Source organism: Thamnophis sirtalis, unplaced genomic scaffold (genome assembly GCF_051295495.1).
Source record: "Thamnophis sirtalis isolate CommonGarterSnake01/CBP01778 unplaced genomic scaffold, rThaSir2_p1.2 scaffold_6, whole genome shotgun sequence".
Taxonomy (NCBI): Eukaryota; Metazoa; Chordata; class Lepidosauria; order Squamata; family Natricidae; genus Thamnophis; species Thamnophis sirtalis.
Window position 1 is genome coordinate 122,178,728 of NW_028261386.1, and position 72,089 is coordinate 122,250,816.

A 72,089-nucleotide genomic window follows, 5' to 3' on the forward strand; every position below is an offset into this window, starting at 1 on the left:
AAAGATTATGTTGTCCCCTAATGAAACAAAGAGCCCAGTTCTTCCCACTTACATAGTGGCGGGAAAAACCAAAAGGTCATGTAATCCATCTTCCCCAAATAATTCAGTCAAGTAATTCAGGTCTATTGATCATCCCCAAAATAAATAAATTTTAAAAAAAAAACAATTGCTCTGCCTCTTGACAGAAACCCCATTATTTGGCACATCTTGCCACTTTAAAAATTAACGATAAGATCCACACGTTGCTCAAATGCTAGCATTTTATATTGAAATAGTTCCGAAGAAAGAACATTTGAAAAGAGGATGTTGAAAGTCTATTTTAGCTTCTGTGTTGTAGAGTACAGAAGGGAAGCACACCAGTGGTGGGATTCAATTTTTTTTTACCACTGGTTCTGTGCGCGTGGCTTTGTGGGAGTGGCTTTGTGGGAGTGGCAGGGAAGAATACTGCAAAATCCCCATACCATCCCACTAACCTGCTTTTCAGCTCAGTTCTCCTGTTCAGGGCAACAAAAGAAGATCATCTGGGAGGCTGGGAGGCAGCGGTGGGTGGGGCCAGCCTATTTGCCGGATCTCCAAACTACTCAAAATTTCCACTACCAGTTCTCCAGAACCTGTCAGAATTGGCTGAATATCACCCCTGAAGCACGCCCAGGAAATGGCTATGGGTTTTCAATAGCAATAGCAATAGCAGTTAGATTTATATACCGCTTCATAGGACTTTCAGCCCTCTCTAAGTGGTTTACAGAGTTAGCATATTGCCCCCACAGTCTGGGTCCTCATTTCACCCACCTCGGAAGGATGGAAGGCTGAGTTAACCTTGAGCCGGTGAGATTAGAACCGCTGAACTGCAGATAACAGTCAGCTAAAGTGGCCTGCAGTACTGCACCCTAACCACTGCGCCACCTCGGCTCATTCAGAAATGACATTTGTAGATTTGCAAAGGCAGATGGGTTAGCTGAGGAATTCTCTCTTATTTGGATTCCGAATTAGACAATATATAGGAAATTCGGGGCTCAGAGCATCCTCTTTTGAGGCCATTTGTTGGCATTTTCTGAGCCTGGGCTAATGATCCAGGAGATGTTTGGTGGCATCCCTATTTATTTCTGCAGCAGCATCCTCTCTGAAATGTTCTAGAAGATAGAAAAAGATGGAAAAGAAGATTGCTTATCTACTCCATTGGCATGTAATTTAAGGGTCAAAGAAGACAAATATATAAGGCCGGTCAATGTCGGTTGGCGGGTCCCCGGGGAAGGGCCTTCTCTGTTGCTGCTCCGGCCCTATGGAACGATCTCCCCGTAGAGATCCGGACCCTCACCACTCTTCCAGCCTTCCGTAAAGCCACAAAGACCTGGCTGTTCCGGCAGGCCTGGGGCTATTGATTAGTATCCAGCCCCACTCCAACTGTATGCATGTTGTTGATTTTTAATATTTGTATTATCTTAATTTTTTAATATATGTTGTTTTTGCCCGTAAGCTGCCCAGAGTCCCACTGGGAGTGGGCAGCATACAAATGCCAATAAATTGGAAAATTGGAATTGGAAATGAAAATATAAAAAGGTTAAAAAGTGGTGGAAGCTCTAGTGGAATTTTAAAAAATGCCGGGTTGTACTTAGTGTATTTGAAACATCTCACTAACAAGAGAAAGTATGTACTTGCTTTTAAAAATTCTAAAAAAGCTAACCGGAACAATCTCAATTCTAATTCAGCGAAGAAAGTTATGAATAAGGTCATCTTGTCTGGTTCTTTAGGCTATATGAGAATTAAATAAAGAGATTTCCCTTGGTAAAGTGATGCATTTCAAAAGTACATGGGGAACAGGAAAACACAATTGGGTTCTGAGGCAAATCCTTCAGAAAATGACTTAATCCATAATTAGCATTTTAAAAAGGCAGCAATAGTTTATCATTAAAGCTCAGGGAGGACGAAGGAAGTTGGGAAATATCCAGATCTCAGGTCTCAACATCTCAGTTTTTGCTTAGCTACTTGTCCCTGACATTTTGTGCTGATTGTCAAGGAGAATATTATTCCCCATTCCTGACAATCAGAGTCAAGTCGCAATAGCAATAGCAATAGCAGTTAGACTTATATACGGCTTCATAGGGCTTTCAGCCCTTTCTAAGCGGTTACAGAGTCAGCATATCGCCCCCACAGTCTGGGTCCTCATTTCACCCACCTTGGAAGGATGGAAGGCTGAGTCAACCTTGAGCCGGTGAGATTAGAACCGCTGAACTGCAGATAACAGTCAGCTGAAGTGGCCTGTAGTACTGCACCCTAACCCAGTGTTTTTCAACCTTTTTTGTGCAAAGGCACACTTTTTTCATGAAAAAAATCACGAGGCACACCACCATTAGAAAATGTTAAAAATTTTTAACTCTGTGCCTATATTGACTATATATAAAGTGTTTTTCCCACGGCACACCTTACACTATGTCACGGCACACTAGTGTGCCGCGGCACAGTGGTTGAAAAACACTGATTTAAGGTACAGCAACAGCCAACTCCATACAGTCAATGCCCTCACATTAAGTTTAGTCACAATTTCTTCATAGTTCGCCATCTGTCCTTGATCATCACAGATGTACGATCCTGTTAAAAAAAAAACTGTTAAAACATTTTTTAAAATTTTTAAACAAATAAAGACAAACATAAAACATAAAAACATCTTCCAATTCCAATCTTGCCTTATCAAATATATATATATGCATACAATTATTATTATTATTATACATTTATTTGACTATAATTGTCATTACTTCATTTTACGTGAGATATTCTACATTTTAGGTAAATTTATATTATGACATTTCATTATATCATCCTGGATTGATTTAGGATGATATAATGAAATGTCATAATATAAATTTACCTAAAATGTAGAATATCTCACATAAAATGAAGTAATGACAACTGTAGTCAAATAAATGTATAATAATAATTGTATGCATATATATATTTGATAAGGCAAGATTTTATATAAAGTTCAAATAACAGATATGGTGAAAAGGTGAAACAAAAGTTTTGTGACACACTGTACGGAATTGGAAGATGTTTTTATGTTTTATGTTTGTATTTGTTTGTTTAAAAATTAAAAAAAAATTAACAGTTTTTTTCAACAGGATCATACAGTTGTGATGATCAACGACAGATGGCGAACTATGAAGAAACTGCGACTAAACTGAATGCGAGGGCACAATGCGCCTTGACTGTATGGAGTTGGCTGTTGCTGAACCTTAAATACGTTATGTAAATTAAATAAAGCATTTCTACTGAAAAATTGCTTGGGAGCCACTATTGACAGCTACACTATATTGGCAAAGGTATTCGCTCACCCATCCAAATAATCAGAATCAGGTGTTCCAATCACTTCCATGGCCACAGGTGTATAAAATCAAGTGTACAGAATTGGAAGATGTGTTTGTCTTTATTTGTTTGTTTAAAAAAAATTTTAAAAAAATCTTTTAGCTGTTTTTTTTTTTTAAAAAACAGGATCCTCCATCTGTGATGATCAAGGACGGATGGAGAACTATGAAGAACCTGGGGCTAGTCTGAATGCCTTGAATGTATTGAGATGGCTGTTGCTGTATTTGTTTGTTTGTTTGTTTGTTTATATTATGTTTACCTTAAATATAAAGCATATCCAGGTCCATAAGAGCAGTGTTTCTCAACCTTGGCAACTTGAAGATGTCCGGACTTCAACTCCCAGAATTCCCCAGCCAGCATTTGCTGGCTGGGGAATTCTGGGAGTTGAAGTCCGGACATCTTCAAGTTGCCAAGGTTGAGAAACACTGCATAAGAGGATCTTCTATTTTGCAAAACAAATCTTTTTTTCCCCCCAATAAGTATTTCATTTCCAGCAGGTGCTGCCACCTGCTGGAATGACGGGCAAGTCTCTCTTTCTCTCCCTCCCTCCCGCCCTCCCTCTGTGTCATATTTGTTAGCATCGCAGGTATAGACAACCCTTCGCAGTTTCAAAGGCGGGATCCGCAAACTCCCGCCCCACCCACCCACCTCCAACCAACACCTTTCCCCTTTCGTCAAGCAGAAAGAAGCACGATGCCAGGACTAAAGATGGCCGAGTGCGAGACGCCCAGCAGGAAGAAAAAGCCGGCCAGCGGGGCTGAATCTTGAGAGGAGTCGCGTTTGTGCCGCCCCCCCCCCCCGCGCTGCAGGTCACGTGCCACGCGGGTCACGTGCCGGTTCCCTGGACCTTTTTGCTTTTCTAGCCCGCGAGACCGGCCGGTGGGAGCTTCTATTTTTTGGGGAACCCGGAGCGAGGCGGACATGGAGTCCCCGAAGCTAAAAAAGCCAGAAGAAGAAGAAGAGGAGGAGGACCGGACTCCGCTTTTAGTGTCCGACTCTCCATCCAGCCCCAAAGAGGGTAAGAATCCGCCACTTGTCTTCTTCCTTGGCTCCTGTTTTTCCCTCCTCCTCCTCCTCTTAACTTGTGACAGTGAAGAAAACACCCGTGTTCTGCTGGGCGCCGTTTTTAAGTCCCGCGGAGAAGGCTCGGGTGCCTCTGTTGATGGGAGATTTGTTGGCTGCAAACAGAAACAACACTAACCTTAAACCTTCAAGAGTGAAATCCCCCCCCCCCGGATTCATGGTGCTAATTCCTGAGTCATTCAAGGAACGTGTGGCTACCCCAGAGCAGAGGCACCCAAGAGTGGTGGACTTCCCGAATTTATGGAGGCACTTTATATATTTAGGCAGATGTGCCTATAAAAGGCTTGCAGGCGATAGGAAAAGGAAATAACGGGTTATCAAAAGCTCTGTGAAATGTTAGCAAGAAAGGATCACTTCTACCATCCCTTAACTGGGAATGGTCGCTGGTCATTAATTATATAAGAAAATAGAAGAGATTGTTTTGCTTGCAGGTCAGTGCCGGGATATATATTTTCCCATCAATTTAATTCATCAATAGAAGAAGCTGCCTTACATCATCATGTTTCTCACTCTACTTGCTGTCTGGTTACTTCCATCCAGATCTACTCTTATCATTATTTCCATGCAAACAATAAGAGGGTTTCAATTATTTTCGAGGGGGTGGGTGTTGGAATAATTTGCTAAGGAGCAAATTATTTAGAAGACATACCTTCTGTGAGTGGGAAATGCCTAATTTACTTCAACAGATGTTTCAAGACATGTTCATGATGAACTAAGTATACATGGACTATAAATACACAGAGAGAGAAACTACATATAATAAAGAAGAACCCATGTTACTTAAGGCTACGTAGAATCTGGGATAACATATGGTTTACTCTATTTGCTGTCTTCCAATTTAACTTACTTGCATTTCCAAATCTATTATAATTTTGAGCCCTCTCTTTGGCCTATAGATCCATAAAGTTGTACAAAAAGATAAAATGAGAACAGAATGGGGAGGGTTAAGTGCATTCCAGGAAAACAAGTGACTGATGTAAACAGATCTGGCTTGGCTGGTGTGTTGTCCAAATTCATTCATTCATTTGTGGATAATGTTTTAACACCCCACATTAAAAAAAAATATGGCACTAAATAATGTGATTATAATTAAAACTTCCACACCTCATATTCATAGAAGACAAATTAGCAAGATTGCTCTCAATCCCCTTCTCTAGCCTAAAGAAAAACAAAATATGTTTGAGGTTTTTAAATATCTCTAGTTATCTTTAAAAATATCAAATAAATTTAGAAAGGATAAAAAGTCTAATTTTCTGTGTTCAAATTGGGAGGAAAAATATGGTTGCTGCAACTTTAGCCAAATGGATTACTGCAATTATATAAAATTGTGGCATAACTGTTTACTATTAAATGGGTGGGAAAATGACATTCACACTAAAACTAATAACATGTGCTCAGTAAGATGGAGTTATAAAAGACACAAACATTCTGGACTGTTTTTCTATTGAAAGTAGAAATACGTTCACATGATAGCAAAGCTTTAAAATCATTTCACAAATAATAGCAATTAGTTTCAGTTGTTATAACCCCAAAAAAAAATAACATAGAAAATTGTTATTCTGGGTAAGTCACTGCTAGAAGGCTTTCTTATGATCTTAATTTATATATTAAATTAATTTTAACATGTTATTTATACCAAGCAATGGAAAAGTTTATAAGCAAATACAGTTACTCCCCTAATGATTACTTTCAAGCATGGCCATGATTGTTAAAGTGAAAATTCCAGTAACTATTGAGAAAAATGGGTATATTCATCCCATGAATCTAGAAGTTATTAAAGGTAAGATATTAGCACCCAAAGCAGACCTGTGGAAATATCTGTGATTAGTTTACTAAGAGCGATAAGTTTCTTCAGGATAGTTTCTTCTTAGATCAATCTTGCTGGGACATTAATGATATGATCCTTCAGCATAAATACTTTTCTTACAAGGTCACTCTTGTGAAACTAATGATAAGATCCTTCAGGATAAATAAGGTCATTCTTGCTGGGAAACTAGTGTTTTATCAGGAATTCCAAAATATGATGAGTAAGACCTAACAATTTGTTTTATGGAAGTTCTAGTACATAATACTGACTTTGCCAGCAACCGAACTATTCAGTTTGAAAATTCACTATATTTCAGCTTCTCTGTTCTGTACAACTAATAAATAAAATTAATCAGATTAATCATGAAGGAATAACCAGTTCTAATTGGCTCAATCCATTTGAATGACTTAAGTAATTGAATACGGAAATGATCTTCACAGTTCTTCCCCCTCCCCCATAAAGAAATCCAACAACAACAACGAGAAACAGTTTTATTGCAGTGAAAATTATTGCTTTACAGAATTACCTTCAATATTTCATCAGGTTACCAGCTAGAATATGTTTTGAAATTATTGCATCGGTCAATAATTTCATCATTTGTTGGCGTTGAAAAACATATTTCCTCCCATTTTTGCTAAAGTTCTTTTGGAGGAAGATTAGCAAATATCCATGTTCAACATGGATAGTGCTTTACTTGCAGTCTAAATGTTAGCTTGCTTTTTTCTGCAATTGTGAATGAAATGTTTGCTAGTCATGCCTGAATAGTCCTAGGTATAACAGATTGAAATCCGTTTTGCAGTTATCTTGTTTTCTTTTGTCCCTTGCCCTTTTTTTCATTCAACATAAAAGAAGGCAAAATTCAAGGCAGGTTGAATGGATGACAAAACACCCATTACATTAAAGTTGTACATATAAACCTTGCAAAGTATTGCAAACCTGAGAATATAATTGGGGACTGGGAGTTTTAATGTACATGACTAATTTTATCTCTGGAACAACTTTGTGGGGCACACTGGAATATTTCTCAGACAAGTCACTTAAAAAGCTTCCTAAGCTAAGTGTGGAACTGAACCTCCTGCGTCAATAGCTCTAGTGTAGTTCAAAAGCCTGGCAATTAGCTAGGACAGCAAAATAGCCCAAATTGCTTACGTTGCTTTTGTCCAATAGCTGATTATTAAACCACATGGCAAACGTCTTTCAAAACTAAGAGGAATTTATCTCAAAAGTTCTTTGTTGATGTGGTTTGCAGAGGGAAGTCACATGGGTCAAGGAAAAAAGCTTAAAATAATGGGGCAATTCCTCAGGGTATTTGAATTTCAAGCAACATGTTTTCTGTGTGATATAATTAAACATAGCAATCAGTGGTGGGATTCAGCCAGTTCGCACCTAATCAGGAAAACCGGTTATCTTTCTAAGCAGTTGGGAGAACCGGTTGTTGGAAGAAATCTCCTCTTGTTTGTTTTTTTCACTTTGCAGGGCTAATCCTGTAAGAAGGCAAGAAGGAAACATTCTGGTGTTGTTTCTAGCTAATTGCCCTGCTTACAGAAACTGCCTCTCCGGTTAACCCTTATTACATTGTAACAGCTAAGGCGAAGCGCCCATTGACCTGAGTGATCTTGAGTTGGCCACGCCCACCCAGTCATATAACCACCGAGCCCCACCTACCCAGCTGGTTATTAGGACAGAGAGCCGGTTGTTAAATTATTTGAATCCCACCACTGATAGCAATACAAGGGAAACAGGGTTTATCACAGAAAACTAATTTAAAATATAAAGCCACAATTCAGTGGTTGAAAGCACTAGCTTCTAAAAGTATAGTGAAGTTACCCTTCAGTCACAATGTTCTGGACGAACCTTAAAAATGGAGAGTACAGCATTTAATGTTCTGTACTTAGAAGTAGTCTTTGCTTAACAAAGCTAATTGGGAGTAGAGACTGTTGTCAAGGAACATGGTTGTAAGTAGAAAAACCATGTGCCTGTGCTGTTTAGCAGCAGCTGTTCCAACAGTCCCAGTTGCCATCATTTAGCGAGGACCACACAACTTCTTACAATTTCATGCAAATTTCCCCATTGATTTTGCTTGTGGCAGATTGGCAGGAAAAGTAACAAATCGTGATCATGTGACCGTGGGATGCTGCAAGAGCCATACAAATGAGGACCATTTGTAACTACCGCTTGCCCAATACCATCATAAGTTTCATTCATTAAATGAATGGTCATCACTTGAGAGACCGCCTGCTGCCAATTACCTCCCATAGATCCGTTAGATCACACAGGGTCGGCCTCCTCCGGGTTCCGTCTACCAGCCAATGCCATCTGGCTACCACCCGGGGGAGGGCCTTCTCTGTAGCAGCTCCGGCCCTTTGGAATGAACTCCCCGCAGAGATTCGGACCCTCACCTCTCTCCAGGCCTTCCGGAAAGCCGTCAAAACCTGGCTGTGCCGGCAGGCCTGGGGTTGATGAGTTCCCCTCCCCTCTCGACTTGTATGGCTGTATGACTCTTGTGTATTTTAATTATGTGTATTGTGTTTGTATCTCCTTTCCCCTTTTGAGTTGTTCGCTGCCCTGAGTCCCTCCCGGAGAAGGGCGGCATACAAATAAACTAAATCTTAATCTTAATCAAATAGAAGACCACCTGTACTTATCAGAAAATGAGTTTTATCCTACCTTATTTTAAAATTTTGAGTTTTTAAATTAAAAATTTACTGAGCATAACAGTTTTAAAGATCACTAAAATTTTGATTTTAAATGCAAATTAGCCCCCAAAATGTATTAAGTGGTGAAGTTCAGTATTTTATGAATGATTAAATTAGCACATGATGCAGATACTTATGATTTGTGCACATCCCTCATTCAAATCCTCCTGCCTCCTGCCATTCACCTCCCAACGACCAATAAGATCGCACAGGTTGGGCCTCCTCCGGGTGCCGTCGACCGGACAATGCCGGCTGGCGGTCCCCCGAGGGAGGGCCTTCTCTGTAGCTGCACCGGCCCTGTGGAATGATCTACCCGTAGAGATCCGGACCCTTACCACTCTCCCGGCCTTCCTTAAAGCGACCAAGACCTGGCTGTTCCGGCAGGCCTGGGGCTGTTGATTATATCCAGCCCCACTTAGACTGAATGGATGGTGTATTATTTTAATAATTGTATCTTTTCTTAAATTTTTTAAATGCTTTTATCTGCTTGTGAGCCGTCCAGAGTCCCAATGGGAGTGGGCAGCATACAAATTTTATTAAACTGAAACTGAAATCTGTGAAGCTCTCCCATAGATGATTTAGGATTAGCTGCTGTCATTCAGCTAATAGAGAAATAGCAATAGCAATAGCAGTTAAGACTTATATACCGCTTCATAGGGCTTTCAGCCCTCTCTAAGCGGTTTACAGAGTCAGCATATTGCCCCCACAGTCTGGGTCCTCATTTCACCCACCTCGGAAGGATGGAAGGCTGAGTCAACCTTGAGCCGGTGAGGTTTGAACCGCCGAACTGCAGCTAGCAGTCAGCTGAAGTGGCTGCAGTACTGCACTCTAGCCACTGCGCCACCTTGGCTCTTAATACAATTGTCTACTGTTGTGTACTGTTAGAAGAATGACAGGATAAATATGTTTTTACAAAAAAGTATACCTAGAATTACCCTGGTTACTAGCACTGTAGTGTAGTTGCAGTGTTTATCATAACGTGCTTGATGTACCTTTGAGCTTCTAAAGGATCTGGTTGGCTAATTTCTAGGGACTTTGCTCTCCCTGATTGAAGTAGTTCTTATGTCTTCTTATATCAGACAGCTGTTTCATTCTGTTTATCTAGTCCACAAGCCTCAGTTAATTCTGAGTTAAAAACAGCTTATAAAAAATGTAGTCTTAGGAGTCACCATTGATGACTGTCATATTTATACAAGACAAGTTGTAAAAAAAAAAAAGCACTACGATTATTTGTGTATTTTAAAAAAAATCCACTGAAATATATGTCTTTCCCCTTCGTGTGCTAGTCTTTCATTTCATAGTTTCTACAGCAAAAAATATACTTCTAGAACTTCTTATGTGTGTTTGTGTGCGCATTGGTACCAGCAAAATAAAAGCAAGGTCCTTTTCTTCCCATGTCTGTGTAGCCATGAAATTGTTGATTTCTTCACACATTAGGAAATAACTGTGATCAATAGCTCCGTTTACACTTTAGCAACACGATCTCAGAAACATAGGCTGACTTAAAGCAAACATTTAGTACAAAGTAAGCGTCTATTTTGTGGGTGTGGATGTGCATGCGCACACATCCGCGTATGAAACAACAGTAAATAAAAAGGAATGTTTTATTTAAATCTAGAAGAAAGGAAGTAGCAGTTGTTCAACAGGATATTCCATTCGCAGCAGAGAAGTAGAACTGGGAGGGGGGGAAAGTCTATGTGTAATTGGTGAAAAGAGCAGTGGATTCAGCAGGTTGGTGAATAGCAGCATATTAGTGCCATTAGCATTAAAAAGCATTACGAACTATTAACGTTTTGTATAGGAGCAGCAAGATTTTATCTTTGAAGAATATGCTATATCTAGTTTAGACTGCTTCCTTGAACAAATACACAGCAGCTGCCTCAAAGAAGTTGCAGGAAGTTTCTGTTCTGTTCCCATTCCGGAGAATTTCAATAAATCGGCACAACAGTAACTAGGAAATGATATAATATGAATATGAAAACAAGATTGGTTGCAAAAACAGAAGCTTCCTTGGATGTTAGAGGTAAGAAATTAACTTTGAAAGGTTATTTATATTAAGTGGTACAAGTCAGAATCTTTTCCAAAACTTTAAAAAAGTATTTTGGTATCTTATGTAATTTTTTTCCAGGGAAAAATAGTATTTTCTTTGTTTCATGTACATTTAAAGCAAGATGATGGTGAATATGATATGGTATATTTGTATATTAGGACAGTAAGTGCTGTGTTAAGACATTATTAAGTTTTATTGATTTATCAAAAAGGCTTATCAAAAAGGGAGACTGTTTTTTCATGTTTGTTTTTAATTGTAATACTATAAATTTCTGTTCCTTACTTCTGTTTATTCCAGTTAGACCTGTCCTTGAATTAGACCTGTACTAGAATTGCCATAGGCTTTATAATATACTCAATTTCAGTTTTGTAAAAATAATATAAAAAATTTGAAATTTATAACATTATTTGATCCTGTTTATTAGACTTTATGTATTGTTGTCTAGACATAGCATCAAATTTATGTTCTATTCATTTAGCTTTATTTTGTTTAACCTAAAGGTTACTAGGAAGGCTGCTGCTAATATCATATAAAGAATCTTAAAGTCCAAATCCCTTTGATTCCCGGTAAAATGAAACCTGCATCTATATGATTTTAATCTACTTGGACTTAATGTTCAAGCTTTTTATTATTTATAAAGGTAAATTCATTTTTAAAGCTGGAAGGATTAGAGAAAGAACAATAGTTACTGTGTATGAATAATCATTACACTTTCTAAAAAAATTCAAGTAGTGAATATATAGCAAGTCATATCATGGTACCATGGATTTGGGTGAGGAACTGCAGATTTATAGAATAAATTTTGCAAAAAAATTGCTGCTGGAAAGAGCATGCTTAGTCTAGATTTCCTGAAGAAGCCCTTCAAAGGAGTTTGCTGTTTCAATAGTTTTAATATTTGTAAGCCACCCAGATTCACTTATGTAAAATAGGGTTCACCGACAAAAGGGTGAACGACAAAACCGCGCCCGACTAAACCGCGGTGATAAAACCGCGTGTTCTAAAGCACTCCGACAAATGAGCGCTGAATCGCGCCGACAACAGCGCGGAGACAGAAGCGCGCTGTAAAACTAAACCTAAACCTACTCCCTAACGCTAAACGTAACCCTAAACCTAACCCTAAACCTAACCCTTAACCTAACCCTAAACCTAACCCTAAACCTAACCCTTACCTTAAGTTAAATCGGCTTTCTGTCTCCGCACTATTCTAAAGCGCCCTTCTGTCTCCACGCTGTTGTTGCCGCGTTGATGACATCGCGGTTTTAGCGATGCGGTTTAGTCGGGTGCGGTTTTGACGTTCGCTTTTTTGTCGGGTCACGGTAAAATAGGCAACTATATAAATCAATCCAACAAGCAAAAAAAAATGATTATGTTACCTGCAGCTTTTATGCTGCTATATTTTTAAGAGACAGCCAACTTGCAGATTCCATTTGTTCTTAGTGTTGCAAGTTTGCATTCCTTTCTTGTCATCAATCATCGTTATCAATGATTGCTGTCATATGTCAGCTGAGAGGGCTCAAGCAGAAGACTTAACTTTTTCCACTTTTGAGTCTATGGACAGTAAAATATGACATCTGGGGACATAGGAGCTATTCAGTCTTGTATTTTAAAGTTCATGTCGTATAGTATTTTAATTGTGATGCTTCTTAGATGAATAAATAAACAGGAGACACCCCCATCTCCATTAGTCTTTACTGTCTGATAAAATTAAAGCTTTACCAGGAGTTTTCCTTATCCTGATGTATTTAGCTTCTTGCTGCCCTGATATCAGAGGCCACGCCTGTAGATGATTATCTGCTAGTGGTGAGCTTGCTGTCTCTACTTTGGAGGCCTTGATTTCAACAAAGGGAAATTTTGCTGATAAAAACACGCTCTTATTAGTAATCTGGAGATGAGATAGAGACAGATGTAGAATTGTATCCAGAAGATTATCAAAGTGAATCCAACACCAGTTCTACCACCTCTTTTGTTCCATGTGGAACTATCAAAGCAATTTACCTCTGTTGATTAAGTCTGTTTATTTTATTGTGAATCAGTTACTTTACTCCCATGTACAGTCTTACTTAATCCACTACTATGGTTCTTTGATGGGGTAAATGGAGTAGAAAATGCTTTACATCTTGCTTCTTGCTGGAATAGGATAATCTTAATGGTGTTGACTCTTGTATTTGGTTAAATATTACAGCTGAGCAAGACTACAAGGATTATTTGTCCTTGGGAGAAAATGCTATTAACAATTATGTGTTTTTCTTTTAGTGCCCTTATGGTGTTCTGCTCGCCTCACTTTAGCAATATGGGCCTTCTTTGGATTCTTCATTTTGTATGCACTTCGTGTGAATTTAAGTGTTGCCTTAGTGGACATGGTAGAACCAAATACAAGCTTGAACAAGAATATCACCTCAAATGTGTGCCCGGAACATTCTTCCGCTCCCGTAGCTCCTCATAACACCACGGTAATTTTAACAAGTTTATTTCTGAGAATGAATGTGAGCTGTACCTAATTGTTAAGAATTAGATCTATAATGGAAATAATAAATATACAGATAGTTTAAAAAGTAAAGTATTTAGGTATACAATTGACAGCAAAGTGTGCAACAATTAAAGAGGAGAATTATATGAAACTGATGATGCAAATTAAACAGGATCAGGAGAAATGGAAAGACTTACAACTGTCATTATTAAGAAGAATAGCAACTATAAAAACGAACATTTTGCCAAGAATGCTATATTTGTTTCAAATAATACTAGTAAAGCTGGGAAAAAATACTTTGAAGAATTAAATAAAACAATATTAAAATTTGTTTGGCTAGGAAAGAAAGCAAGAATAGGTTTGAAAATGTTGCAAGAAACCAAAACAGGGGATTTTGGACTACTAGATTGGGAACTATACTATCAGGCCTCGGTACCCATGGGTGAAAGAATGGATTAGTTTGAGACATACAAGATTACTAACACTAGAAGGGCATGATCCTCAACTAGGTTGGCCCGCCTTTTTATGGTATGGGAAGAATAAGTTACATGGTTCACCGACAAAACCGCGCCCGACTAAACCGCGTCGCTGACGTCATCAACAGGGCGACAACAGCACGGAGACAAGCACGCTGTAAACCCTAAACCTAAAATTAACCCCTAAACCTAAACCTAACCCCCCTAAACCTAATCCTAAACCTAACCCTTAACCTAACCCTAAACCTAATCCTAATCCTAATCCTAACCCTTAACCTAACCCTAAACCTAACCCTAACCCTTAACCTAACCCTAAACCTAACCCTAAAGCTAACCCTAAACCTAACCCTTACCTTAAGTTGAATCGGCTTGCTTTCAAAGCGCTATTTAAAGTGCCCTTCTTTCTCCGCGCTGGCTCTTGTCGCCCTGTTGATGACGTCAGCGACGCGGTTTAATCGGGCGCGGTTTAGTCGAGTGCAGTTTTGTCGGTGAACCATGTAACTTATTCTTCCCATACCATAAAAAGCTATTTCATAGCTATTTCCAGAAACATTATGTCAGAAATGCATTGTTATCAGTTTGACTTAAAATAAAAGAACACTACTATTTGAAAATACCTATCTGGCTTTCCACTATGAAGGCATTGCTATATCCTAATGTTATTAATATGGGAAAAAAATTAAGATACAAAGGCATTTTGAATAATTTAGAGGAATTAAAAACTAAACAAGAACTTAGTAGTCAAGGGATAGATATTGCATGGTGGCCACAAATGCAGATTGTCAGCTCCAGCGCGCCTGGCAGCCTAGAACTGCCATTCGGGTAGGAGCTGCAACAGGAGGACACCAAAATCACCTGCTCATCTAGCACTGATGTCCCTAAACGGATGCAAGACAGTGGCAGGGACAGCCTGGAAGGAGCCACTTCTACTAGAAGTAGCAGAAGGCATGAGAAACTCAACCAACAGTTGAGCGGCAGTCGCCTGATGATGACATCATCTCTGCTGAGCTGCAAGCCAACGGAGCGGCCGCTAATCAATTAAACAGAGACTGTGGAGACTGGCCCAGCAAAGAGACTTGCGTCTGCACTTTGAAGCTTCTGGGGTCATGTGGGATGGGACTGTGCATGTGATAGGGTAGGGTGGCAAGAAGTGCTTAAAGGTGGTGGGGAGCACAGGGCAATCAGCCCTAACTTGAATTTCACTGCATTTTGATAACTGTGATTATCAGTCCTTGCCAAAACGGGAGTAAAGAGATTCAACAAACCAGGTTTATGCTTGTTGCTTTTTCCTTCCTTTCGGAACCTGACACAGATACAATCTCATTATGAGAAAGATAAAATGTATGGATTTAATAAAGAGTTAATAGAACTAGACCAGATTCTAATTGGAACAGATGATAAACTGATAAAGAAATTATATTGTTACATACTAAGTATTAAACTTGAATGTGAGCAGGTAAAGGAGACAATGATTGCTTGGGCTAAAAACTTTAGATACGCAATAGAATTAGACAAATGGCAGAAACTATGGGATAGAAATGTTAAATTGATCATGTCAACTCCATACAAAGAAAATCTGTACAAAATGTTCTATAGATGGCACTTTGCACCAGCAAAATTGACTAAAATGTATAAAAATAGATCTGCTAAATGTTGGAAATGTAATCAACTGCTAGGTTCATACTACCTTATGTGCTGGACTTGCCCAAAAGCTAAAAAATATTGGATGCAAATACATACTTGAATGGAAAAAATGATAAAGCAGCATATTGTTTGAAACCTGAGATATTTTTTGTTGGGCATTCTACTGGAAAAATATGACAAAAAGATTATATGTCTGGTTTTACATATGTTAACTGCAGCTAGAATTGTATTTGCGCAACAGTGGAGAAATGATGAGAAACCGTCAGATGAGAGTGTAATTAAGAAAATATTAGAATGCGCAGAAATAGACAGATTAACTCATTATTAAGGATAAAGATGAAACTGAATATTTTCTGACGTGGGATGTATTTTATCAATGGTTAGACAATAGAAACAAGTGAGAAAGGAGGAGATATAAAAAAGAATGAATGTTAATGTGGAGAGAATTTGATAATGAAGATGTTATGTATTATTGTAATTATATTGATATATAGTTATACTATTAGCATTATTGTGATATATACAATAACAAATATGTGGATTATGACTGTTCAAATAATTGTACCCAGATCTCACACTGTTTGGTAAAAATGAAAAGTGATATATGTAAAATAAATAAAAAATGGAAGAAAAAAAAGAATTAGATCTATAATGGAAGACTGGGATGCCAATAGGCTTCAGCAAGTTCTTATTGACTAGAGTATTTCTTTCCTTTCCTCAAGAAGCATATCTCTGCAAATGATAAAAGTGTGTAATGGCTTGTATTTCAAGAATGGTAACATAATCAGTTGAATGCATTGATAAGAATAGAAAACAAACCAGAAAAGGATTCCAAAACAATGTATTTACATTATTTAAAAACAATTTTATAGCACTTCTCTTTGACATATTGCAATAATTAAATTAGCAAACAGTAAAAAAAAACAATGGTTGTTTTTGCAGTGGGTATACATTGTAAGAAGCTTTTTTTTCATGTATGTCACACTAATGAGCACAGAGATTACTGTTACAGAAAATGGGATTTATTAATCAGGCTGTAACTAGGAGCAAATTCTACAAAAGATCATGTGTCATTAAAGAGTGGGAGAACACAATACTTTATTTTTTTGCTCTTATGATGTATAAAATATTGCTTCTTCCTCTTCTCTTTTTAGGGGAAAAGCTATCCTTGGGATGCCGATATGCAAGGCTGGATCCTTGGGTCCTTTTTCTATGGCTACATCATTACTCAGGTTCCTGGGGGATATCTGGCACGCCGATTTGGGGCAAAACTACTCCTGGGATTTGGCATCTTGGGTACTGCTGTCTTCACCTTGTTCACACCACTAGCAGCAGATCTAGGAGCCGGATACCTTATAACAGTCAGAGTTTTGGAAGGTCTAGGAGAGGTAATCTCTTGTTTTTCCTGTGATATTGGCGAAAAGGTGGGGAAGTCACTAATTGATCACCACTCTTCGTAGTTTTTGACATGAGTCTCTCTCCTGGCTCCTCACTCTCTTAAATCTTGTCACAGAACATGTTGGACTTAGATATGGAACTTGAGTGTTTCTTCTTTTCCGTCGGTTCTTCTAGGTCCACGTGAAAATGATGTGAAACACATTATGAAAGTAATGTGTATTTTTGTGAGTGTAACCGTAATATTTGTAAAGACAAGTGTGGAGCGTAAAGCACCATCTTTGTGAAATATTGTAGATATAAAGAGTAGTATACTGTTCTATATCTGAGTAATCCAATCCTGTCCAGTATTGCTGTCCCATATTTGTAGAAGATATTCCTGAGAAGGATGAGCAAAGAATGCCAAGAACATAAATACCCAAAGTGAAGTCACAGATTTCAGCTTCATCCATACCTTACAGTATTTAATGGAGGACTTTCTTTTTTGTCACAGTTAATCGTTTTCAAGGCATTTCTCAATATTTTGGAACACAAAATAGCGTAATCATTCAATCAGATTCATGATGTAAAAATTATGCCCACAGTTACCTTACAGAGGAAATGGGAGGCATAAAAATGTAATTAATAAATAAAGTGGCATACATCTGCTCATTGGAATAGCTTTAAAAATAGTATCAGCAGAGCAAAACATTAAAGAGTTGGCCAGAATAAAATATTGTTTAGTTGTCTTGAGAGGCATCCAAAGTGACAGAATAGACTCAACCCATAATATTCACCCTAGTGAACAGTTAGTGAAGACTAATTTCTTAGTAGTTGATTATAGAAGAGTCCTCGAAGTTGATCCTAAAATGGATTGTCCCTTTGCATCTTTGGATGCATCTTAAACATTATTGCTTCTTGTTTTCATTTTAAATTCTGCATTACTCTAACTGGGGTCTAACTTAATTTAAGAATAAGGGTTATTTTTTTATTAAGAAATATTTCATTGCCTGATTACATTACATCACCCTTCACTACATATTAATATTTATGGTCTAGATAGAAGAAATATTTTGGTGGCTAAGACTTGGCAAAAATTGAGTGATCAGTGTAACTGTCCACAAAACATTTTCATCTGAAGGACTATGATGAGCAAGAAATTAGTTCTGCTTAATTGCTCTTTAGTTATGTGCTGAAAACAACGGCTTCATGCTAATATAACCAGTACTTTCCCAGGATTTATTGAAGAAAAAATACTTCATTCAAATAAAATATTGTATTTTATCGATGAATGTTTTATCTTGTTTTTGATATGTATATTACACATACATATATATATTATATTATAAGCAAGTACCGGTATATTTTCCAGGGTGTAACGTTCCCAGCCATGCATGCCATGTGGTCTAATTGGGCTCCTCCATTAGAACGCAGCAAACTCCTTAGTATTTCATATGCAGGTAAGATTTCATAAATATTTTTAAATTTGACCATGGTTGATTTGGGGGGGGGGAAAGGTGGCCAGAGCCAAGGTGGCGCAGTGGTTAAATGCAGCACTGCAGGCTACTGCTAGATCAGCAGGTCAGCGGTTCAAATCTCACCGGCTCAGGGTTGACTCAGCCTTCCATCCTTCCGAGGTGGGTAAAATGAGGACCCAGATTGTTGGGGGCGATATGCTGACTCTCTGTAAACCGCTTAGAGAGGCCTGAAGGCCTATGAAGCGGTATATAAGTCTACTGCTATTGCTAAAAAAAGGGGGGGTACAAGAAGATGACATCAGACCTGGGTACCTGAGAGACCGCCTCCTGCCGATTACCTCTCTCAGACCAATTAGATCGCACAGGTTGGGTCTCCTCCGGATTCCATCTGCCAGCCAATGTCGGCTGGCGACTCCCCGGGGGAGAGCCTTCTCTGTTGCAGCTCCGGCCGTCTGGAACGAGCTCCCTGTTGAGATCCGGACCCTTATTACCCTCCCGGCCTTCCGCAAAGCCACCAAGTCCTGGCTGTTCCAGCAGGCTGGGGGGAGCTGAGAAGCATTTACCTCCACGGAAATTGTGAATGTTGGTTTTGTTTTTAATATGTTGTCTTTGTCTCGTTCCCCCCTCTCCCTTGTCTTTTGTGAGCCACCCGGAATCCTCCGGGAGTGGGCGGCATACAAGACAAATAAATAAATAAATAAATGTTGCAGGGCTAAGAATTTTCTCCCTTCCCTCATCCTGTATTCTTCCTGGTACTCATGGCCATGGCTCACTGTAATGCAGGCCTTGCTTTTGACCGAGTTTATCATTAACTCCGTTGTTATTTTAGCCATGCTTGATAAATATTTTGTTTACCAAGATACATACTGTCAGCATTTTTTTTTTTAAATCTTTTTTGTTCGTAGGTGCACAGCTAGGAACAGTTGTCTCACTTCCCTTGTCTGGTGTAATATGCTTTTATGTAGATTGGAGCTACGTATTCTACATATTTGGTAAGTAGTCTCATTTTAAGCATAATTCTTTGCTTAAGGGCTTGTTATGTTTAAATCCCAGAATAGGGCAGCTACGTAAACTATTATACTTGTACAGATGCTTTGTTTTTCATACTTCTGGCGGTTTTGATTGTCTGGTTTTAACTTTATTTTTCCTGTCAGGCAGATGCAAGAATGTAAATTGTTGAGAAATTTGATGATTCCAAGCAGTTGTGGGATGTGGGCCTGTTTTTTTCCTTAATAATTCAGCCTTTCTGTAATAATTCTATTTTCTAAGCATTTCTGGTGCGTGTGTGTGTTTGTGTGTTTCTCCTTTCCCAGCTGCTAGCATTTTACATTTAACACCTTTAGCCATACTGGAGCCAACAGATCTAAAAGTTAATATGTTATATACTATCTGTTATGCACTAACAATTGATTTTGATATAGCTGGGACACATTGACACAAACTTGTAAACATCACGCACAAACAATGCTGTTGAAATGCCCTGTAACTTTTCAAGGTTTTTTTTTTTCCCCTCGCAAAGGATTATTACAAGCTCTTACATTCCACATGCAGATAATTTCTAGTTACTCTAGCCATAGACAGGGTTTTATTTTCTGTCTTCAACTTTAACGCAAGCACTTTTTCTTTTACTTTAAGGTGCCTTAGGTGTGTTGTGGTTCCTCTTCTGGATATGTATTGTTAGTGACACACCTGAAACTCACAAGACAATTTCCCAAGCTGAAAAAGAATATATTCTATCTTCCCTTTCACAACAGGTACGGACTGTCAACAAATAGTTATCGTCCAGGTTAATTGCATAAATATAAGTATAAATATAAATAAGTATAAATATCCACTGCCTATATAAAAGGGAAAAGTAGTCTTTAAATATGCTTTTAATCATGTTTTTTTAAAAAATTAAAAGACAAGAATTACTAAGGGTTCCGTTTATCTTCAAAAAATAAGTTCTTCAAACTTGTGATTTTCATTTTAAATTAATTCAGCATAACAAACTATTAATGAAATGGTGGTAGCTATTTCTCCAATGAAAGAGATTTAGATTCAGTAAGTTCTCCTGTGTGCTGCTTGGGGAATCCAAGCATGGGTTAACTTTGTCCATTAGCCTAGAGACTGAGTTATGTTAATTGGTGACCACGCCTCCTCTGGCTGGCTGGGTCAGTTTTTTAACTCAGTCCAGCCGGAAGAGACGTATACCAATTCTTCTCCAGACTTCTGAAACAAATTTATACCTTCATTCTGGATTTCCCTGCAAGCACGATTGATCTAGTTGGTGGATTAAAGATTTGCGATGGGGAGGCGGCAGTTCGCTGCCTGCCAGTTCCATCTGTGCTCGCTTTTGTCGCTCAGGTATTTATCTGGCATTTGAAGCCGTTTGGGTCTTAGTTTACCCACAGGCGATTGGAGCCTTTGCAGGCGGCTGGGCGGCAAGCGCTTTGTATTATGCTGATATGGGAGATTTTCTTTTCGCAATGCAGAGCTTCGGCTGGCACTAACGATTGGGTTTAAGAGCCCCCGCCACTTTAAGAGCCTTGGAATCGCCCGCTGTTCGCGGCGCAGCTTTTTCTCTCTTGCCGCTGGGAGTTACCCGCCGTTCGCGGTGAGGTTTTGCCTTTTGCGGACTGCCGATCGCATTGGGGAGCACGCCAGCGATTCCGGCATTTTTTTCCTCTCTGAGAAGCTCGGGAGGCTGTGCTTTGTGGCTTACAATTCAAATTTGGCGCTCGTTTGTCGGGCACCATACTGGGGCCGTTACTTGCGCAGGCGCTGCTGGGATCGGGCGTTGCCTCCTCTCGCACTTGCTGATTCATCGCCCTCCCACTTCCCTCACTTTGGCTTTGTGTGCCTTTGGGCGGAGTTGTTTTCCTGCTGCCTTTGCTGACCACACGGTCTCTTGCCTTACAGTGAACTCTGTGCTTTGTGCCTTTTGAGTCTTTTCGAATCTCAATTCATTGCAATGGCTGATCATTCTTCTGTGGGAGGTACAGTTGAATCCTCTTCTGATAATCATAGTGCTGCCAAACGGGGGTTAGGTCAAGGCCTGGCAGAGCCACTTCTAGGGCCACCAGTCAGAGGCCCAGAGAGGCCTCCGGGGCTCTGGATAAGGGCCACAAAAAGAAGGATAAATCTAAAGCACCATCTAAAGCCTCTGGAGAGGGTAGGGTTTTCCCCCCACGCTATTACCTCAGCGCATTTCACCAGCTCCACAGCCTGCAGGCCTCCAGGCCTGGTCCCCTAATCGTTCCTTGCCTGCTATCTCTGAATCTGGGGCGGGGGGGTTGGGGATCCAACTCCCCACAGTAATGCCCGAGGCCCAGGCTATTCCGATCTACTCTATGCCACGTGCTGGGCCTTCTGCAACATTTACTCCCACTGCTGCAGGCCTACGGCCTATGAGAAACCATAGCCGGTCACAAGCCCGGATAAATGGGGAGTGTTGGTTCCCGTGGCGACGGAACCATGAAACAAGCTGAGAACCCAATGGCAGGACAACACACGGATAATGTAACAACAACTAGCGCACACGGCCGAACCGATGCGTTGGGGGTATCTGGGCTCCCTTCGAAAAATATGCTACCAGCAGCAGCGAACAAAATTCTTAATGCAAAGAAAATCATGAACATTGCCACCTGGAACATACGTTCAGGTAGCCAAACCGGCAAAATGGACTTATTGGCCGATGAACTCAACAAATTTGATATTGATTTAGCGACTATTACCGAAACCAGACTCCCCAGTCAAGGGGAACGTACTGTTTTTACCTCTAGCCATTCAACTAGCTTTAACCTTTATTATTCCGGCGGCGAAAGCTTTAATCGAGGCGTAGCTTTTATGTTAAAATCTAGTCTGAAGAAATATGTCACGTGTTTCCAACCGATTTCGGACCGAATCGCCATTTTAGAATTCGCTGGTACTATACCAACGATCGTGATTGGAGTATACGCCCCTACGGAAACAAGCGACGATGCTGACAAGGATTTATTTTATGAAAATTTACAGCAAACGATGGACTCATAGCAAGGTGGCAACCATTTAGTTATTCTCTGTGGGGATCTGAATGCACAAACCGGCTCAAATCGTCCTGGCTGGGAGAAAACTCTTGGTCCTTTCGGATGTGGCAGCCTTAACGACAATGGTCTACGCCTACTATCATTTGCAAGCTTCAATAAAATGGTAGTTTGCAACACGTGGTTTCAGCATCCGATCCATCACAGGCACACTTGGTTTTCAAATGAAGGCAGAGACAAAAGCATGTTGGACTATTTCCTAGTGCATAAACGATTCCAGAGCGCTACTCATGATGTTCGAGCAATGCGTGGAGCCTCTATCGGATCGGATTACCATCTGGTCAGGGCAAAATTCTGACTGCACCTAAAGACACCCAATACTACTCAGCCCACAGCTACCCTCGACTACGCAAATTTATCCGACCCCGACAGCCAAGCCAAATTTCAACTTTTGCTACAGAACAGATTTTCTCCTCTGTTAGCAGACAACATTGACGAAAACTGGAACTCAACAAAAAACTCCATCATTGATTCACTTAATGAAATCTGCCCAAAAAAACGACGGAAAATAAAACCTTGGATTTCGACTAATACCCTAAATCTTGTCGAACAACGCGCAAAAATAAAGAACACTGACCACAAACTATACCTTTACCTTAACAGGCAAATTAAAAGGCAGCTTAAGGCGGATAAGGAGGCCTGGTGGAACGCAAAAGCCCAAGAAATGGAACTGGCCAGCAAAAACCACGACTCACGCTTACTCTACAGCATCCTGCGAAGCTGCAATGGAAAATTTAAAGCAACGAGCTCAAACCTCAAAGATCATCTCGGAAACCCCATAAAATCACTAATGGGTAAACTGGATAGGTGGAAAGAACACTTTAGCCAATTACTGAATCGCCCCCACCCCACCAGCCTAGACCAACGTCTGATGGAGAATGCAGACTTACAATTACCAAGCGCAATTAATGACCACCCTCCAACAGAGGAGGAAATCCGTGCTGCAATTAAAAGACTTAAGAACCGGAAGGCACCTGGGGTAGACAATATCCCTGCTGTAGCTTTGAAAGCGGGAGGAGAACCGATAGTAAAACAATTGAAATGTATATACTCTGCCATCTGGGACCAAAGAGTCATGCCTCAAGACTTCAAAGACTCGATTATTGTACCAATCCACAAAAAGGGAGACCCAGCCGATTGCAAAAACTACAGAGGAATAAGTTTGCTATCAACATCCGGCAAGCTCTTAACCTCTATAATCCGATCCAGACTACTGAAAGTCAGAGAAACTAATTGCAGGGAAGAGCAAGCCGGTTTCAGACCAGGAAGAGGTTGCACAGACCAAATATTTACCCTGAGACAACTAGCCGAATCACGCCTGCGTTACAAAAAGGACACTTTTTTAGTATTTGTGGATTTTTCATGCGCCTTCGATAGCATAGATCATTCATCGTTGTGGTGCGCCCTTAAAGCTGAATCAATCCCCTATGCTACACTCAACGTGCTTAAAGCTTTTTACGAAGGTGGAATGAGCCGGACAAAATACCTGGGAAATATGTCCCCACCATTCTCAATAACTACCGGCGTCAAACAAGGCTGTATTATTTCACCAATGCTCTTCAATATAACCATGGATTGGATCCTCAGACAAACTTTTAAAGACACACCAGGCGTTCAAATCGGGGCTCAGCTGTCTCTCACGGACTTGGTGTATGCTGATGACATCGTCTTCTTTTCTGAAACAGCCCAAGCCGCCCAAAATACCCTGGATGCATTACAAGCAAATGCTAACAAGCTCGGCCTGGTGATAAATGGTGCAAAAACCAAATTCATTTTCACGGGCACTCAACCAGCTCAACTGCACCTCGAAGGCAACCCTATCGAAAGAGTAGACACGTTTAAATATTTGGGGTCGATCATCGACAGCCAACATGTAGTGGCTACAAATGACATCAAAAGCCGCATTGGCAATGCTACAGCCACATTCGCCTCTTTAAGGAAGTGCCTGTGGAGCCAAAATGACGTGACGATTGCGACCAAGATGAGGATATTTAATGCTTCCATCCGCACAATCTTACTGTACGGCTCAGAATCGTGGACTTTACTTAAAAGCGACCTGAACCTATTAGAACGATTCCAGCTAAGATGCCTGCGCAACATTCTGCACATAACTCTACGGGACCGATGGAAAAACGAAACGGTATTGCAGCTGTGTAAAAACCAAACTACAATCGAACTTTACCTAAGAAGACAACGACTTAGATGGTTTGGACACGTTTGCCATATGGACAACAGCCGATTACCTTACCGATCGATTAACTCGCTGTGACCGGATGGGTGGAAAATCGCACAAAATGCCCCCCAAAAAACGTGGATATCCCAAGTGGCTCATGATCTTCAACCACTCCATTTCTCGATAACCGATGCCCAACAAGCCGCCCTAAATCGGAATCAATGGCGTGCTGTAATCCGTGACGTCCTGCCCCTGGCCTTCACAATGCAATCACTGCCTTATGGACGTTGACATTTACGAAGATTAAGTCCAAGTCCAAGTACGGCCTATGGAAGGCTATGACCAGGGCCTATCCCCAGACCTTTATCAAATGATATCTGCAGCCATATCCAGGGGGGTGGATGCTGAGCTACTTCGTAGGAATCAGGCCCTGGTGGTGGCTAGCACCCAGGGTGGGCCATCTCTTCCAGCCCCACAAGTGGATCTTCCTGATCTGCAGGCAGGGCCCTCTTCCCCCCTTCCCTCTACTTATAGTGAGGATTCGGCCTTGGTGGAGGAAGGGGAGTTGATTGATAGGGAATTCTCTGATGATGAGGGCCTGGTCTTTGATCAGCTCAATTCCTCTAGTCTGTTTAGGCCTACGCTGTTCAAGTCCTTATTGTTTAAAGCTAAGGCCACTACCCATATGGGAGAGGTAGCTCCCAAAGACAGTTCTGCTGTAGGTCTGGACACCACTGAACACCTCTTTGCTGAACCAGTTTCATTGCAGGAGGTGATTCCTTCCCCAAAGCTTTTCATGGATCTCATTCAAAAATAATGGGATCAGCCAACTGCAGTTACCCCGCCTAGCAACGGGGACAGGAAGCTGTACACTTCTACCCCTGACTTGGAGACCATTTTGCAATTTCCAACTGTGGATCAGCCAGTAGCAGCCCTAGCTTCCCCTGCCCTGATTGCATCTGAGATCTCTGAGGGTCTGAAGGCTGAGGACCGTAAGGCCGAGACGGTTATTCGTAAGACCCACCAGGCTGCGGTCTGGGCCTTACGTGCTGCTACTGCAGCATCGTTCTTTAGTAGGACCTCTGTGCTCTGGCTTAAGCAGTTGCAGGAGAGGCTGGCCCTGACGAGGTGCGCCTTCACCAGGACGTTACTAAGATTATGGCTGCCTTAGAATTTTCAGCGGATGCCACGCTCAATGCTGCCAAGTTTGCTTCTCGTGCTATAGTGTCCAATGTGGCCTCTCATCGCCTCTTGTGGCTCCGCCATTGGCAGGCCGACATTAAATCTAAATGGCGCCTGGCATCCACGCCCTTCAAGGGCGGGGCCTTATTTGGATCCGTTCTCGACCCCATTCTCATAGAGACCAGGGACAAGCGCAAGGTTCTCCCCTCCTCGGGGGGGGGCACAATACCAGACGGCAGCAGCCATACAACAGACGCCAGTCCTTTCGGGGAGGCTACTCTGGGTACGCAGCAGCCCCCTTCGTTCCCCATTACAACAGGGGCTTTCACCAGTCGCAGGACCACGGCCAGGACCGTGGGGGGGGGCAGAGATAGGGGGCGCCAACAGCACCAGACACAATCTCAGCTCGGAGAACCGGTCCTTTCAGAGGTACCGATGACTCCCAAAGGGGGCAACCAGTGGGCGGGCGTCTTCTGGCCTTCGCTCATCAGTGGGCGGAGACCACGTCCGACGCCTGGGCCCTTCAGGTGGTGAGGCTAGGTCTCACCCTGGAATTTCTCTCCATCCCCCCAAGACGGTTCATCAGGTGCCCTGTGCCCAGGTGCTAAGTCAAGCGGCGCCTCATGGATGCCAAAATACATCATCTCATTTCCATCAATGCCATAGAGCAGGTTCCCAAAGGGCAGGAAGGTCAAGGGTTTTACTCCATTCTGTTCTTGGTGCCCAAAAACTCAGGAGGATGGGGGGCCATTCTAGATCTGAAAAGACTCAATTGGTACATCAAGTATCAGAGGTTCAAAATGCAGTCTTTAAAAAGCATTCTGGCATCCATCTGCCAAGGCGACATGATGACATCAGTCGACATCAAGGAGGCGTACCTCCATGTGCCCATCCACCCGGCACATCGATGCTTTCTACGCTTCCAGTTTGCGGGCCGTCACTTTCAATACCGGGCCTTGCCTTTTGGCCTTTCGTCGGCCCCACACACCTTTACCAAGGTCCTTGCGGTGGTGGCGGCCTCGCTCCGCTCAGTTCCGGTGAGAGTAAATTGTTATTTAGACGACATCTTGGTCTTGTCGCCGTCCCGGGAACAGGCCCTCTGGGATCTTCAAGTAACAATGGACTCCCTGCGGAGGCACGGGTTCGTGCTGAATCTTCCCAAGAGTCATCTGCAGCCAACTACATCGCTGCTTCACTTAGGGACCGTCATCAATTCCGCTACCTGCGAAGTCTTCCTGTCCCTGGAGAGACGACAGAGCATCCAATGGCTGGCATCTCAGGTGTCAGCCTTGCGACTTGTGCCCCTGGCCCTACTCTCTCAACTGTTGGGGAAGATGATTTCCTGCATCGACATCGTTCCCTGGGCCAGGTTTCACGCACGACCACTCCAATGGTTCCTGCTTCCCTATCAGAGGTCCCACACCAGTCATTCACAACTCAAGGTCCGCCTTCTGCCCAAGCCCCTCAGATCACTTCAGTGGTGGGCGTCTTCCAAGATCCTCAAGGGATGCCCGTTCAAGGAGTGTGTTGCAACAGGTGCTCCCTCCCGCGGGGGACCCTGGCCAACCTAGCTCCCGCCCTGGGCTTTAATTGCTTTGGCATGTCCCATGCTTGGATTCCCCAAGCAGCACACAGGAGAACGACCGTTGACTTACCTGAACGGTCCTTCTATGTGTGCTGTGAGGGGAATCCAAACCCGCCCGCAGCTTCGGCTGGCCAGGGTTGTCGGGACTTTTACATTGACTGACTCTTCATTGACTTGTGACTTGACTATGACTGACTTACCTAATTTGTAACCTTGGTTTATGGCTTGTTTGTATGCTGTTTGGGCTATGGCCATCATTGTTATTGTTGTTGTTATACATCATTAAACGGCTGACTTCGTACAAAACTGACCCATTCAGTCAGAGGAGGCGGGGTCACCAATTTACATAACTCAGTCTCTAGGCTAATGGACAAAGTTAACCCATGCTTGGATTCCCCTCGCAGCACACATAGAAGGACCGTTCAGGTAAGTCAACGGTCGATATAGTACCTGATCATATAGCCTAGCCTATGTGCAAAAAATTATGTCAGTATTAATCCTTCATAATGCTGAATAACATTCTTTAAAAATTAGATTCCCTGAGATCTAAATATTTTGAATGTATTCTTTTCATTTAGCTTTCCACCCAAAAATCTGTGCCTTGGAAAGCCATGTTGAAATCCGTTCCAGTGTGGGCCATTGTCGTCGCACACTTTTCTTATAATTGGACATTTTACACTCTCCTTACCCTGCTGCCCACATACATGAAGGAGATTTTGAGATTCGATGTCCAGGAGGTAAGCCACGCTATGCATTCCAATTTTACAAAGATTAACTTTAATCCTAAAGCGGTGGAACCGTGAGCCTAGATCCAGGAGGCTTTATAACTGTATTAATTATTCTGAGGTAATTCCGTTAATATTAGACTGAATTGAGAATTTGATTCCCAATCTTAGGCTCAATTCTTGCATTTCTGTCCATCTTTCTATTCAACAGATAGCTCAGGTTTTTTTAAAGAACCAAAGTATTTTTCAGGGATATGGCTATAGTTAAATTACTGTGTGTGTACTCCCGGATAATTCCTTTGATGAAATTATCGTAATAAATTGACATTATGAACTCTGTTAGTGGAGTCTTTTAAGTAATCATGACTTCTGGGTGGACTATTCTAAAAGGAACAAAAATGGAGAAAAATGTTGGCTTCCTGCAGATTTCCTGATACATACTTGCATTTCTTCAGAAGGTTATATACTTAATAAGTACAAGGGAAGAATCTTAAAAACAGGACAGAGCAGTTTAAATTCTTTAGTTATTATGTAATCATAACTTGGAATCTTGCTTCCTTTTTTTCCTTTTTATAGAGTCTACATCACGGGTGTCAAACTCGCTGCATCACGTTGTAGTCATGTGGCGTTTCACAACGTTTTTCCCATTCGCGGAACTGGGATGGGCGTGACTGCGCATAACACCTCTGGTCTGCGGGCTGCCAGTTTGACACCCCTGGTCTACATGGTGGAGGGGGGTGTCTTTTTTTTTTACTGCAGTGCCTTAAATCTAAAAGGGGCTGTTGAATTAATATTATATACATATTAGTATGTAATGAGCCGAGGTGGCGCAGTGGTTAGGGTGCAGTACTGCAGGCCACTTCAGCTGATTGTTATCTGCAGTTCAGCGGTTCTAATCTCACTGGCTCAAGGTTGACTCAGCCTTCCATCCTTCCGAGGTGGGTAAAATGAGGACCCGGATTGTTGGGGGCGATATGCTGACTCTGTAAACCGCTTAGAGGGGGCTGAAAGCCCTATGAAGCGGTATATAAGTCTAACTGCTATTGCTATTGCTATTTCCCTCTCTCCCAGTAAAATATGCCTAAACCAAATGAGGCAATGGCAATATCCATTTGAATCCGGAATAATGAAAAAAGCTTTGTCTTAAAATTAGAATGGGTTTCCAGTGGAACAGGTGCTACATCTTGGCCTCATTCTTAAAATTCATTACTATATTGGTGTTTCCATTTTTGATCATTAAAAAAGGTTACTTTGTTTAAGTAATTTTTAAGTGATTCTCAATGGCTTCAGGCAATTTCAACAATTGTCTGGAAGCTCCATGTCCATATTATATACATACAAAAGCTTTTATACTGAAGGAAGCTGGAGAGAGGCTGTATTTTTCTCAACTCGTCAAACATCTGTTTGATGGTTGGAAGGAAGGAATTAACCTCAAGATTGATCAGTTTCAAAAGAGTCACAAAAAGTTGTATATAAATTATTGATCACCTGCCTGCATTATTTACTACTATATTGGTTTCTCTTTGTGCTTATTTTTTTAAATCTGTGATCCTCTCTATAGTGTGTGTGTGTATTAATATCTAAAAATATGCATTTCTCTTGTATCATAAATCATATCTACGACCTGACAAAGAATTATTCAAACTATTTTTAATAACAGAACTATCTCCAACCATTTTCCCCCCTCTACAGAATGGATTCTTATCGGCACTTCCTTATTTTGGCTGTTGGGTTTGTATAATTGTGTGTGGTCAGTTTGCAGACTATTTACGGGAAAAGAAAAACATGTCAACAGTCTGTGTTCGCAAAACATTTACAGTAATAGGTAAGAAAAGCATTTGTTTGCAACGTAGCCTATAACTCATTGAGAATACTGGTAGAATTAAAGTGAATTAGTTGGTAAAGATGAACTTTCCCAATTACAGTACAGTTGTTGGTCAGAAGGACCCTGCTCCTTCCTGGATTGGCCCAGCATATATCTTGAATATGTGTGAAGGTCACAATCTACTAGGATTATATGAATGTTGTATAAGTGTGATTCTTAAAATAAGAGTTCCCTATCCCTATGGTAATTATATCTTAATTTCAGGTGTGAACAACCAGACCCACATGTGCTGAATGCAACCTAATTATTATGTTTTGCCTGTAATAGAGGAATTTTCCCAGTCTGGCAGCCTACACCTGGGAATAGTTAGATAAGGCTCTAAGAAACCTGGGGGAGCAGTGTTCTTAGCCCTTTTGCTTCTGTGCAATAACTCTAGGCTAACTCCCTTGTTTGAGCTCCTTCCCTGCCAGGCTGGTGCTTCTAAGAATGATAAGGATCACCCTGAATTTTTTAGGAACCTTTTTGGGGGGGGTGAGGGAAAGCATGGGCAAAACATGCTAGCATTATAAATTTGCTCAAAATGATAGGAATCTTATGCCTATTCAAACTTTTGCCCACCTGATACAATGGCACAAATGCAAAGTAGATTCTGTAGTATTAACTAGAAACTAGCTTTCTTGAAGTTCAGAAAAGCATCTTCTCTGGCTTCCCCACTGAACCTTTTGTCCTGGATAACTGAATACCTTGAAACAAACTGAAATTACAATGCATAAATTAACTTTTGAGATTTCAAAAGGAAATTGGTTTCTTTTTAATTCACAATTCTTTTTCTGTTTTCCACATTAGTCTCTGCTGCCTTGTCTTAAAATAAGTACCTTTGAACACAACAGAAGACTGTTAATAACTTTGTGTATTATTATTTTTTTGCTGATCCAATTGATTTTTAAAATAGATTCAGTGTGTTGGTTTTAATAAAGCGGCAGCAACAGCTTGGATGAATTTTAAAGTTTGTTTTGTACACTAGATGGCAATAGAAAGCAGGATAAATCACTCAATATTTTCTCATTTAATTTTTTTAGTTTTTTTATCGTAGCAAAATAGTAATAATCAGCCAATCTCAAAGTATCTCATAGAGCACACAATATACTCTCAGCTTGAATTAAAAAATAATTGATTTCTTTAAAGTCATATGGACAAATATTTAGGAAGTTGAACCTCCAAGAAAGTCTAGCAGGAATTTTGATGCACATTTCATAATATGGCTAGTAGAAATCATAAGTGTAATTTAGGCAAGCCATTAAAAACAGTTTCATGTTACTCCAGCAAACACCATCTTTTTGAATTAATTTGAATCTATTAGTAACAATGTTAAGATTTCTACCATTTAATATACTGAGCTGTCTGAAATGCCACTGTATTGGGGATGCATTCTAATATAGGTAATCTCCTTGATGTATAACCATAATTGAGCCTGAAGTTGTGTTTGCACATTGTACCAGACATTAATTGGAGTCTGCACATGACTGCACCCAATTTTACAACTTTTTGCAACTGTCATAAAGCAAACACTGTAGTCGTAAAGGAAATCCATTGTCCACATTGCTAGATTTTGCCAGAAACTGGAAATAAACTCTTGATTTTAAAAAAAAATGTAAATTGCAGTCATGTGACAATGGAATATTGAGAAAAAACATAAATATGAGCCAGCTGCCAAGCACCTAAAATGTGATCAGGTGGATAATGGGGAGGAGGCCCAGCCTTTGGAACTTCTAATTCAGGTTATAAGTAGCTTTGGGGAGGTCCGTCAAAACTTTGAATGGTAGCTAAGTGACCAGTCCAGAGGTGGATTGCTCCGGGTTTGGCTTGGTTCGGCCAAACTGGTAGTGGAATTCAGGCCTGGGTTTCAGAACCGGCAATGACCCAGGCCTGCCACACCCATGAACCGGTTCCCTCTCTGCCGCTGGGCTGCCGCCATTTTGGTTTTTAGTGATTGTGCGTGCTGTAAATTTTTCTGCACATGCGCGAAGAACAATTTACATTGAACAGCGCAGCATGCGTCTGGCATATGCACAAGCAAAGTGAGACAGCATGCAGGTTGCGAACCAGTAGTAAAACCGGCAGCAACCCACCCCTAGACCAGTCATAAGTCAAGATAGCTTACCTGTAAAAGCTATTTTATATACGGATTGTTGATCTGACTGTTGAATTAGATTGACAGTGATATGTCAGGATTTCAGGAGGATAAATATATCTATCCATTCCGGTTATTGGGAATTTATGAAAAAAATAAGGAGTTCAACCTTTCTATGCAGTGCATATGTTCTGATATCAAATTACAAATACCCTCAAATCTTGTGTGCTCACAGTTCTACCGGCTTCCTTCTAAAATCTTGCTGTCTTTGTTTCCGAATGTCTATATAATACTAATCCCCTATTGTCTCCAACATTGACTTTCTTGTGCTGATAATACTCTAGTGGGCTCTTTGAGCTTGGATGGATCAGAGGAGAATACACCTGTTTCCATTTACAAATTCCAAGAAATATATATGGCTATTCTTGTTCCCTGATAATATACTATGGCACTGTTGAGTTATTGTCTATTTTAGACAATGTTATCTCTTTATTTAGGGATGAAGGGTGAAATTACACTTCAATGATCCTTTGTTGCAGGTCAAGAGCTGAAAGCTATAGCTACTTGTATAAAATAAACAAAAATCAAAAGTACACTAAAACATCACAGAAAGAATTAATAGGAAGTGCTTATATAAAGTTTCTATTTTTTGTTTTAATTAAGGAATGGTTGGGCCTGCAGTATTCCTCTTGGCGGCTGGATTTATAGGTTGTAATTATGAAGTGGCAGTTGTATTTTTAACCATATCAACGACACTTGGAGGATTTTCCACGTCAGGTTACAGTATCAACCATTTGGATATTGCACCATCGTAAGTTTTTTTAATGGTTTTTACTAGTTAAGTTTTTTAACTAGCTGTTAAGCTTTCCTGAAACAGATAATCTCATTATACTATACATAAGGCACAGAATTCAATGAAGAGTTGTTTTAGAAATTGTTGCAAACCATGTCACTCCGTTCTTAAGAGGTTCACACAAGTTGAATTGTTATTGTCATCAACATCGGGCATGTTTTCCCGATAAAAACTGGTACAAATATCAGAGGACAATTATAGATTCCTTCCTGGTAGACATTTCTTAGTGATGAAAGAAACAATATTTTCACCCTGAATATTTTTGCTGGTTTTCCATTAAGAATAAAGATAAGTGGATAAGACTAGGAAAGGGTGACGAATAGACGATAACATCAGAACTTTTGCAAAATAATTTTGAAATAATAAAAAGTAGATATTACAGTGCATGTGACAAAAGCTAGTTTCTCTACAAATGTTCCCAGTGCTGCTTCCATTTTAGGCATGGTGTGCCATGTTAATCATGGCTCCTCCCAATTGGAAGGGAGAGAACCCAAAACACTCGTCAAAACCTAACTTAAAAAGCCAATCTTGGGCTCAGTTTCTGGTATCCTCAATCAGAAGATACTTTCTTAATAAGTTCTTATCTTCTTATTAGAAGAAAATTGCTGGATAGTTTGCAGTTGGCTCCCTTGTATTGGGCAGAGAAAACCACCGCCTAGCATGTTCCTGTATTTTGGTATGGCCAGGTTTTATAAATCTGCCAATGAAAACTCCATTGGGAAGAGTTCTTTGTTGCCAAAGTGAATGAAAAAAATGTAGATACACAAAAGTTTGGGGAAAATATTTCTTTGTTATGAATGGAAAGTATTCTATCCCCAACATGGCTCCTCCAACCTTCCATAGCTACCAGTTGTTCCTTTCCCTTACCACTACTGCCATCTGGAGCTGATGGACAAGCAGATGTATACAGCAGCTAGTCCTCCCCCTTTCCACTTGTCACCGTTCTCATAATGATAGCATCTTCCTGGATCATCAAATGCTCCTCTGATCCATTTGGATTTTGTGTGTATGTGTGTGTTTTTTTTGGTGGGGTGGTGGTGTTGTTTTGGTTCCTTCACTACACACAGATAGGATCATATGTCTTCAATTCCCTAGAATACTGGACATGTGTTTTTTTTTAAACTTTTCTGGAGTGGCAAATACATTTGATAAATAAATATTCCGCAGTCATTTCAAATATAACTTCAAGCAATAACCACATCAAAATTTAATATTTAAATTCTTGTTAATCTATTGCAATAAAAACAATAGAGATTGTTGTGGCGCCTTTAATATATTATGTCATAAGCTTTTCTAATCATATTTCTTCTAATACATGCAATTGATTAGCTGTTTTAAATTATAATTTAGTTATAAATTTAGTTAGTTTAGTTAGTTTAGTTTAATTTAGTTATAAGTTAAAATTCCAATTTTCCTCATGTATATATATATAGTATTTTTGAAAAAATATAAGAGTGTACAAGATTATCTAAAAGACACCTTCTGCATTCAGATACCAATACACAGTAATTTATATGGACTGACAATCCTTTGTTTCATATATGTTCCCAGAAGGAAAATATGGGTATTCTCTTGTAAATGGCATAGTTGTTGAAAAGGGCCAGTTGTGGATGTTATACAACTAAGACATTTCTTAATGGGTGGAAAACCTTACTTTTTTCTGCGGGGAAGTGCTACACTGAGCTGTTTTGAGATAACTTTGTACTGTGTACTTCACATTTGCAGGATGCATACCATAGGCATCTACTGTATGTGTGTATTTATTAAATAACAATGCTGTTGGAAAATATAGTTTGCCTTAGCTGTCAAGTCTGAGTTGAAATGAAGTTGGAGGGAAACCATTTAATTTGCAGTGGGAATCCCCATACTAATATCGTAAGAAGCTGGACACATGAGAAGCGTTTCTAATCCTGTGCAGACAAGTGGATGAATCATGTGTGAAATTCTTTCTGGTCTCCCATTTCAGTCTGTCAGGAGGGTTTGGGTGCCAAAATGCTTGGACTGCTGTTGAGAAAATTCCTCTGTTGTGGAAGTGGACATACAATTTAATCTGGCTGTGAAGATTGTAAAATTGAGAACCGGAAAGTTCTAAAGGCTAATCCTTGTTTTCTTCTATTAATTTAGCTATGCCGGCATCCTCCTTGGAATCACAAATTCATTTGGTACTATTCCAGGAATGGTAGGACCACTTGTTGCTAAGGCTCTGACTCACAGTGTAAGTCACACTTATTTTATTTTTAGAAATGTAAAAAAAAGTCTCATGTACCATTCTCAATTGAATAATAACTGTATTCCCTTGCTGATATAAAAAAGCTGAGCATTAGGGATTGGTAAGAAATTACCACAAAATTCTAAGATTGTAAGCCAACTGAGAAGTTGCAAATATATTCCAGGAATGGCCACTGTTAAATTGCACATTGTTACTTTTAAAAATCACATGAATCTGTCTAGATACTTTCAAGAAAATAATGTTGACTTGTGTCTTAAATTACATATTAATAAATAAATACAGCTAATTGTTTATTTTCCCTTAATATTCTATTTATTGATAGAACTCTGTAAAAAGATATATTTTAGCAAAAAAAAATGTTCTGAAATTCTCCAATATAAATCTCTTATTTTAAAATAATTCTTCTCACAAAGCAATGCAAAGTCAGCAACCAAGTTAAGTAAATGTTAAATAAAATTAGGATAGTTTATAATCAGAAGATAGCACAGCACAAGGAAACATGAATTCAAAATATTAATTAAAAAATATATAAGCCAGACCTCTGAAGAATGTTTCTATATATTCACAATAATGTTTTGTCATCGTTTTAAAAAAGAAGCCATATAGCTAAACGTTTGTAACTGACTAAGCAGCTTTAAAACATTCTTCATTTCTCAATATAATACTGGAGGAACGTCAGTTACATTTTAGTTTGTTTAAGCATCTTTAGACTAGGATTAAAGTTCTAACTTTGACTGTAGCTTATGAATGCAATAACCACATATATAAATTATAATTATAGCTTTTGTACTTTTGCTTAATTGGACAAAATATGCCAAATTCCACATTAGTTTGTTTTGCACAAATAAATCTGTAACTTTCAAGTGTCACTTTTCCAGTTCTCTAAAATAATGCTTTAAATCAGAAATAAATGGTACTTCCCAATATGAGCTCATTTAAATGTTAACTTAATTCTTATTTTCCATTTCCACACATTGTAGTGGTATCTTAAGTCAGTAAACTGAAGTTACTTAAACTTGGAGTTTGTTCCTGAACAAGAATCGGAGTGTGATATCTACACTTTTTTCCTAAGAGAAATTATTGAATCTTCATATCCTCCTTTTCTTCCAACTTCTTGCTATTTTAATTATGCCTGGGGTTGCAGTTCAGCAAGACAGAGTAGAATCTGCCTACGTCAAACAGTAGCCATAACCTAACCGTGGAATTAAAACAATTGCTAATTATTCCTAGCTCTCTTTGTCTATGTGCTTAGAAGGTTCTAATTTACATTGTTAACAAACTTAACTACAGCAATTGCACTAAGTTCTTGCAGCAAATTTCCTGGCTAGTGGTGAAATAGCATTGCATTTTTATTTAACAATGAGAATTAAAATGCCTTAGCTGTATCAATTTCCACATGATTCTTTATGCATTTTATTATTCCAGTTATGAATTACTGGAAACTTACAAGCAACGAATTGAAGAGTGAGCCCAAAGTATTCAATTGTGTGTGTAGTTCCCCCCCCCCCATATCTAACTTTTACCAAGTCCCTTTCTTTCTTTAGTCACCATCTGTAGGCTTTTCTTGGTTCTTTCTCAGCCGTCTTCACTAGTAATCCATATTTAAGCTTACCATTTTTCTGTGCTTTTCTCAAAACTCATTTCTAGGATTCCTTTTGAAACTACACTTTTAATCTTGGCCAAACTGACTATAGTCCACTTTTCTCATGGAAGGTGGGCAGCTTTTTCTTTTTAAGATTAGATTTTTTTAAAAAAACCTTTCGAAGGTGAAGTAATGGTCCCAAAAGAAACAGGAAGCTCCCACTTTCATTCAGTGGAGGCAGAATGGAGGAATATCACAAATTATAGTAAGAAAACTGTTTATTCAATAGCAAGAGAGTGTAAGCCACATGTATGCAAAAGTGGAGCTTATGACGTGATGTCAGTATGAACCTGTGTCATTTTGACACAATTTCAGATTGGCTCAGATGCCTATATCAAAGCTGAATATTCATTCAGCCATGCAGTTCAATGAGTAGTCTTAACCCACATACTTTATTCCTCTTAGATCGCACAGGGTCGGCCTCCTCCAGGTTCCGTCTACCAGCCAATGCCATCTGGCTACCACCCGGGGAAGGGCCTTCTCTATAGCAGCTCCGGCCCTTTGGAATGAACTCCCCGCGGAGATTCGGACCCTCACCTCTCTCCAGGCCTTCCGGAAAGCCGTCAAAACCTGGCTGTGCCGGCAGGCCTGGGGTTGATGAGTTCCCCTCCCTCTCGTATGGCTGTATGACTCTTGTGTATTTTAATTATGTGTATTGTGTTTGTATCCCCTTTTCCCCTTTCGGGTGGGCTGCCCTGAGCCCCTCCCGGAGAAGGGCAGCATACAAATAAACTAAATCTAATCTAATCTAATCTAATCTCTTTAATTCAACTCTCAAGGTTGATGAAATAAAACAAAAGGGAAGAGAACAACAGAGCTCTCTGGAGAGAAGTTACAAGTGTGGATAATTTTACTTAGATATAATAGTCTGACACAAATACCAAATATTAGTGAATTCAGTTGTAATAATCTTTATAAACTATAAATCTCCTTCCCCTTATTAAGAAAGTTGCAAATTGCTGAGGTGTTAACTAGTTTAATTACATCTAAATGAAATTAAGAATGAGAATAAGAATGAAAAAGATAAAACAAAAGAATTGCAAGAGAATACTGAATGAATATCTTAATGGAAAGCATATTTCTCACTCTTGAGCATCATCCTGCTATACTGATTCATCCTTTTATTCTTCTTTCACCAGAATACTATAGAAGAATGGCGAAACGTGTTTTATATTGCTTCTGCCCTTAACTTATTTGGAGCTATTTTCTTTGCATTGTTCAGCAGTGGAGAAGTACAAAACTGGGCACTCAATGGTTACCATATAAATAGGAACTAAAGGAATTCTGGAGAGAATGACAAAGCATTACAAGTACATCACTCGGAATGCCTTTTATTGAGGATCTCTGTTAAACAGACAAAAGTGCAATTTTTAAAAAAAACATTTACATTTTTAATATGCTGGTTTTTGTATTAAACTGGGATCTAATCCCAACAAATGAATATCTTCACTTGGTAAATATATGGTGTGCCATATTTTAATTATGTTATCTACTTTTTAAATATTTATTTATAAAATCAATGGAATGAGTGATTATTACAATGCCAGTAAGTTGTAATGAAGGGATAATGTATAAAAAGAAATGCAGAATGTTTGTGTTGCCTCAAGAGTGAAGTTTGTTAGAATTGTTCACTTGTATTTTTCATGTTGCATTAATTTAAACAAATGGAAATTAAATGTTCTTTTAAAATGTATGTGTTTCCCCATAAATCTGTTATGAAGTTTCTAAAATTCAAGGAAGCCACACCCTGCTGATTCAGGAATATAAGTCCAAATCCTCGGTTGCAGTCTATCAGAAAAAACTTAGAAAGCATGGCATTTCACTCCTCATATCTTTCTTACTTCAATTCCAGTATTATAATTGAAAAATAACCCCCTTTATCCAAATAAATAGAGATTCAGGAGCTTTATATATTATACATTTATATATTATCTACTAATATTTGTGGGCAGCAATTGAAGATGCTTAATTGTAATTGAGGATGAACAAGTAGCCAATCACTCAGGCTCTCTTCAAGGATTTGATGTGACCATGTACCATTAAAAACTTTTAGCCTACTGTTAACTCCTCACTTGTACCAATCTACATGGCAATAAGCCCTCTGTCAATTTGTATTACTATATCACTCAGAATATCTATATAGGTGTTGTATCACACCTTTTTCATAGATCAGTTCTCTTAAACTGTTTTTGAGATTAGTGCTAGGAGACTTCCCTGCACCTCTCTCTTAAGAGATCAAGAAATATCAGGAACTCCTGACTAGTTAGAAAAATATTAGGAATGGTAGATAACTTTATACAGAATATCATGGGATTAACTAATCAAATGTAGTGAATGAGCAACTATGCGCACACAATTGTATAATGAAAATCAAAACTGAAATAATATCCAAAATAAGGGATAGTTGTAGAGACTTTCCTTTGTGTGACATTGTGAATTTAAATGTAGACTAAAAAGAGCTGGAGATTGAAACCATATACTTGAATTGTCCAGATTCAAATATTATGAAAAATATTTTTAAAGGTGAATAAAGTTCTTATGAAGCTTTCCAAAACTAACATAAACCTGAGAACGCTACACATTGCTGGGTTCTGGCCTATCCACAGCAAAATATCACAGATGGTTTTGTTGTACATAATTTCAGGGAACCAAGTTGATTTCATTTCTAAGAAGTTGCAGAGTTACTGGTTTTCTACCTTAGATTTGGAAAGTCATTGAAATATTTTAGTAATATCATTGTTTTAGAATAATTACCAATATTGGCAGTGAAATTGGTGCTTTTTGCCAATATGAACACTACAACTATTAGTTGGGAATTTTCACACTTTTAGGGAACTTAGCTTTTGAAATCTTTATAGTACAGAATATTTGCAACCCTTTATCTCATTCGGCCTACCCTCAATAGCTCATGCCTGCTGATAACTTGCATTTTAGTTGTCCTAATTCTTTGTAGCATGGCCTTGGGAGATGATGAAGAGGGTGGCCATCTCCTGGAAAGCACCATTGGGAAAGGCTAATCTTGCTTCTACAAGTCAACGGAGGGAGTTTCCTGCTCAAGAAATGGTCTACTACGCACACTTTTCGTTATCCTTTTGTAAATAACAATTTTTAAAAGAGAAATCATGTAAAATAAGCTTCTCGGCAGTGCCGATTTGTGCCTACTCAAGGAATAAGCCATGGAGGAATTTTCAACTTGCATGGAGTACAGCACCAGCACATCATTCATATGCACTGCAAATGCATCATCTGCAGCTAATGTGATGTTATTCATATATTGGTTCCATTGATTTTTTCCCCCCTGCAAATTGACTGTAAGTTTACTTTGTTCTTTGATTACATGTTCCCCCATTGGTGTGAAAATGTTACTTGGTCGAACAGTGTAGAATCTTTTGTCATGTTAATTCGTTTATCCATCTGTTTTGTACTGAAAATGAGCTGCTTCAGCATGTTTATAATATTTAGTTGCTTGATAATAAAATGGGTGACAGATAAATAATGAAGTTTGCTTTCAGCTTTCCAAAGCTACCTATAATAGCAATCTCAACAGTACTATAAAAAAATTTGAAGCCAGCAGCATAGAAGTGTGGTGCTCACACCTTGGCAGTTAAAACAGCCAGGGAGCATTAAAATAAAAACAATGGCCTTATTTTATATACTCAAGTCAGTGGGCTCCAAAACTCCAGAGAGCCAACACAACAAACACCCTAGGCAACACACACACACAAGCACTCAGAGGCTGCTACTACTCTTTCCCACTTCTCCGTTCCAGGACATTTCATTTGTATTAAATCAAGATGGTTAGAATAATCCCAGGTTCCTTTCCTTCCTACTTATGCTCCATTCTCATCTTTGCCTTACATGGAGCCCTTGTAGTTACTCCCAAGTCTATTTCTCAAATCTTTTTTTCCCCTCCTAGTCTCACCTTCAGTAAGTGTAAAATCTTTTCCAATTACCAGGTTACATGGCAAGTTAGGAATGACTCCTACCACCATTACCTGGTTCCGTTCCCTCTTGCATGTATTTGAACTTTTAACCAATGGGACATCTCAAATGTAATTTTTCTTCTCAAAGATGCTCTACTGCAGCCATTTCTTTTGTTGCTTTTACTGTCTTTGGACAAATAGCCACTTTCCCCACAGGTATAACAACTATGATGTTCCTTTCATTTGGGCAGAAGCTAAAGGTCTTCTCTGCTCCTTTCACATTTCTCTCTTCCAACTCCTTAATAGTCTTACTTTTTTACTTTACTTATTTTCTCCTTCTGAAACTTTTCTAATATCCTCTGACCTTTTTTTACTGCCATGTAGACCTTAAGACAATCTAACTACCATTTGGTCTGATTCTATGTTTTTGCACCCAAAACCTCAGTTTGGTAAGGAGCACGTGTAGAAACTGTTCTAACGTTACTTCCTCTATCACTTTTCCTTTGCTTCTTCCATCTGGCCTCAACCATTTCTTGCCTAGTCTTTCAACGTTGCTCACAATTCACACATCCCTTCACGTTTGTCATAGGTGTAGCTCCTCAACCTTTGCTTATAGGTGTAAGGAGTGACAAACTGTCTGTATAGGACTCTCTCTTTCACATGAGAGTAATCCACTATTACTTTCGCTGGAAGGCTACTATAAGCTGCTCAAAGCCTTTCCCATTAACCATGGGGCTGGGTCAGACCACCTATTTACTTTCAGGCCACTTACAAGAGGTAGCTTCTCTTTTGAACTGGTAAAATAGGCTTCTGTTTCTTTTTTTTCTTTCTGACTCCTTGGGAATTTAAACGTCTTTGGGACCACACCTCTACTCTACACATTCTGAAAAACTTTAGAGTTCAATGTGCTTAAGTAGGTCTTATCAACCTCCTAAACTCTTGCCTCTTTGCCATTTCAGCCAATCTTCCCTTTCTATCTGCAAAGTTGCTTCTCTTCCTCTTTTAATTAATTTAAGGCTTTCTCCTTGCTGCTCTCTCATCAGCTGTGCAATGATACTGGCCCAAGTATCAGTGCCTAAACTCCATTTCAGGCTGGTCTACCTGCCTCTTCCAAAGTAGTAGCCAAAAGAGGAATCTGTCCTTTCTGCCTTTTCCATGTTTGGTATAAGGCTCTGGTAAGAGGTTTAGTTTCAGCAAGCAGAATACTGGCTGGTTTCTGCAAAGTCTGCACTTTGCAAGGCTCAAACTCCTTTACTTTTGCCCTCTTCCTTTTAGCCAAAGATAGTTTTCATTAAGTTTAAGCCACTTCGTGCTGGTACCCAGTTTTGTTAGTTTCCCATCTTTTAGATAGTCCACATTTTTTTGCCTATCCCAACCTTTTTGTATTCCCCATCTTTTGCCACCAGTTGTACACAAGTGAGCAGGCTCTATAAACACTACCAACAGGTAGTGGCAACACACACACACACAAACATTCAGAGGCTAGTACTCACTACTCCACTCTTTCCCTACTATGCCTCCTCCAACTACTACTTATGAGTCCTACTGCTGGAGAACTGCAGCTCTATCTACTTTAGGCTGCTTCAGGAGCAAACGCACAACCTCCTTTCCCTCTCTCCCACCCATCAACCACCACACCCAGCTGCCTCTCCTTTTATAGCCAACAATTGCTCCACTGGCTGCGAGAGGAATTAAAGGGACAGGAGAGCAGCACAGGTGCTGGTCATTTTGTAGGCAGCCTATCCTCTTGCATATCCAATGAAATTGAAAAAAAGGAACGGCTAGATGGACCAAATATGTCTTCAGGGTTTCCCCTAAAGCTTGTTTGCTTTAAGCCTGATGGGTCCCACTTAGCAACAGATTCTGTAGGCATGGAGACATGGAAAAAATTCCCTTGTATTGCTATTGAAGGGCCAACAGTTTTGATTTCAAAGTGCAGGAAATTTGACAGCCATGAATATTAATACTTATCTGCCCTCCTGGAATATGTACGCGCAGTCCTTGTTTAGCAACTGCAATCGGGACAATTACAGTCAGCAACTTAGCTGTTAAGCCAAGCACTCACTTGAAAGATCTGTAACTGCTTATGATCTTATTTCAATTTTCCTTTGCTTTATAGACCTGTAAACCAGTGTTTTTCAACCACTGTGCCGCGGCACACTAGTGTGCCATGACATAGTGTAAGGTGTGCCGTGGGAAAAACACCTGCCTATAGTCAATATAGGCACAGAGTTAAATTTTTTTAACATTTTCTAATGGTGGTGTGCCTCGTGATTTTTTTCATGAAAAAAGTGTGCCTTTGCACAAAAAAGGTTGAAAAACACTGCTGTAAAGGTCATAACTTCAAGGACTGGTTTCAGTTGCAAAAGATGGGCTAAAAGAAGACAAATCTGTAAGTATTTCACAGAAAGGAAAGTTATATTGTTCCTAAAAACTTTATACACTTTTTTTGTGAGATAAGTGTTTTTTTTTTAAAGTTAAGGTATGCAACTTTTCCTGTAGAGGATCCATAATTGTAAGTTCAGTTGCACCCAGAAGACTAACTGGTAGCCTTTGAGCTGATTCACCATTAAGCCACAGTGATATTAAGTTCTTTGTCTCCGATGTACCATACAAGCAAGTTACTTTGTTTAGCACTTCTGTTCCTGGCAGAGGGAGGAAACAAAGAGGGATTTAAAAGGAATCGCCACACAAAGCTCATCCCGTGGGCCGCTTCTGGAACAATCCAGAGAGAGCTGCATCTGGATTGCCTGCAGGCTGGAACCCTTCCCCCTTCAATGAATGTTCTATCTTACAGGGAAGAGTTGTGGGATTCTAATGGTTCCAAAACATTCCAGTGAGATGAAAAATGACAACGTGAAATAATTTTGCTGCAAGAAGCGAGGAAAGCACAAAGAAAGCTTCGGAGAAAGGTGAGCATCGAAACAAGCATAAAATGATGGTGTCGGGTTAAAATTTGAGTTTTACAGCACAGTTTCTGGCTAGTATTTATAAATCACACCTGTACCAACACAGAATTAATTACCAGGCCACAGTAAACAACAGATGGACACTGTATTATGATAGCCAAAGGAACAATGGAACAAGACTCTCTTTTCTGCATAGATATTACAAGCATAAAAACTTGCTTAGTCTTGCAACTTGTCCAGGTCTTAGCAAGAACAAGCTGAAATGTATTCCTAGCAATATGGTAGCATTTTAAACTCTTGATAGTTTAAGGCCATCACCCATTTTGGGATTGGTCAATGAATCTACTAAATGTTATGTTACAAGCTGCTTGACAGGTTCAGTCTGATGAATGTTGCCAAGTCTTCAGATTGTGGAGAGAGATAAAAATTACAAAATTAATAAATAAAAGAAATGGAAAGTATCACTAATACAATTTCAAAATATTTTTTCATAGTAAAGCTATTGCCTTCGTTTGTAAAGCACTTCCCCATATTCATTTCAGGATAGCTTAATATTTTTTTCCTTTAGCATCCTTTAATTTTCAAGAATATACAGTGGGACCTCTGGTCCCGAAGGGCTCAGATCACGAGTAATTCGGGTGCCGACCGAAAAATCCGCTAAGTGGGTCACTCAGGTCACGAACACATCCTCGGGTGCCAAATAAACACAGCCATAGTGATTTCCCCTGCATGGCGATTTCCCCTGCCGCCCCATTTTTTGTGTGTGCGCGCATGCACAATCAGTCTTGCTTCTGGTCACGACCAAATCGGGTGCCGACCAATTGGAACGCATTACAGTCTGCACCCAAGGTCTCACTGTATCAGCATTTCTTTGAAGATAGCATTTAAACTGTATATTCCTTCCAGAAGACATTCCTTGCCACAAGCTGTCAGTGGTTTTATTTCTTTCCATTGCTATTGATGTGTGTTTATTTGCCTATATTTGTGTACTGCCCGCTTCACGTGACTCAAGGTGAATTATAAGAATAAAATATAAATCCAAAATTAACATTTAAGAAATAAATAATTATGAGACCGTAAAAGCACAAACACCTGATGAAATAAACAGAGCTTAAGTACATTTTAGTTTAGTTTAGTTTCACTTTATTTGTATGCCGCCCTTTTCCCTGGGGGGACTCAGGGCGGCTCACAGTTCAAAGGGGGGGGGAGGACAAACAATTTACAACATAAAGACACAACATCATTTAAGAACTCAACAGTCATACAATTCGAGTAGGGGTTAGAGTCTTTAACCCCAGGCCTGCCGGGATAGCCAGATTTTAAGGGCGGTGCGGAAGGTCTGGAGGGTGGTGAGGGTCCGGATCTCCACGGGGAGTTCTTGAAGACTAGGAACTTGGGGCCCTTACACTTCAGGAGACAAGGGGCAACCATAGAGGACCATCAACAAGGGGCATCGTTGAAGCAACCATAGAGAAGGAGCATCATCAAGCCCCACACTGCTTGACTTCATGTGGTGGAGCATTCAGCATCCCTTCTCAAAGGATGGGCTGAAGCATGCCTGGAAGGAAAGGTGACCCTGCAAATACGTAGGAGACAAGCCATTGGGGGCTTTGAAAGTATCTTGAGAAGGGGAGCCAACTCGTCAGTACAGTGACCATAATGTTTGTGCTGGGAAATGTGTATGCCACAGAGAGCTCTGGGAAGTGCAGAGTAAAGATTTTGCACCCATCACGTAACAGTAGGTAGTTTCACCATCATTCTACTTGCCAGCATTATCTATCTTCTTTCCAGCTTTTCTTCTGCTGCTAGAAGCTATGCGCTTCTAAGAGTTGCACAACCAGCAGAAATTCAACTGGTAAATCCTGTCTCAGCCTGGAGATGTAGTCATTAAAAAAAAAACTGTACTTGATAATGTTGCATTCATGTCCAACAACTGTTAAAAGCTCAATACTCCTTATTTCAGATGTAGCTTTCAATATCATAGTGGGGGATGTGAAACATTTATATTATGGAAATTGTGTAGCTGACATGATAGGGTAGCAGAATGTGACGATTTTGCATATTGTACTAGTTGGTGTAAATTCTGAGGAAGTATATTCACACACAAAAAATGAACCAGAAGAGACCAAATTTGCCATAACACTGTTTCAGAGGAGGCTAATAAAGCAAAATGAAACACCTGTCTGTCTATATCAGTGTTTTTCAACCTTTTTTGTGCAAAGGCACACTTTTTTCATGAAAAAAATCACGAGGCACACCACCATTAGAAAATGTTAAAAAAAATTAACTCTGTGCCTATATTGACTATATATAAAGTAATTCTAGGCCCTAGAAGACAGAAAGGAGGACCCAAGCAGTGGGGGGGGAGGGGGGGGTCCCCTGCCCGGTCAGCTTGGAAGGATCTTTCCCTGCCCAGTGAAGGTTGAAGGGGCTGCAGGAAGGGCCAAAGTGACATCCACGAAGCTGATCACTCCAATCAGGGAAGGGGAGCGGCACCTTTGTCCCATCCTGAGAAAGCCCCTGGCAGCCCGGGCTGCCTCTGGGTTCCCCTCCTCCAGGGAAGGGAGCATTGGTGACAGGCAGGCGGCTGCCCGGGGCAGTCTTGGAGAGCGAAGGTGAGGACCTCCTTTGTCCAAACGGGGATCTCTCTTCCGCTACCCACACCACCAGTGGTCAGCCTCTACCCCCCCCCCAGGCCGCTTCCCTCCCTTTCTTCGGGTCGGTAGTTGGCCGGCGTGGAGGAGAGAGCCAGCGGGGCGAGGAGACAGGAATCGCCTCCCCCGATGCGCCACGGAGTCCTGCCAACGAAAAGGTCGGCTGGCACGGGTCATCCTGCCGCTCATCCAGCCGAGAGCTGCCGGCGTCTGCTCCCTCTACCCGCCGAAGCCTGGTTGCTCGCCCTGCCCGGTAGGTGCCCGGCGCCTCCCGCTTGGCTTCGGAGCGGAGTCCTGGCGGGAAAGAGGGACTGGAGGGCGGGGGCAGGAACCGCTGCTTTCTGTGGGAGACGGCGCCAACGACCCAACTCGCCGAGCACTGTAACTGGCCAGAGATGGGCGAGCAGGCGGGCGGCGGCAGCTTCGTTTGTCCGCCGCCGGCCCGCAGCAAGCTTGTCTCCTGCCGCTTGTCTCCTGCAGAATACAGAGATGTCCCGAGGCAAAAACACCCGGCGGGTGTTTTTCCCACGGCACACCTTACACTATGTCACGGCACACTAGTGTGCCGCGGCACAGTGGTTGAAAAACACTGGTCTATATGTCTGTATCTGAATACAAACACCATATTTTCAAGCATTGTCTACTGAGTAAAAATCAGTGGTGGGTTTCAAAAAATTTTTGAACCTACTCTGTGGGTGTGGCCTTCTTTGTGGGAGTGGCTTGCCGGCCATGTGTTCTCTCTCTCTCTCTCTCTCTCCTTCCTTTTGTATCTCTGTCCCTTTTTCTTTTTTTTCTTTCATCTCTCTCTTTTTTTCTTTTTTTATTTCTTTCTTCCTTTCTTTCTCTTTCTCTCTCTGTGTGAGTCTGTCTGTCTGTCTGTCTGTCTGTCTGTGTGAGTGGTGGGTTTCAAAAATTTTTGGAACATCTTCTGTAGGTGTGGTCTGCTTTACGGGTCCACTGGTGGAACCTCTTCTAACTGGTTCAGTAGCTTTGACGAACCGGTTCTACCGAACTGGTGCGAACTGGTAGGAACCCACCTCTGGTAAAAATGCAAGGATTACAACCTTAAATCTTTCAAAGAGCAGACAAAATGTTATCCCTGTATCAATGTGCATATACAGACAGAGAGGCACTGAATTGTCTTCAAAATAATTCCGTCTCCTCTGAAAAGCAAACGGATTTGTGGAGAGGGCAGGGCAGACTTCTGCAGAGACCCCGGACCCCCAATGCGTACATCTTGCTGTTCCTGGATTAGAAGATAACATTTAGATTTGAGGAGGGAATTTTGTGCAAAATCCCTGAGTGTTAGGAAGTGGGGAAAAAAAACATGGCATGTGTCCAACTATCCTAACTCATTCCCTGTCTCATAAAAATATTTATAAAAAGTAACTAAACACAAGCATCTTCCAGGTATTCTATTTATTCCCTCTATTCAATTTTGTTTCAGATTGTTGAGACTTTTCTCTGATTATGCCTTTTTTTTAAATTCCAAGGTTTGCTAAGTTTACTTAGTTTAAAGGAAGTAACTTTGGGTCTGTTTTTTTTTCCTGAAGGAAAATATAGTAAAAACAATTATTGACATTCCAAGAAGTAATAAATTGTACTTTTTAGCAACCCTCCCTCCTCACCAGGACAGGCTGAGGAGAAGAAAAGGAGATTTGGAGTCCAGACTCCACAGGATCTTTCTTTATAGGAACTGCCAGAGTTTAGGAAGTCAGAACTTGGGCCAGTCACTTTTCTCTTAGCCCAAGGAAGCAAACCAGAGGTGGGTTCCTACCAGTTCGCACCTATTCGGTAGAACCGGTTCGTCAAATCTACCGAACCGGTTAGAAGAGGTTCCACCAGTGGACCCGGAAAGCAGGCCACACCTACAGAAGAGGTTCCAAAAATCTTTGAAACCCACCATTGGTCCTTGGATATGATTATTCTACACTATCATGCTCATATTTATAAAACTCAGGGCCTCTGTGAAAGGTAAGGATGACTACTGCGTTTGTGGTGCAATCAGAACATTGCGTGTGTTGAAGTTGTTTTAACGCAAACCAAAGATGCCTTTTAAAAAACAAGTTTACATCCTATTCTTATACATGCCAGTGCTGTGTGTGAGGTAATTTAAGGTGGTTCTGACAAGTGTCGTCGGCATCTTCGTATCCGGTCACATGGGCGGCAAGCCACTCCCATCCGGTCACATGGGCGGCAAGCCACTCCCACAAAGGAGGCCATACCCACAGAGTAGGTTCGAACAATTTTTGAAACCCACCACTGAAGCAAACAATTGGCAAATCACTTCTGAGAAACCTTGCTAAGAAAACTGCAGGTTCAGGTAGTCACCAGGAGTCAAAAACTGACTCAAAAGGAAAAAGGTAAGCAAAGCAAGGCAAAAGAAGAAAAAAGAAACCAACTTCACAAATACTACATTATCATTGCCATCTAATTCTGATAAAACAGGAACTATGTTATGTGGTTTATCTTTTTTTTTTTTTTTGCATATTGGCTAGACAGAGACAGAAATAGATGTATTGAAAGATATTTTCATTTTTTTTTCTTGAAGTTTAGTTATTGCCACGCAGCATCTACAGAGAGTTTTAAAAAATCCAGATTGTGCCAGCAACAGTGCAATTGAAACCTGCCCCTTTTTTGCATGCATCACACGTGCATTAAAAAGCTTTGATCATTCAGTTGCAGGCACCACCTGGCCTTTTTTGGGCTGTTTTGGCAGCTTCTTGGCTGCCATGTAACAACATAAGCCGGCATGACAGAACTTGGAGCTGCATCTTGCTAGAAGAGAATTTGCAGCTACATTCCGTTGTATAGCATTGTATAAAACTTTTATCATCGCTACCTCTGATTTAGTGGAATTTGGATTAATGTTCAAGTACTCCTTGATTTATGACCTCAATTGAGCCCAACACTTCAGTTGCTAAGCAAGACAGTTGCTAAGTGAGTTTTGCCGTGTTTTACAACCTTTCTTGCCACAGTTGTTAAGTGAATCACTGCAGTTGTTAAGTTAGTAACATAGTAACCTACCTTCCCCATTGACTTTGCTTGTCAGAAGGTTGCAAAAGGTGATCACATGAGCCTGGGACACTGCAACCGTCATAAATACATAGCAATAGCAATAGCAGTTAGACTTATATACTGCTTCATAGGGCTTTCAGCCCTCTCTAAGCAGTTTACAGAGTCAGCTTATCGCCCCCACAATCTGGGTCCTCATTTTACCCACCTCGGAAGGATGGAAGGCTGAGTCAACCTTGAGCCGGTGAGATTAGAACCGCTGAACTGCAGATAACAGTCAGCTGAAGTGGCCTGCAGTACTGCACTCTAACCACTGTGCCACCTCGGCTCTTACATGCATGGGGATGCTGCAATAGTCGTAAATGTGAAAAATGTGTCATAAGTCACTTTTTTCAATGCCCTTATAATTTCAAACAGTCACTAAACAAATGGTTGTAAGTCAGGGACTACCTGTAGTTTGTTTAGATTTTACTCTGTATTTTGAAGACTCTTTCAAAAAAAAAAAGTTTCAAAACATGGCAGCCAAAACATAGTTTATTATAACTTAATTAATTTTTCAGCCTACCAGTCTGATTTAAATGGACTTCATCCAGCTTGTTACAGGTGCTGTTTGAAGTGGTTTTAACTTAAAGAGACTGGGATCAAATTTATATGGATTTGTCTATTCACTAAATCATTAGCTGAGTTAAGTTATAGTACCTCAGAGTGATGAAGAGGATGCCCTGGAATTACTTCTGTGTGATCACTTGTAACATTAAAAGAAGCCACAAATTTATGCTTTTACCTGAGGTATATCTTAGTTCATTTTAGCTTAACTGGTGTAAATTAACTGCAGTCCAGTTTGTTCAGTCTTCATCTGTTTCACCTATCTTGTAAAAATACCTCAGGTAAAAGCATAAATTGATTTTGTTGTAAAGAATCACACTGCAGAGTGTAATTAAATGAGAAAGTAACAGCAACAGAAAGTAAAGTATGTTATGTTAAGGAATCTTATTGTTAGTTTGTATGTAGAAAGATTTTGGCATTGTTAGTGGGATATACGATAAAGACAAACTGAATTGAAATCTTTATTAATACCATTATCCTTTTAAATAAAAATAATGACTTGAATCACTTGTACAGTTTTTGTTCAAGAGGGGCATTGGCCAAACATACAATTTTTTAAAATGTTAATATTCAATAAAACCAACTTCATCAAAGAGGAATGCAAATGCTGAGCAAGAGGCAGTTGGAAAATATTCTGACTCAATTTGGAACAATGCACCTTAAGGTAAAATTTAAACCTACTGTAAACATTTTTACATCCTTGTATTCATTCTAACATATTTTAGCTATAGTTAATTGAAGTTAGAAACATCAAATTCCAACTATTTTTTGAAAAGTTTGCAGTCAAAGTATATATCAATTACATATATTCATTTAAATCATGATGTTATCTGCTGTGGCCAGATTGATTCATTTCAGACATGTGAAATTTGTTTAGAAATTTCAATGAACCATACTGGTGAAAAAAATATACATTGAGAAACAAATCTGATAACTAGGAATTTGTAAAATAGCTAAATGGAATTCATACTAAACTATCCTCCTAGTTAGCCAATCTTGCTTCTCTTCAGATACTAATTTAATGTAATTAATATATTTTAGATTTAGCTATTTTTTGGATGGGAATGATACATCCTTGCCAATTTGCCGCAGATAATCTGAGGCTCTACTAACAGACTCATCTCTTTTTTCTGCCAACGTTGCACTAAAGTAATAGTACAATGCCATTTCATCAGAGGTAATCTCTGTTTAGTTCTCTATGATACACTCCATTTCCCACTAGGAAATCCTGTAGAGGATTGCAGTGTATCTTCACATAGCCTGCACATATTATGTTCTGTATATAAATATCAACTCAGATAATTTCCCCTAGAAATAATATTCTTGCCAGACGGAAACTTCCATCTGCATGAGGTAGGCATATTTAAAAAATAGTTTGCTGTACTATTGTAAACCTGTTTTCTGGTTGTGTTATTTTTTTTGTCATCAAAAGGTCTGTTAAACCCAAAAATGCAGTATATCTGTAGGTATGTAATGTGAGACAGATGTTTTGTGAATGTGAATTTTATCTGTTACAGATCTGTACAGTTACACATGCCTCTTTTATTCTACAGCAGCAATCTCTCTCCTCTAAGAAAAATAAAGTTCATCTTTACAATTAGCAAAAGAAAGTCTACAGGCTTGTCTCAAAGTGCAATCTACCAGTTCCTGCTCTAGTAAAAAAAATGCAGAGGCATAAACTCTTGTGCCCTTATTGTCCATTCCTATTCTGCCATATAGTAGTATTGCTATTGTCTTTATTTATTGACAGCAGAGGGTAAAAAAGTCCTAGATTACTCTCCTGAATGTGAGGTGGGTTGAAATTAGACAGACGATAAGAAAGGCAAGTTTATCCACTTAACAAAATGCCCATTTAAGAGGTGACACAGCCGCCGCCACTGAAGTGGGGAGTGCTACCCTGTTTTCCCGAAAATACGACCTCCCTGGATAATAAGCCCCAATGGAGCTTTTGAGCGCATGCGCTAAAATAAGCCCTCCCTGAAAATATTGCAACACAGCAACAGAGCAGCCATGAGGTGACTATGCTCGCTGCCTCCTGCACCTCAAAAATAAGACCTCCCCGAAAATAAGGCCAAGCGCGTATTTTGGGAGTCAAAAGAAAATAAGACCGTGTCTAATTTTCGGGGAAACACAGTAGGTAAGGGGGAGTGGGCTCTTTTCTGCAGTCCCTTTGGCTGGTCAGTCTGGCTACTTCCAAACCGTGGCACGACAAAACCGCGGTCCACTAAAGCGCGCCCGATTAAAGCGCGTCGCTGACATCAGCAGCAGCGCGACAACAGCAACCGCGGAGAAAAAAGGGCGCTTTAAAAAGCGCTTTGAAAGCAAGCCGATTCAAGTTAAGGTAAGGGTTAGGGTTAGGTTAAGGGTTAGGTTAAGTGTTAGGGTTAGGTTAAGGGTTAGGTTTAGCGTTAAGCGTTAGGTTTAGGGTTAGGTTTAGGGTTAGATTAAGGGTTAGGTTTAGGGTTAGGGTTAGGTTTCAGGGGGTTAGGTTTAGGTGTTAATTTTAGCTTTAGCGCTCACAGCGTGCTTTTTTCGTCGTGCTGTGATGACGTTAGGTACGCGGTTTCGTCGAGCGCGCTTTAGTCGAACGCGGTTTTGTGGTGGAACCCTTCCAAACATAGGCTTTTAAAAAGAGGTCTAAGATTCTGGCAACCAACTCCAGGGGAAGCTCCAGGGAGATGGGGAGATTGACTCTGGATAGCCAGGCATCTGGTATCTCTTGCAAACCAAGCTAAAATAGCTATAGAGGGCAATGTCCAATGACCTCAGGTAGGAGGGCATGCATACAGCAGACTAAAAAAAAAGAAAAGCTAGATGGATCCCAACCCTTGATCAGGGAAGCAAGCCAGATGATATCGATTGAAAAGTCATGTTGGAAAAGGGAGAACCGTGTTTTTAAAACGAAACAGCTAGGGCCTGTCCCAGGAGCACCTGGCAGGTGCAAATAAGAAAAAAGCCATGTCATGAAGATATTGGGAGGGGGGGGGGAGTTACTATGACATTTGTTTGCAATGCTTAGGCATACAAGGCAAAGAGCCTTATGTGTGAGTACACATAGATACTGTATAGTTGTGAAGAAATACCATATTCCTCATGGAGAAAAAAACATCGTCCGGCAAGCAATGCAAGTAAATTCCACTGAGTTTGAGGAAGCTCGTTCTGTAAGTGATTTGTGAGAAGCAGGTGAAAGGGCTCAAGGAGTTATAATTACATATTTCATCATTTAAATAACACAATAGAAATTTCCCTGATTTTACCAAGTGTTCATTTTTGATGCATATGCTATGTCCACATTATTAAAGTAAGGCAACAAACTATTCTACCAGATTTCTTTGAACATTTTAGTCCGGTTTTTCTTCACACTTCAATATTTAGCAAGATCCAAAACAATTGCCTATTAATAGGCTATTGTGGTTATAAATTATGAAGCTTTATGAGCCCATTTCAGTTAGTATTTACTAATAGCGAACAGCTAAATTCAACTATTTAAATACCAGAGATTCCAATGCAAAAGTCATACTCCAGCTAAAACAAAGTATTTTCCTATCTTTTCCTCTTATGTTTTTCAAGGGAAAGAATTTACACCCTTTTAGTGAAATAAAGATGAATAAACCCGTAAAGACTATTCCAAAGAATGCTTTGCTTTCAAAGTTAAAAGTAAAGCAACAAACTATTCTACCAGATTTCTTTGAACATTTTAGGTTTTTCTTCATACTTCAATATTTAGCAAGATCCAAAACAAATTGCCTATTAATACGCTATTGTAGTTATAAATTATGAAACTTTATGAGCCCATTTCAGTTAGTATTTAGTAACAGTGAACAGCTAAATTCAACTATTTAAATACCAGAGATTCCAATGCAAAAGTCATACTCCAGCTGAAACAAAGTATTTTCCTATCTTTTCCTCTGTTTTTCAAGGGAAAGAATTTACACCCTTTTAGTGAAATAAAGATGAATAAAGTAAAGACTATTTACTTTATGAGTAAAGACTATTCCAAAGAATGTTTTGCTCTCAAAGTTAAACTACACATTAAAATGTATAAAACTTACAGCTCTGTTATTTCTAGAACTACAATATCTTCTTTTAGTTACTAATGAAACATTCAACAAATGGGGGGGACGGGGACTGTTTTTTGCGTGTTTTTCACAGCATCACTATTTTCCGAACAGGGAGAAATATGGTCGACGAAGAGGGGATTGGGTGACTCTATTGGTGAGTGAAGGGAGGGAGATCCTTTCCACGAGGGACGTGAGCAGCGCTGGAGTTGTGTTGGGGGGTCGAGGGGACGAGAGATGGAAGTGGGGGGAGCATCGAAACGAAAGGTCCCGAGTTAGGTTAAGTAAGAGGCGGCGCTGCTCTTGACCCCGCTGCCTTCAGCGCTTACAAAGAGCCAAGGTGGCACAGTGGTTAAATGCAGCACTGCAGGCTACTGCTAGATCAGCAGTTCAGCGGTTCAAATCTCACCGGCTCAGGGTTGACTCAGCCTTCCATCCTTCCGAGGTGGGTAAAATGAGGACCCAGATTGTTGGGGGCAATATGCTGACTCTCTGTAAACCGCTTAGAGAGGGCTGAAAGCCCTATGAAGCGGTATATAAGTCTACTGCTATTGCTATTGCTATCCCAGCGGCTCCTGGAGTCAGACACTGCGGGCTGCTGGGCGCGGAAAGTCGGCGGCGAGAGACAGAAGCATCAGAATAAACAAGAGTTGGAAGGGACCCTGGAGGTCATCTAGCCCAACCCCCCAAAGGAGGAAACCCTACACTGGAGAATTCTGGGAGTTGAAGTCCACAAGTCTTAAAAGTTGCCAAAGTTTGTGCCCCCCCCCCGCGCTATACCATTTCTGACAGGCGGCAGTCCAGTCTCCTCTTGAAAGGTTCCAGCGATGAGGAGGGAAGGGCAGCCGGGTTTCAAAGGAGGGGTGGGGGGGAATAGAGAAAATCCCGACGACCCACTCTCCGTTAAGGGCGATTAAAGAGAGACTGCCTTCCCGATGCTCTCGGGAGGAGGACCGAGCGCCTTTCCCCTCGAAGGGCAGCCGGCTCGCCAGCGAGCGAAAGGAGACGATTTGCCACAATGAAAAAGGAGGAGGCGGGGGGCGATATTTCCCCCTCCCTCCCGGAACGTCGTTCTCGAGAGGGGGCGACGTGCGCGTGCCTGTGTTAATTGAGGGGTGGGGAGGGGGGGGGGTGGAAGCGAGTCAGAGCCAGCGGATGGAACGCTGGGAGCGTGACGTGTCCCTCTGGCCGCCGCCCTCCCTGCTCAAGCTATATAAAGGACGCCGCTCACCCCCGTCGGTCTTTTTCGCTACGGGTTTGCCGCTGCTTCGGAGGTGAGTGCTGCTCGACGCCTGCGCGCGCGCCCCCGTGCCCGAGGCCTAGCCGCGTTTAGACCTGTGGCGGGTGGCGGGTGGCGAGGGGGGTGCGTGGAAGGCCCGAGGAACCGCTTGAGGCGCACGTGCTCCCGGCCCGAGCCAGCCCGCGAGACGGTTCGGGGAGACGGAAGGAGCAGCCACGCGCGCTTCTCCTGCGAGAGGGGGGGGGCGTGGGGGTGGGTGGGAAGGGGACCCACGCGCGTGTCTCTCTCTCTCCGCGTCACTGCCCCCCCTCCTCCTTTCCCCCTCCCTCCGGATTAGGCGCAACAGGTCCTGCCGCGAGGGCTTCGGTTACAAATCCGGACGGGGCCCATTCATGCCTTCGGGGCGCGAGCCGACAAAGGGGGTTTTATGAGGGAAAAGATTTTGGGAGCGTCCGCCGGGAAACGTGGTTACGGCGGCGGGACGGGGGCCGACTGCACTCGTGGCGCGGGGGCCGGCGGGGGGGGTGGGGGAGCCTTCAGCTTCGGCCTCAAGCCGCGGAGGGTTCTTCGCCGGGATCCAACCCCGCCGCCCGCTTCTCCGCTTTTTACACACACACAAAAAAATGGCCGCTCTCAGCGGCGGCTGCTTGCCGCTACCGTCACAAAATGGAGGACGCGGGGCGGGGCGCGCCAACAAGTGTCTCCCTCTCCCCCCCCCCAAACCTCCTCGGCGGCTCGTGCTCGCCTGGCCCCCGACACAAAGGAGCCGCTCGGCCTTTGCCTTCCCCCTCACGCCTGGGATGCCCCTGGCGGGCGGCCTGGAAGCGCTGGAGCCCCTCCCCGAGTCGAATCCCAGTTGTCTCCGTGACCCTCGCCGCCCTGAAGAGGGGGGTGGAGCCGAGAAGCTCGAGGCAGGCCTCGGGCCTAGTCTCGGCCTAGCAGCTCCAGAAGGGAGGGATTAATCTCCCTGGCCGCCCTTCCTTCCACCATGCCCTGATTTACTTAGTTACCAGAGGATTTTAAGTGCGTTTTTTTCCCCCTCTTCCATTGAAAATAAGTATTTATTTTATTTTTTTGGCCTTGTGTCCTTTATCCCCCTTAAAGGACCTTTATTGGAGCCGACGGAAAAGCCTATCTAACCACCCAACATGGGAAAGGAAAAGACCCACATCAACATTGTTGTCATCGGACACGTCGATTCTGGCAAGTCCACCACCACTGGTCATCTTATTTACAAATGTGGTGGGATCGACAAGAGAACCATTGAGAAGTTTGAGAAGGAAGCTGCTGAGGTGAGTTTGTGGCCTGAAGAACTGTTGGTTTATCTTGTTTTTATATGTAAGGTGCTTGACTTAAAAGTAATTTGCTTTATTTTAGGTATTGCCGCTGAAACCTTATTTAGCATTCTATCTTACTGTACATTACTGTATATGTACATTAGTAATGTACATAAGTAATGTAGTTACAAGTTTCGTAGTGGATTTTATAGATTTTAAGAGAAAGGGATAAATTATATAAGTAAAATGTATGGGAGAAGTGTAACTAGAAAGATAATTGTTATATAGGTATATCATTGTGCTTTGTAAATGTAATGTTACAAGTTGATTAAAAAAGGTATGCATTTAAGTGGATATCTTAACATATTGGCAGATGCAAGGAACTGGATTAGCAGTGTCAAGGGGTTAAGTAAGTGAGAGATAGTTGGAATTCCTCACTAGTTATGCCAGTTGCTTGATCTTCTAAACATAGATTGGGTTTCAGAGCATTCGTGCATGCTTCCTTTGAAAGAGCAACAGCAGTCTTGGAACATTTCGTGCTTTGTGTTAACAAGATTTTTTCTTAATAGATGGGTAAAGGCTCCTTCAAGTATGCATGGGTATTGGATAAGCTGAAGGCAGAACGTGAACGTGGTATCACTATTGATATTTCACTCTGGAAATTTGAAACCAGCAAGTATTATGTCACTATCATTGATGCTCCTGGACACAGAGATTTCATCAAAAACATGATTACTGGTACATCCCAGGTGAGAATTAATGTGAACTTTGTCAAATACAATATTAATTACTTAAAATTATTATTGTATGTTAGAAATAGTGAAGTTAATGACATATTTTCTTGCCTCTCCCAAAGGCTGACTGTGCTGTCCTTATTGTTGCTGCTGGTGTTGGTGAATTTGAAGCTGGTATTTCCAAGAATGGACAAACCCGTGAGCATGCCCTTCTGGCTTACACTCTCGGTGTAAAACAACTAATTGTTGGGGTCAACAAGATGGATTCCACTGAGCCACCTTACAGCCAGAAGAGATATGAAGAGATTGTCAAAGAAGTCGGCACATACATAAAGAAAATCGGCTACAATCCAGATACAGTGGCATTCGTGCCAATTTCCGGCTGGAATGGAGATAACATGTTGGAGCCTAGCTCTAATGTAAGTAATTATCGATAGAGGGGTTTTTTTTGTCTGCAGTCACATCACAAAAGTATTGCAAACAATTGTTGTGCTTTTCCCCCCTTTCTAGATGCCCTGGTTCAAAGGGTGGAAGGTGACTCGTAAAGATGGTGGCGCTAGTGGAACTACACTGCTGGAAGCTCTGGACTCTATCTTGCCACCAACTCGTCCAACTGACAAACCTCTACGCTTGCCACTTCAGGATGTCTACAAAATTGGTGGTAAGTATTACAACAGCAATGTAGCAAATACCTATTTGAAAAAGCTTATTAAGGATGTATAATTTACATTTACAATCCTGGCTAGAGAAACTGTATTTCTTTATTTAAGGGATTGGTACCGTTCCAGTCGGTCGTGTGGAAACTGGCATTCTAAAGCCAGGCATGGTGGTGACATTTGCTCCAGTCAATGTTACAACTGAAGTAAAATCTGTTGAGATGCATCATGAGGCCCTAAGTGAAGCTCTTCCTGGTGACAATGTTGGCTTCAATGTAAAGAACGTATCTGTAAAAGATGTCCGTCGTGGTAATGTTGCTGGAGATAGCAAAAATGATCCACCAATGGAAGCAGCTGGATTCACAGCACAGGTAACTTGGCAGAAGTTTTATTGTGTCAGTGATTGTAAATTCCACAGATAGGGCGGTATGATTCACTCAAATCTATTCATAGGTTATCATCCTGAACCACCCAGGCCAAATCAATGCTGGCTATGCCCCTGTTCTGGATTGTCATACCGCTCACATTGCTTGCAAGTTTGCTGAGCTGAAGGAAAAAATTGATCGTCGTTCTGGTAAGAAGTTGGAAGATGGTCCAAAGTTCCTCAAATCTGGAGATGCTGCCATAGTTGACATGATTCCCGGCAAGCCTATGTGTGTTGAGAGCTTTTCTGACTATCCTCCTCTGGGTAAGTGTTATTTATTAGAAGTATCTTATCATTGTTGTGCTGATATTGTTACTGTCAGGTCAAGGTATAATGAAACTTGGATTTACCAGATCTTGGGGTAGTGGATGCTACATGTAACAGATGAAATCCTTTTCAGACGGTCAAAATTCAGCCGCTTAGCAACTGGTGTGCATTTATGTATTTAGTGTCCTGGAGTCATGTGATCTCACTCAATTGTTATTTGAGTCTGCTTCCGCACTTACTTTTTAGGTCACAAAAGGTGAGATCATTCCAGACCACTAAATACAGCAGTTCTTAAACTGCAGTGATTCACTTAACTGGCAAAAAGAGTCATAAAATATAGCAAAACTGAACTGTTTCTTAGCAACAGAAATGTTGAGCTCAGTTGATCGTAAGTTGAGGACTACCTGTAATATGTCCCTACACAATGTGGATGACAAATCACTAAAATATACTCCCAATTCACCAGACATTATCAAATGATATTAAATTTACTTTTTGATTAAAGTAAAAAACGTTGCAATGTCTCCTCTACTGAAGGAGTTAAATTATGTTGATGGTGCTATAAGACGAAGTGTTTTTAACCAGATGTATTGGGTTGTACTGCTGTTGAAATACCAAGTTAATTGCAACCTCATTTACTCTTGGTAGTGGAGGATCTGAATTGGGAAAAAGAAATTGCTGGATCTGTATTCCTGTACTTTGAAAGTTATAATTCCTTTTTTCTCCCCCATTAGGTCGTTTTGCTGTGCGTGACATGAGACAGACCGTGGCTGTTGGTGTCATCAAGGCTGTTGATAAAAAAGCAGCTGGTGCTGGGAAGGTCACAAAGTCTGCCCAGAAGGCTCAGAAGGCTAAATGAAAATTCTGTACAACCGCCACCTCAGTCTTAATCAGTGGTGGAAGCATGGTCTCAGAACTTTTTGTCTCAATTGGCCATTTAAGTTTAATAGTAAAAGACTGGTTAATAATTACAATGCATCGTAAAAGCTTCAGAAGGAAAGGAATGTTTGTGGACCATTTGTTTCGTGGCAGTTTCTAAGTTATTAGTTTTTAAAATCGGTAATTTTTTTTTAAATGGAAACAACTTGACCAAAATCTGTCACACATTTTGAGACCATTAAAATCAAAAGTTTAATGCAAAGTCTCTGTGTTCTTTGGGGCTATTGGATACACTTTGATATTCAAAAATGTTGTGCTTTGCAGAGCAGTATGGTAGCTAAAAGTAATTATAACTCATTGATTTGGGGAACATGATTGTTTGCAAAAGTATTGCAGCACAGTCTTAAGCGTGATCTTAATTTTGTGCCAACATTTAAGAATTAGAAAATAGTAGAGTTAAAGCTCAAGTATATTGAAGGTACAACATAACGTTTGTAGATTCAATTTTCATGTTTAATATTCAAAAGCACATGTAGGCAGCGACTTCCGTGTTTCCGTGCTATTAGTATAGGGTAGCGTTCGGTCATTTTAAATGGAATTTTCATTGGAGCATAGTGTGATCATGTTGCAGGTTATGACACAGAAATTCACTTGATAAGAGTATTTTTCAAGTTAATTGCTGCAAGTGAATGGGTGTTAAATCAACTAAAAGATCAAATGCTGTTTTTCTGCTTTATAAGAAAATTCTGAGAGTCTAATGTTTTCCAAGATAATTATACTTCATCTTTAGTATAATTCTCAAATGAAATTACACCCTTCAAAAAAATCATGACCAGTTAAACGTTTAAAATTTTGTTTAAAAGCAATATTGTGCTGAGATTAATCTGTATTCAGGTTCTAGGTGTTATGCCAAAGTTGGTAGTTTAAGTCCTATAGTAAATGAAGTCAATAGTGCCATTTCCTTAGAATAGATCTGGTATTTAAATAGTGCTATCAGAAGAAGACATTGCTATGCACCATTTCAGCTTCAGAATTTTAAATTTCATTTGTGGTATCCTACAGAGATGTGGTCAATAAACAAATATTGTAGCTTTTGTGGAGCTTCATAAAGGACAATAGAATTTTATATTAACATACATGAACTGTTGGCTATTTTTACCTATACAGCACAAGGTGTGACATGCAGAATAACAAGCTTTTCTATCCTTAAAATACTTGCTTCCTTTCAAATTGTTTTGATGCTCCTGTTACAGCTGAGTATTTTTAAAGAATTCATGGTGAGAGTGAAGCATTGCTCTTTTTAAAATGAGAACTAAAACCTGAGTTTTAAAGTTTGGATTGTACCTTCAGTTTCTCTCCGTGTCTGACTACTGTAACTGCTAGATAAATGTAACAGTGAAAAAAGTAATGACAACTTGGCAGTATTATTTTCAAGGAATAACAGTTTGAAGAAATGACATGTAATAAGTACTTAGCAAAGCTACTTTCAAACCATGAAAGCCTTAGATTTAAAATAAAGATTAGGGGAAAAAAAGTAATTTCAGAAAGTTATTTTTAACTGTTAGCCTCAAGTGGGCAGATGAAAGTACTGCTGCATTGTCCAGTGGTGTTTTCCATTTGTTATTTAAAAGGGCTTGGACCAAAAAAAAACACCCCACTGAGAAACATTGAAGGCAAACAGCTAAATTGATGAAAGTATTATCAGCAAGTCTGGTTAAGTCCTATGAGCTGCACCCCAAAATATTTTTGGAGATAAGTGTGCCAGGACTTTGATTTTAAGATACCAAGCTGAGACGGCTTTGCACAGACTGAAGATAATTCTATGCTGTCATTGGAACTGATAGCAATTACTTGCCTATGTCAAATAACTGCCTTTGGTTATTACTAATTTGGTCAACACTTTCTGGCTATTCACATATGTTGATTAGTTTTGCTTTCCATTGCATATGTTATAGTAATAGTACCTGTTGGGTTAATGAAAAAAAAAATACTAAATTTTGTAAGCAAACACTTGGTCTTCTAGTTTATCTTCAATAAATTTTAAGTCTAGAATTACTTTACCTTCACGGCTCTTTATTTTCCAGGTAAGATGATGTTTCAAAAAACATGAAGCAATTGTCTCTTCTTGCAGTTGCCAACCATCTGTATGTGAAAGCCCACTAGGCTTTCAGCAGGTGTTTTCACTGAAAGCAATTTGCCTTTTGAAGAACCTGTTTTTTGGTCACTTTAGAGCCTGCTTAAGCTGTATCAAAAGCTGCTGTGATATATTAACAATTCCATATTTGGAACTTAACTATGGGAAAAAAAAGTCATTTTGAAGCATCCATACACGTTAGGAATTGCAAATTGCCTAGGCTGCTGTGCTCATTTCAATATGAAAAGTAAAATTGAGTGTGATAACTAAAGCCCTAAAGATTAAAAAAAGCAAGGTTGGTAGGCTATGCTTGGAGATAAGAATTTTAACATCCTTAGGAACCAACATGTAGGAAAAAATGAATTGGGGAGGTTAGGGAAGTTCTGTACATTGGGTTTTAAAAACGTGTGCATACGGAGAAAATTAAAATTGCATATTTTCCCCTTTGCTTGAGGATGACAAGAACAATAGGCTTTTACACAATATTTTTCCTCTAAAGGCACAGAAAGTCCCACATCTCCCTGAACAGATTGACAGTTCTTGGATGGGTTGAGCATAATTCTTAGTACTCCGTGAGCATCAATGTTTGCTGCTGTTTGTTCAGAAGGCTGTCCCCAAAGGATCACTTTTATCCCTTAAATCAGAGTGATGGAAGTACCCAATTCTTTGTAGATAGCATCCAAAATCACAACTCTTTGTTATTGATTGCTGATAGATGGGGTGGAGCTACTTCCTATATGGGTAGCTTGTAAAGCCAAATAATTCCGCTTTATCAGTTTACAGTTCTTTTAAATATTCTCCAAGAAAGCCAGTTCTGTGGTCATCCTCGTGAGGAATAGAAAAACACCAGCCTTGCTCTTCTGAAGCATTTCACAGGGGCCACTTATAAGCACTTAGTTTATTAAATTTATATTCCACCCATCTTGCTGTCAATCAAATCTGGGCTTCTTCCAGCTCTGCTATGTATCCTAACTTCTGAGTATTCTCCCAAGAGAAAGAGCCAATGATATATAACCAGTCCAGAAGAGAGAAAGATGCCTCCTAAAATGGATGTGCGCTTCCTGGGTGTGAGTAATAATCCCCCAAAGAGGAGAGCCATTCTGGGAGGATCAATGTAGGAAGAATTTTGTTTACAAATTTCCCCACAAGTAATGTGGCTCAGTCATATTCTTCCACTGAAGCACAAATTCTATGATAATGGCAATAAAAGGGCAGGAATGCAGCCCTTTCATGTGAAGATACAATATTAAACTAGATATGCATCAGGTGTTGAGTAAGGTGGTTAGTACAGGCACTCCCCAGTTAAGAATGAGTTCTGTTCCTAATTTTTATTTTTCATCTGAATCTGTATTTAAGTCAGCTCATATTTACAAATAAGACTGCCCAACCAGGGTGCTGAAGCCACATAATGTTGTAATATAATTCCTTGTGTAGGCGTAGCGGTCACCCATGGCCCAGTGGATAACAGGGCATGCAGAGCCACGCTGAACCACAGGAAACAAACTCCATAACATCCTGACATCCTGAGAGTTCATAACATAACATCCTGAGATGTGCCCTACCAATGACGCCCAGGATTTGACCATATATAGACAGGACTTCCCTGAGCAGTAGATTAGAAATTGTACTTTTACAGGCTGTTTTTTAATCACATGCTGATTGCTGATTTGCTCCTCCTGCCTTTGTCCTATCTCAATAAAAGGGGCTCTCAGACCCCCAATCTGGGTCGCTCCATCCCGAGAAAGATCGTGTCCGTGTCTTTTCTCCACATTGGCCTCATGGACGACCCACGGGAACATCACAACATAATGCTTTAGCAACTGCTGGAAAAAAAAACCCTGTATATTAAAAACTCCAGAAAGAATTGCGTGGCTTCAGTGCTTCACCGGCTTGAAGAAGAATGCCATTCACCATTATTAATAATAAGCAACCTGTTCTTTATTTAACAATAAGCAGCTAGGGATTGTCCTTAAGTTGAATGTTCTTAACCCAAAGGTTGCCCAAACAGTACTAAGGATGATACTACAAAGACAACGTTGCATTTGAAAATACCAGAACTGTGTAAAAAACTTGGTATCTTCCTTTGGACTTGATTCCCAGAGCTGTTCTTACTTCCCAATATCCTTTTACAGTTTAATCAATGTTGTTATGTCCAAATGCCTTATTCTAGTTCTCATGCCTCTTATATTGGGTACGGTAATGCTAGGAAGCTCAGACGTGAATCCACTGAGCCAATACCTATAGTATTTTACATCAGAGAGGTGCCTGCTCAAGATTTTAGACCTGATAAAACTCATCTTGTGTGTGTGTGTGTGTGTGGGGAGGGGGGGTCACCTTCATTTATTCTAGTAACCGGTATCAAAAGGACAAACTTCCAGGAAGTCAAAATAATCAGAATAGCAATCTTCAAATTTAAGTCTACCGCATCAAAATCACATCTACCATAATTCTAGTTCTGATCAATAATTCGGTCTGAAGATATATGAAACTTCAGAGCAAAAGTAACTTCCACTCCTGGGGGAGGACTTAAGGATCTGGGAATGTTGCTCATACACTTCCAGTCTTGGAAGTGGTAAAGCATATTTACTAACCAATCCTTCTTGCTCTCAACCGACCCAGAAGAATTTTGTGCTCCCAAACAGAGGAAACTGATTCATAAGCTTTCTAAAGAAACATTTTGGGTTGCTCAGCTCCTTTCATTCAGACATGAGTTGGTGTACAGATCAGTGGTGGGTTTCAAAAATTGTTCGAACCTACTCTGTGGGTGTGGCCTCCTTTGTGGGAGTGGCTTGCCACCCATGTGACCGGATGGGAGTAGCTTGCCGCCCATGTGACCGGATATGAAGATGCCGATGACACTTGTTAGAACCACCTTAAATTACCTCACGCACAGCACTGGCCTGCATAAGAATATGATGTAAACTTGTTTTTTTAAAGGCATCTTTGGTTTGCGTTAAAACAACTTCAACACACGCAATGTTCTGATTGCACCACACATGCAATAGCCATCCTTACCTTTCACAGAGGCACTGAGTTTTATAAATATGAGCATGATTGTGTAGAATAATCATATCCAAGGACCAGTGGTGGGTTTCAAAAATTTTGGGAACCTCTTCTGTAGGTGTGGCCTGCTTTCCGGGTCCACTGGTGGAACCTCTTCTAACCGGTTCGGTAGATTTGACGAATCGGTTCTACTGAATAGGTGCGAACTGGTAAGAACCCACCTCTGGTACAGATACATAGCTGGAGGCTGAATATCAAGCACTGCCTGCTCTCGGCCACAAGGCCGCTTCTTATCCAGATCAGCCTAGCCTAAGAAAGCAGTGACAATCTGGATCTATCAGATCACTTGCTGTGCTTTCTCGAATGCTTTCTACAATTGCCCTGAATATCAAATCTTGCCTATTAGGAAGCTCAGTTTGCTGCTTTCCCTGCTGTGTATGTCATGATCCAAACCTACTCCATCAGCATTTTCTACTCCATTGGAGTGAAACATGAAGGACAGCAGGAGGAAAAGATCTTTTTACAAGGCAATGCCAATTTAATTTGTAAGTCATCGCTGAGGCTTCCTTCAAAATTGAGTCCTGCAGCTAGTCTTGCCTCAGTGACTTTTCCGGAATACTGGGAATTATTTTGGGAAGACTCAGGCGAAATAAGAAAGTGAAATATTGGACTAAACACATGAAGTTGCTTTTTTAAACCATTGCTGAAAGTCATTCACATCAATCTTCCCCTTGATGATCCTTCCTTCCTTCCTTCCTTCGTTCCTTCGTTCCTTCCTTCCTTCCTTCCTTCCTTCCTTCCTTCCTTCCTTCCTTCCTTCCTTCCTTCCTTCCTTCCCTCCCTCCCTCCCTCCCTCCCTCCCTCCCTCCCTCCCTCCCTCAAATGTATCTCTACAAATTGCTGATAGCTACGCATTCTGGTAGACTGGATTGCTTAAAAAATCCAAAATGCATAAAGTGCATTAACAATAAAAAGAGTTTAAAAAAACATACAGCAACACAAACAACCCAGACAATGCTCTCTACATGGGGCTGCCCTTGAAGAGCACCCGGAAGCTTCAACTGGTCCAGAATGTGGCTGCGCGGGTTATCATGAGGGCACCCAGGTACTCCCATGTTACACCCCTTTTAGGCGGCCTGCACTGGTTGCCGGTTGTCTTCCGGGTGCGATTCAAGGTACTAATTATGACCTTTAAAGCGTTCCATGACTTAGGCCCAGGATACCTGCGAGACCACCTACTGCCACCGGTAGCCTCCCATCGTCCAGTGCGATCCCACAGAGTTGGCCTCCTCAGGGTGCCGTCGGCCAGACAGTGTCGGCTAGTGACCCCCAGGGGGAGAGCCTTCTCTGTGGGAGCGCCTTCCCTCTGGAATGAGCTGCCCCCGGAGCTTCGTATAACCCCCGACCTCCGGTCCTTCCGACGCGCCCTAAAAAGCTGGCTTTTCCAGCAAGCCAGTCTGGCCTGAACAAAACAAATCAAATTATTGATTACTGTTAATTTTAATTTTAATTCTTTTTTAAAAAAATGTGTCATTGTCAATTTTAATTGGGTTTGGGATATCCTGTTTAATTTCTTCTTAACTTTTGTGTTATGTATTTCTTTTAATGTTGTACGCCGCCCTGAGTCCTAGGGAGAAGGGCAGCATAAAAATCGAATAAACCTAAACCTAACCTAAACCTAAAACAACCATAATAACAACAACAGAAAACCACAATAGGCTTTCAATAAACAAATTAACCGCAGGCTTGAGTCCTTAAGGGCTTTTTGGAACCCCAGGAAAATGGTCCCCTCTGTATCTCTGATGGGATAAGGTTCCAGGGAGAAAATTTATGCTTCCTTAGTTCCATAAGATAACAATTTTTAACAAAGGGATCTGAAGTGTATTCACTCTGCAGAATGTATTGGACAGGCAGACACAGTAGAGATAGGTGGTCCTTTAGTTATCCAGGCCCTACGTCATGAAGGTAAAACCAGCACCTTGTGTTACACGCTTAGTAGCCAATTAGCAATTAATGCAGGGGTGACACCAATACACCAAGAAGCATCTGTTATTGTCCATGCTGCTGTATTTTCAACCACTTCCAAACAGGCAGTGAGAACAGTATCAGCAGAGGTGGGTTCCTAACATTTCGCACCAGTTCGGTAGAACCGGTTCGTCAAATCTACCGAACCGGTTAGAAGAGGTTCCACCAGTGGACCCGGAAAGCAGGCCACACCTACAGAAGAGGTTCCAAAATTTTTTGAAACCCACCACTGGTGGGTATGTAATGTCCCGCAGTTATCTACGCATTAATAATGATCTAGTAATATTTCCTTATGCATTTTAGCTTTTTATCTTTCCTTACATAATTGGTGTTTTCTTTCATACTTTTGGATTTCTAATTTCTGTTTCCGTTAGTTGGCAATTGCTAAAACCAATCCCACGTGAAGAAGTATTCAAAGCCTTCTTGATTTTAATTGTCAATTTGTTTATTCCTGCACATTGTAATATTTATTCATTTACATATCTCTGTTTTTCCACTGTTGTGCAAACACAATTCCAGCAGCTGCTAACATGTGTAAAATTAAATATATATTATACTTCCTTTCAAATAGCCAACAAAATATTTCTGGTTTTAATTCCATACCTTGCTTTATGATTGCTTCTAACCACTAACTTCTGAATAGCTACTTGGACCGACCTAAGTACTAATTCATAATTTCATATCCAGTCACATGGGCAGCAAGCCACTCCCAACCGGTCACATGGACAGCAAGCCACTCCCATCCAGTCACATGTGTGGCAGGCCACTCCCACAAAGGAGGCCACACCCAGAGAGTAGGCTCCAACAATTTTTGAAACCCACCACTGAGTCTCAGGAAGAGTCCATTGCAATAATCCCATTATGAGATGCCATAATAGTCTGAAGGGCCTCCTGATTAAGGAAAGGGCACAATTGGCACATAAGATGAATCCATGCAAAGGACTTCGTGGCAAGAGCTGCAACCTGTTCATCAACCAGGAGAACCCCTAAGATGCTCGATAATCTTGAATGGAAAAATGCATGCATAAGTGCACCAGCGTGCCTAACATCCCTGTTGTCAGGCCTGCAATTATATTCCTTTTAGAATTTTGGCCTGCCTCACTTTCTCTTATTTCATTATGCTGTTTCATTAGTATAGTTGATGGGAGGGGGGATTGTGGAATGTATTGTTATCATTCTTTTCTAGAAGCTCAAGGTCATCTTTTGTCTCTGCATCTTTGCACCTAACCGGAAGCAGCTGGGTGTGGATGCCAGCGTGGAAGAAGAAGATTGGACCATGTGATGGATTGTGGGTGTGGGGACAAGATCATGAACTTTTAACTGGGTGGAATTCTGATGTAATTTCCATAATTGGGATTTCACAGATGTGCTAAGATGTCTAATTTATTAAATTGGAACTTTAAGGATCGTTTTGCCTTGGACTCTGATTTAATTCTAAATGATACTTGAAATGCTGACACCTGTCCTAATGTCTCCATTTATTTGTACCCATTTCCTATGTTCTTATTCATGTTTATTCCTATTCCTGTTATCTTGCAGGAATGACTAACTAACTAACTAACTAACTAACTAACTAACTAACTAACTAACTAAATCTAAGACCAAAGGTGAAAACATCGCTGCTCTAGGGGAGCCTCCTAGCCACAGCCTCTCAATCTTGTTGAGATTGAACCGAAGTTTGAGCCTGCCAATCTAGACCTGAACACTGATTCAGTACATTTTTACTTTTTTCATTTATTCAATCCTTGTCAAGAAATGAGAAGGCACAGCCTCTTCAGCAGCAGAATTTATCTAGCGCCACCTTGTGGCTGCCATGCAACTTTATTAAATAAGGCTGTGATAGAAGATTTGAACAGAAAAACCTTTATGACAGTGTTTTTCAACCTTTTTTGTGCAAAGGCACACTTTTTTCATGAAAAAGATCCCGAGGCACACCACCATTAGAAAATGTTAAAAAAATTTAACTCTGTGCCTATATTGACTATATATAAAGTAATTTTCCCACGGCACACCTTACACTATGTCACGGCACACTAGTGTGCCGCGGCACAGTGGTTGAAAAACACTGCTTTATGTCATTTTCCTATATACCCAATGGTACACATTAAAATGAAATTCAGATGCACCACTCTTGAAAGAGAAAAATGCTACCCACCAAACAATGTCACCATCCCAATAATAATAAGTATAATAACAATAATAGTAGCAGCATCAGCATCCCAAAATGCCAATTTATATGAAAACGATACTACATTTGAAGGGGAAAACAGTTTGGAGGGAATGCAAGTATATCGGATGCACTTGCCACCAAGTCCTTTAAAAGGTTTGGCCCATTTCTTTTTTGGGGGCCAATGCGGTGATCACTTGTGTTCAGGACCCTTTTAGATGTCAGTTGTGCACAATTGCTATACAATTTCCGTAACCAGGCAAAATTCAACTACATTTTTGCTTAACAAAAGTAAGTCATTATTAAGCCACCTGTTTAACCAAATTAACAACAGGAGGAAACAAAAGGAATGGCATATGGAACAATTTGGCTAAATTGTGGAATTCTATATACTTAAAAGCATCACATCTGCACCTCATTAATGGTTTTTCTGTCAATAATGGAACAAGTCTGTCCCTTCTAGGTTCAGGTCAATATGTTAATGCTGGGCAGTAATGCTACTGTACATAAAATACTTATACAGTAGGCAATAAGCTATTTGAAAAATATAATAGCAATCACAATATTTAGTATACTGTGTGCATAATATATATTACCCCCATATATCCAATTGCTAGGCAACATTTCATGGCTATTTAGACTGATGAAAGGACCTTGAAATTTTGCAGCTTATTTATTTAAATTTATTGACTGCCCAACTCCAATGAATCCTAATCCTCTCCCTACACATCCCCATTTTATGGCTGAAGAACAATTGGTTAATGAACTACATTCAAGATATTGTAATATGAAATCCCTTCTATTTCTATCTGCAAGATACATTTGCCAATTAAAATTAACCGAGGTTTTTTTTAATGGTATTAATTATTTTGGTATTAGCCCAAAATCGTTTAAAGGTCTACTTGTGAGAATGCCTCACCCCCTTTATTTGCTATGAAGGGAGACATTTAAGGAAAAATATCTGAGATATTCAATAACAGAGCAATTACTATGAATTGTTAATTATATCTCCTCTTTTCACAGAGCAATGTCGGGGAAAATTTGGAGCCTTTGGTTGTTGCTCAATAAAATGCAATGGTGAGGGAAACTAGTTACCGTAATTCAGCACCATTAGAAGGGCTACAACAGTGATGGCAAACCTTTTTCACCAAGGGTGCCAAAAGCACACAGGCTAGTGCTATCGTACATGCTTGTGCGCCCACCCCCATAATTTAATGGCCCCCACACTATGCCCCCTTACATCCATGCGTGAACATCACCACCACCCACTGCTCCACGCATGCGCGCACAGGTTTCTTGGAACCTCCTCTCCCCCCTGGAGACCTGTTTTCCAACTTCCAGTGGGCCCAGTAAGTCTGTTTTATTCCCCTGAAGCTTCTGGAAGGGAATAAACAGCCTGATGCGCAAACCAGAAGTCTGTTCCCAAACTTCCGGTTTACGTGTTCTGCAGTTTTTCGCCCTCCGGAGGCTTCAGGGAAGCTTCCAGAGGGTGAAAAACGGCCAAAAATCAAAGCCGAAAATCAGCCAAAGTGCCCCTCCCTCAAATACAACAGAAATGTAACAAAGGCAACAGTAAAAATATTGGGTTTCTGTCTGGATGGTCTCTTGTGATGAGCCGATAGAAAGAGAAAGGAAGCAGTAAGCTTCCTCCCATATTACCTCCTGTAACTGCGCAATTGTTCCTGACACCTAATAGCTCTTCGATGGCATGTATCCAGGAACAACTCACTACTGGCCTCCGGCTCACTCTCCCTTGTCTCCTCCCCACTGGTCCAAGGCTCAGGCGCCTCCTGGTGGCCAACCAGCCTCTCTGCGCCCTGCTCAGAGTGGGAACCCTGTCCAGGGTCCTCCACATCCTCCAAAGCGGACTCATAGGGCCCCTCGCTGTCGGAGTCTGGTGGCAGCTCCAACAGCTCCTGCTGGGCCACACTACCAAACCATAGGATTGATCCCATGGCCACAGTCATGCAATACAGCATATCTACTATCTGTAAGGAGTTTAGAAAAAGTGATTGAGTCTGTTATGATGTTATGTGCTTATGAGGACATTATATCAGTTCTATCACATGTAGGCCTTAGACACATTCTCTATTTGATTTTTTTGGCAATCTCTTTAGGGAAATTGTAGAAAAAGTGATGGGACTTGAGATTTGGGCAGAAACTGCATTGGTTGCTCCTGGTGGATGACAGTCTCATCACCTGCTTGGGGAAGTGGATTCTCCTTGGTTCATTTACATTTCTAGGGGCCTTCATTATTATTAAGCAAAGTATCCTGGACTGCTTTCAAGGGTTTGAAGTTGAGAGCAGGTAATGATTCTGCTACTTCCTGAATGGATAGTTCAGTTGATGGAAATAAAGGAGGAGAAGTCATCCAGTGGCTGCTCACTTGAGTACATGAAGCTGCTGAGGTGAGGTCATCCATCCGTTTGGGATGTAGAATCACTGATATACTGATGATAACCAGTTGCAAATCCCTTGGATGTGCCAGGTGAAACTCATGTCCTAGTATTTGGAGGCTGTTAGGCTCTAAATGAACAAGCTGAGATTGAATCCTATGTCCAAAAAAGCATTTCTCAGTTTATCATCACTAGACACAACAGTGGAACCAGAACAGTACATGTACCAATATCTTCTATGATAATCATCCCAGAACTGTATCAGAGGAAAAATGGCTAGAAACTGGCACAGATTGGCTGATTTAACAGTAATTTTGTACAACTGACGCCATGTGAATTCTTGCCAGTGTACAAACAGCTGCACAAAATCCATGCAATTAGGGGGCTCAGTCACCCTACCCCAAACTAGAGATGGGAGGATTCTAGCCTCTGACCATGCTGTCATCAACACAACCTCGGAGACATTGGCAATTGTTCATGCAGCAAGGTTTATATAGGAAGACGAGGGCCATTATAACATCACGTTAATAGCAGAGCAACTAAAGGCAATTCCAATTGTCCCCACAGTTGGCTACAGGCAAAATTCAAGTGATGTCATGAGGATTGTTTTTTAATAGTGGTTAACAGTGATTAGTGAGGGTGTTCATCAGTGGTGGGTTTCAAAAATTGTTCGAACCTACTCTGTGGGTGTGGCCTCTTTTGTGGGAGTGGCTTGCTGCCCATGTGACCGGATATGAAGATGCCGACGACACTTGTCAGAACCACCTTAAATTACCTCACACACAGCACTGGCCTGCATAAGAATATGATGTAGACTTGTTTTTTAAAAGGCATCTTTGGTTTGCGTTAAAACAACTTCAACACACGCAATGTTCTG

General features: G+C 40.7%; 2 protein-coding genes across 3 annotated transcripts; both read left to right on the forward strand.

The window, feature by feature from the left end:
• The first annotated feature begins 4,178 nt into the window (after positions 1–4,178).
• SLC17A5 (solute carrier family 17 member 5) lies at positions 4,179–38,538 on the forward strand. 2 transcript variants are annotated; one of them, XM_087718868.1, is made up of 11 exons: positions 4,179–4,378; positions 13,250–13,446; positions 16,738–16,971; positions 18,330–18,417; positions 19,341–19,427; positions 20,071–20,189; positions 28,018–28,176; positions 29,857–29,989; positions 32,784–32,931; positions 35,098–35,188; positions 37,985–38,538. In XM_087718868.1, exons 1-11 carry the CDS (start codon positions 4,282–4,284, stop codon positions 38,120–38,122), a joined length of 1,491 nt encoding a protein of 496 aa, XP_087574994.1. In that variant the 5' UTR covers positions 4,179–4,281; the 3' UTR covers positions 38,123–38,538. The 2 variants fall into 2 exon arrangements, with proteins under 2 accessions (XP_087574994.1, XP_087574993.1); XM_087718867.1 differs by lacking the exon at positions 4,179–4,378 and adding an exon at positions 10,589–10,969.
• Positions 38,539–55,245: 16,707 nt separating this feature from the next.
• On the forward strand, positions 55,246–59,749 carry EEF1A1 (eukaryotic translation elongation factor 1 alpha 1). The gene is made up of 8 exons (XM_014054968.2): positions 55,246–55,284; positions 56,355–56,542; positions 57,097–57,276; positions 57,384–57,680; positions 57,772–57,922; positions 58,032–58,288; positions 58,371–58,605; positions 59,343–59,749. The coding sequence occupies exons 2-8, from the start codon at positions 56,399–56,401 to the stop codon at positions 59,465–59,467; spliced, it is 1,389 nt and encodes a 462-aa protein (XP_013910443.1). The 5' UTR covers positions 55,246–55,284; positions 56,355–56,398; the 3' UTR covers positions 59,468–59,749.
• Positions 59,750–72,089: the final 12,340 nt, after the last annotated feature.

Excerpts from the sequence above, each read along its gene's own strand:
- SLC17A5 (XM_087718868.1), top strand. The coding sequence starts at position 4,282 with ATGGAGTCCCCGAAGCTAAAAAAGCCAGAAGAAGAAGAAGAGGAGGAG. Across the intron at positions 18,418-19,340 it reads CCTTAGTATTTCATATGCAG|GTGCACAGCTAGGAACAGTT; the intron begins GTAAGATTTCAT and ends TTTTGTTCGTAG. Across the intron at positions 35,189-37,984 it reads CTAAGGCTCTGACTCACAGT|AATACTATAGAAGAATGGCG; the intron begins GTAAGTCACACT and ends TTCTTTCACCAG.
- EEF1A1 (XM_014054968.2), top strand. The coding sequence starts at position 56,399 with ATGGGAAAGGAAAAGACCCACATCAACATTGTTGTCATCGGACACGTC. Across the intron at positions 56,543-57,096 it reads TTGAGAAGGAAGCTGCTGAG|ATGGGTAAAGGCTCCTTCAA; the intron begins GTGAGTTTGTGG and ends TTTTCTTAATAG. Across the intron at positions 57,277-57,383 it reads TGATTACTGGTACATCCCAG|GCTGACTGTGCTGTCCTTAT; the intron begins GTGAGAATTAAT and ends CCTCTCCCAAAG.